The sequence below is a fragment of the Lissotriton helveticus genome, chromosome 11 (assembly GCF_964261635.1).
Source record: "Lissotriton helveticus chromosome 11, aLisHel1.1, whole genome shotgun sequence".
Lineage (NCBI taxonomy): Eukaryota > Metazoa > Chordata > Amphibia > Caudata > Salamandridae > Lissotriton > Lissotriton helveticus.
The window spans coordinates 693,501,060-693,573,148 of NC_136072.1; positions in this window are offsets into that span (position 1 = coordinate 693,501,060).

Here is a 72,089-nt window from a genome sequence, read left to right on the forward strand (position 1 = left end):
CTACCTGACCGGTAATAGTTTAAACGAGCCCTGGCATCACAAAATGGATGCCACAGACACTGGTCTGACCTCCTGCTGCTGGACGAAACTATGGCAGGGGAGGCCTGGACAATAGGTTTCCTGTCACAGGGAGTGTGTAACCACCTCCCAGACAGGCTTTAGTGTATTGGGGCTGGGTGGGTGCATTCATAGAATGCTTTCCAGACAGTGCTGCAGGCACACTTGGTGTCCCTGTGCATACCCCAGTTCAAAACGATTGCAGGGGCACTCATCCCCTGCTCTGGTGTGAAACTGGACAAAGGGAAAGGGGTGTAACCACCCCCACTCCCTGGATCTTCCCATAGGTGGGTCCATAGAGTATGTCCAACCCCCTAACTTAGTATAAGTATGGGAACCCAGTTCTTAGGACTTCAGATTACACATGGATGAAACTCTGCAACATATATCCTGGGACTTCGACATTCTACACATTGACTAGAAGACGGAAGAATCTCCCGTGGGGTCAAGGAGTAACTCCCCTGTTCAAACAGGCACCAAAGAAGTATCTTGCTGGTTTGCATTTCCAAGGCTCCCGCCGGATCCCGATGGATTTGTGACTCAGGACACAGACTTCCAGACTTCTCCAAGGCCAACACGAGATACCAGCAAAGCTGAGACCTGCAGCCCTCACGAGTGATGTGGAACCGGAACTCCCGGACATCGTGCACATTTCCTAGTGCATCAACTTCCCGAGCTTTCCCAAAGTTGTGCATTGGGATATTTATAGTCCAAGCCCTGAGCACCAGCTGTACTGAAGATTGTGGGCCTACACTCCACAAGTGTTCCGTGGGCCCACTTCTAGCATTTCCACTTGAGGTTCCTTCATAATCCCTGGTCTGTCAACTGGTGGGTCCCCACGAAAGTAACTCTTCTACTTCTTGGGCTTCCCTGGTTGCTCCAGACCTGCCCTGGCTCCCCTCCAAAGGGGGAGGCCCTCAGACCTTGCTGGTCGGCGCCAAAGCCAATCTTTGCTTTCTGGGTGGGTTGTTATTGCCAAGGCTTGTGGGGTCCAATCCGGATACCGATACCGCAGCACTCAACATCCTTTATGGGACAGTTCGAATCCAGTTCCTGGTTGTTGTCGACACCTCTTCACCATCTGCACCTGAAATCACCCGACATCGGTGGGCATACTCTTATCGCCTCCCTGGTCACTGGAAAGTGACCCAGACTCTGTACCCTCGGATTTCAAGTTCTTCACATGTCCTATGCACCCTGCCACTTTCCACTTGGACGCCAGCAGCAATTTGCAGTAGCTCTCCATTGAAATCAATGACGAAACCCAACACAAAAAGACACCTATGCACCCGGCTTCCGTGGGTGAGGTAACTCAAGTACTCTGGTACTCCCGCGGGTGTTGACTCTAGAACCTCCTAGTTCTAAAGGGGTTTGCTCCAAGTCCTCTTATAAGTGTCCTTAATCTGTAATTTTCCTACCATGACTTTCCCCATAGAAGTTAATGGTGATTCGTGGCTGTGTTTAGACACTGCACGTGTCCCCCGTGGGTCCTCTGTGTCACTACCTTGGGTGGTTCCTGGTGGCCCCAGCGGTTCTAAAGGCCCTTGGCCTGGTATCTATGTTAGTCGTGGTTCTTATACCACTTTCTTAATATATGGTTTGGCATGCCCCTGGGGCTCAATGTATATTGTGCTAATTTACTGTGTGCTAATTAATTTTACTGAATGTACTTTTGCCTCTAGCCTCATAAAGAGACTAGAGGGATGTGTTTAGAATAAATACATATATTTTATATATATACCTGGTATGGGTCTCCTTTCATTTGGTCATTCATGAGATTATAGACTGGTAAAACAAGCTGCGTTACATTCCTTCAAGACTTAGCCTGAAGGCTCCTCTACACAGCTACCACTAGGATAGCTTTCTAAAAGGTTGTCTTTAACCTACCATCAATAAAGGGTCTTCTGATGGATACATCTGCCAGTGGATTCCTCACCTTTTGAATATCCCCTGCGTCAGCAACATTCGGAAAATTCTTTAGTAGCTCCTCACACCGACATGGATGACGTCACAGAAGCACGGCTTCGCGCGCGGCTCTGCTGACATCACTGAATCCATAAAAGGACCCCGTCGGCGTGATGACACCAGTTCCCTTTTTTCCGCTAACGTTTTTTTCTTGAGATCAACAGTAGCTCGTGTGTTACTTTGTTACTGTTACTTGTTTCGAGTTAAAACTTGTTTCCTTTTGACATGTCATCGAAGAAATCAGGGTTTAAGCCCTGTGGGGAATGCAGGAAGTTGATGTCGATCACGGATCTGCACGAGGACTGCGTTTGGTGCCTTTCATCTGACCACGACGTCCAAGGATGCTCCAGCTGTAAGAAAATTAACCCTAAGGGGCTTCGAGAGAGAGAGGCGAAGCTACTTGTAGCGAAAATGAAGGAGAAGAGAGGTAGGAGACGTTTGAGATCCCGTTTGATATCGAGGTCGGCTTCGGGACATGCTTCTCGATCTAAGAAGCACAAGAAGAAGCAGCATGGGTCGCGACGTCACTCTGGAAAAGAATCAGATCCGAAGTCTCCAAGGCATCATCATCGGAAGGACTGTATCTCTCCTTCTCCTATTTCATCGGATCCGGAGTCGCAAGGTGAGCCTTCTCCTGAGGCTTCTCTGGAGCATTCCCCGTGCTGGCTTCGAATCCTTCTCCGGCGCCGTCGCACTCTCCATCTCGAGAGGAGGTTGAAGCTCCATTACCTGAAGGGTCTTCAATGCCGATGGATCCGCCCTGGGGCCCAGTTGTCCCCACTTCTATTGTACCACAACAGGAGGAGCCTATGGGTCCATACCCACCCTTTCCAGGCCCGGGGCAAGACCCGACGCATTATTTGAATGCGATGTATGGTGTCTTCTCAAGAGCCATGTACCCCCCTGGAGCACCTTCTGGTCCCATGGGTCCAATGGCCTATAATCTAGGTGTTCTGCAGGCTTATGCACAGGCACCATTTTTGCCTTTTATGCCGGCGAGGCCTTCCTGGAACTTCCCGGCGCCGAGGTCATCGACACCGATACCATCTTCTCCAGCTCCGTCACGACCTCGTACGTTCCAGACTGTGCCTCCGGATCCAAGCACGACGCTGGCACCGGCTCAATCGGAGGCGGTTATAGCTCCAACGATGTAGATCCCAAGGATGAGGTCTAGGCGTGATGCTCAAAGACTATTGAAGGAGCAAAGGTATCGCGCAGAGGAGAAGGAGGCAGGAGAATTACAAGAGTCTGAGGACTTATTTGAAGTGCTCAAAGAGGCAAGTGGTCTGGAATTATCTCCGGAATGGGAGCTTTCTTCGACTCATGATGCCCCATCAAAGGATGTTGTACCGTATCACACGGTCATTAGAAAAGCGGCTAAGCTCTTGGATTTGAATTTGCCTACTGCAGAGATTAAATCTAACATCTTAACAGAGGTACTTAATTTCCCTTCTTCAGTCGTAGAACCAATGCTGCCATTTAATGAGGCTATTACTGAGTCAGTTTTGGAGATGTGGCGTAAGCCCTTTTCTTCTCCTGCTGTATCAAGGACTGTTGCAAGGAGGTACAGGGTTGGTCCTGGGGATCCAGACTTTTTGTCTTCACATCCATCTCCTGAGAGTCTGGTAGTTCAGGCAGCCTCCTCCAAGAAATCTACCGGAGCCTTTCCTCAGGTACCAAGTGATAGGGAGTCAAAGAAATTAGACCAATCAGCAAAAAAGGTTTTCTCATCGGCCAGCATGGCTTTAAAATCTACGAATGCTACATGCCTTCTGGGGCATTAAATTCACGCTCATATGGACTCCGCGAAGTAGTTGGTTCCAAAAATACCTGTAGAGGATAGGCAGAACTTCAGTGAGGTTCTAGCAGATACGCAGGCTGCTGCTCACCAGGTAATCCAGAGCGATTTGGATACGGCGGACTCTGTGGCATGGGTCATGGGTTCATCTGTTGCCACTAGGAGGGCTGCTTGGCTGAAATCTTCTGAGTTTTCTCCTGATGTACAGGCGACTTTGATAGATCTTCCATTTGATGGATCTAGTATGTTTGGCAAGAAGGCTGATGCGGCCTTGGAAAGGTATAAAGACAGTAAGGCGACGGCTAGGTCTCTAGGCCTACAAACCAGAGGATCTTCAAATAAGAGATTCAGAGGATTCGGAAGGTCTTCCTTTTGCTCTTACAAGCAGCCACAGCAGCAGCAGCAGAATTCCCTGTACAAATCTTACAGGGGCAGAAACAGGACCCGTGGTCGAGGTTGTCAGGCCTACTCTTCCTCCTCCTCCTCTTCCTCTTCCCACCCCCCTCCTGCCACAGCAAAGCAGCCCTAGATCCACCATTCTGGATCATGTTGGTCCTGTGGGAGGTCGGCTTAATAATTTTCTGCAGGATTGGGAATCGATCTCATCAGACCTTTGGGTTTTCAATCTTGAGATAATGGGTATGCTCTTCCCTTTCGGGAATTCCCTCTAAATTACCCTCCTTGCCAAGGATTTTGCTCAGAGGACCACCTACTTCTCCTGCAGGAGGAAGTCCTGGTGTTACTGAGAAAAGGAGCGATGGAGGTGGTTCCGGAGCAGGAAAGAGGTCAGGGATGATACTCCTGGTATTTCTTGATCCCCAAAAAGGATGGCAGACTTCGTCCAATCCTGGACCTCACGGTTTTGAACCTCTTTAGAAGCAGGAGAAGTTCAAGATGCTCCCCCTTGAGCAGGTTTTTCAGGTGCTGCAGCAAGAGGACTGGATGGTGTCGTTCGACTTGCAGGATGCGTATTTTCACATTCCAATCCTGAGGTCGCACAGGAAGTATCTCTGTTTTACGGTAGGATTGCCACATTACCAGTTTGCGGTTCTTCCGTTTGGTCTTACTACTGCACCTCAAGTCTTCACCAAGGTGATGGCGGTGGTGGCAGCCCATCTCAGAAGGTCGGGGATACCAGTATTCCCTTATCTGGACGACTGGCTGATCAAAGCACAGTCACCAGAGAAGGTGCTCCATCATCTGCAGATTACAACTCAGTTGTTGTACAGGTTGGGTTTCTCGATAAACGTGCCCAAATCTCACCTGGTGCCCTCTCAGCGCAACCTGTTCATAGCTGCGGTACTGGATACCACTGTGTGTCGGGCATTTCCTCCTTCACGAAGGATTCTCAACATACAGGAAATTATTCCTTTATTTTACAATGGAGCGGTTGTTCCAGTCCTGAAGGTCCTTCGTCTGCTCGGTCTGATGGCTTCCTGTATTCTGTTGGTCAACCATGCACGCTGGCACATGAGGGCGCTCCAGTGGAGTCTCCACAGGCAGTGGTATCAGCACAACGGAGATCTCAGGGAGTCAGTGAGGATCTCCAGAGAAGTTGCAGCGGATCTATCTTGGTAGAACGTGGAAGACAATCTGTCTCAAGGAAAGCCCACTCATCTGCCTCCATCGGTGGCCACAGTGATAAGGATGCATCCACCTTAGGGCAGGGTGCTCATATGGGGGACCTGGAGATCAAGGGTCTTTGGTCTCCAGAGGAAAGGTTGCTTCACATCAACCTTCCAGAGTTGCGGGCGATACGTTTAGTGCTCAAGGCCTTTCTCCCTTCCCTTCCAAGTCAGTCGGTTCAAGTCCTGACAGACACTACCGCGATGTGGTATGTCAACAAACAGGGAGGAGTGGGATCGCATTGCCTTTGCAGAGAGGCTTTGCGTCTCTGGTCCTGGGTTCAGGACCATCAGATTTGTCTGATGGCAAATCGGGCCAGAGTTCTGAACGTAGGTGCAGAGTCTCAATCGGCAGTTCTCAGCCGACCACGAGTGGAGGCTTCATCCAGAGGTAGTTCGTCACATCTTTCGGACGTGGGGAACCCCTCGGATGGACCTGTTTGCCACTCACGAGAACGCATACTGCCCGTCATTCTGCAGTCTCCAGTATCCGATGCAGAGAGCTTTGAGGGGCGCGTTTCAGTTGAGTTGGGGCTCACAACTCCTTTACGTGTTTCCTCCCATACCCTTGATTTCTTGGGTTCTGAGGAAGATTCGCCCAGACCGGGCCCAAGTCATATTGATCGCCCCGGATTGGTATGGTACACAGATCTTCTCCACCTCTTCTTGTGCCCGCCGGTCTGTCTCCCTCCAGGGGCAGACCTCCTCTCGCAGTCGCAGGGGCAGGTTCTACACCCGCACCTCCAGAGCTTACACCTTCATGCCTGGAGATTGAACGGGGCAACCTGAATTCTTTTTCTCTCCCACCTGACGTGGTGGATGTTAGTTTATCAGCCAGGCGGCACTCCACCAAGTCTATCTATTCTCGTAGGTGGTCCAAGTTTGTCTCATGGTGTGGAGAGATGTCCATTGACCCCTTGAAGGCTCGTTTGTCCGACATTCTTCAGTTTGCACTCTCTTTGGCTCAGCAAGGATTTGCTGTAGCGACAGTGAAAGGTTATCTTTCGGCTTTGTCTGCATTCCTTTGCCTGCCGGACCAGCTGTCCTTATTTAAGTCACCTGTTGTAGGGGGGCGCTAGAGGGCGCACACGCAGAATGGCCGCACTGTAGTGAGGCTCCTGCTGCCTGACTGCATGATCCTCTCATGATCCTGTGCCACCAGCGACAAACCCCACAAAACCGCGTTGCACTGGTAGCTGGTGCTGTTATTCAGACTCGGTGAAAGTTTGGAGACGTTTGAAGGCTTTGTCTGGAAGTTACAGCCGTCGTGGAGTGAGACCGAGGGCTGGGCAGGAGCTTTGCTGGATTCGCTACCCGGGCCCCGCAGTCACGGCAGACCGAGGCTGACCACGAGGCGGGTGGGCCTCGCCAGACACCAAGTTGCTTTGACCCCCGAGCTGACTCGCTGCTGGACCTAAGAACACTGAGAGGGCACTGGAGGGGTGCTGTGCCCCGCTGCTGTCATCGGCGGACGACGGGGGCACTTGTGAGGACAGGTGCTCTGCGCTGAACGGAGAGGCGGATGCGACAGAGAGAGGAGAACGGAGAGGAGACCTGCGGGGGAGCGGTAGGACATTACGGCACCCTCCGAACCCCCCCCTCCGTGCCGCTGCTCGGCGGTGACCGTACCTGTGTGCTCCGACCGGCGGCCTGTGACGACCTCCTGCGGCCCGCCTCATAGGAATCTGTTGGAGAAGGAGAGGGACGCTCGGTCTCCTGGTCCGCACTGCCGCGGGCGGTGAGGGGTGCACCAGCTGTCTGCCGCGTGTGCTGTGAGTGAGCGGCGGGTTGGGAGGAAGGTGCGTGCAAATCCTGCGGTGGGGGCTCGGCGGATCCTCTCCGCCCCGGCTATAATCCGCGGCTCTACGCCTGGGATAGAGATAGACCTACTGGGCCCACACAAAGCATTGTAGCTGCATCTGGAGGCGCCGCGGCTTTGGCGCGGTGACCGGGGGGGGCGGCAGGCTGGTTGTGACACTGCCTCTCCACTGCTGCCGACTGCATAAGCCTCTCATTGGGCCACAATCCAGTCAATTTGCCTGCACGACGAGACGCCCCAGTGGTAAAGCGCCTGCCCTGCTGGACTGTTGTACTTGGACTGGAGCTGCCTACTGATGCCCCACTCCTGTGCCCGAGTTCTTCTGTAGGGTGCATACTGGACACTATATACCGACAGCGGTGGGGGCTGCTTGTTGGTGCTGAGGGGGGGTGCTTCCTGCTGAGGGGCTGTGACTGTATCCTTGGCCCACTGGAGAGCACCCGCGTTACTCCCGGGACCGCTTGTGCTGTGTGGGTGTGCTTTGAACACCGGGTGACCTTGGCACAGACAGCTGTCCTGGGCCTTTGGCTGCCCCTCTAGGGGACTCGCTGCACACTGGGATCTCGCGGCATAGCCCAAGTGCTGTTCCCCTGTGTTCCACCAACCACAGTTTTTGCTGTGCCTCACGGGAGGCTGTGAGCTCCCTGGACTGCGCGCGACCTGTCGTACCTCCTTCGGCGCCTACCTACCACGTCGGCCATTACGGGCTGGAATCCTTTTGGGCATAGGGTGTGAGGACGGACTGGAGCACTGTGTTGTGGTCCTACATACTCACCTTTCACCTCTTTGGACTAGTCCTGGGCTGAGAGCTCCGTTACCCCTCGCTTGCACGCACTGCAGCCCATTATGGGGAAACCGGATAACAGACAATCCAAACTTTCTTTTGACTCCGCAGTCTCCAAAAAAGGACAGCGCAATGCACCGGACACGGGGGACTCCCACAGCTCGGCGAGCTCTGGGGCTGGGTCTGGCTCGGCACCGGCGGATATGCAACAGATGATGCAAGAGATGCGACAAGGGTTCGCCACGATAGTGGACAAGGTCGACCGGATCTCCTCAAGCATGGACGCCATCGCGCAGAAAATAGATGTCCATGAGGAACGCATCACGGAAGCGGAGAGACGGATTTCGGATAGCGATGACACCACGGCCGCTCACACTGCGCAACTCTCCAGGATGGACAACGTCCTCAGAGTTATTGCTGCCAAGAACGAGGAATTGGAAGCGCGAAGCCGACGAAACAACATCCGCGTGGTAGGCGTGCCGGAATCCACCAATACGGGGCGCATGGAGGAGTACGTGGAGAGAATACTTCTGGCGGCTGACGGCCCTGACACGTTCTCCAAGCAATTTATCGTGGAAAGGGCGCATCGATCACTGGGACCCCAGCCTAAGCCGGGAGCTCCACCACGTCCCATCATTGCGCGGCTCTTGAACTATCGGGATCGAGACACTGCTTTGAGAGCGGCACGCACCAACCGGAATCTGTCATGTGAGGGTGTCGACTTCTCTATCTATCCGGACTTTACACCTGTGGTGCAGGAGCAACGCCATAAATTTCTAGAGGTCAAGAGGAAATTGAGGGCACTACAAATCGATTATGCATTGCTATACCCGGCCAAGCTGAGGGTGACCCATCAGGCCAAACAACATTTTTTTACGAATCCACAACAAGTACACGACTTCTTGAAAAATCTGCGTCATACTCGCTCTGGACGAGGAGGAGATGAAGATGGGGCTCCAGACGACAAACGCTCGATGAATGGGGATGGCTAAACGGAAGGGCCGGGTGGCGCCACACAGTGTTTGTCTGCTGTTCTTGGCCTAGGACTATTGCTCTGCCTTTGATCTCGAAGTAACGTTACTGATGACCGAGTACGCCATGGATGGGCGTTTGTACTGCTGGTGGTAAAGTATTTCAGGCACCACCCCCTTCCCTAGACTGTGCCCGTCTACGGACTTACGGAACTAAGGGCGAGGTGTAGGGGGTGATTGTGTGTCTCCCTAGATGACCCCCACAGGGAGTACCCCATTGGATATGTTTACTGCATTGCAGCTGTTGGGGTGGTTACTAGTTGTTTGGGGTGGAGGGTGGGACGGGATTGCTGGCAAATTTGGGTTGCTTCAGTGGGAGGTGGGTGGGATGGGGTTCATTACGGTCGAGCTGAGATCTTCTTGCCGCAGAAATGTTCTTACTATGGGTCAGACAAGAATATGTGCTTGCTGCTGCTCCCAGGTGAAGGGATGTTATCTGTTAGTATATGCGCGCGCGGGACTCTTTTTTCAGGCCTTATTCTTTGTGTTCCCATTTGGCAGATTTGAAGCACCTACTGTAATGTTTTGTGTAGAACCCTTTACAGGCTCAATTGACAAGGCACTTGGACTTTGTTGCTCTACCATTTTGGAATTCCACACGAGGCGAGATGAGTCGGAAGGGCTGTTTGCGAGTTGTAGTAGGATGACTAAGGCGCTTACTATCATAGAGTTCTTGACTGGCAGAGTTGGGGAGTGTCAGTGGGGGGGTGGCCGGGACGGGGTGTGTGACGGCGGATGCATGAGGTTACGAGCGAGATTACATAAGACATGGCTACTGTGGTATGGTACGGGAGGGTGGTGGTCTGGACGAGCGGGGGCAGAAACTGCAGAGATATTTAACGCAGGTACTGATGGCTACTGTGGCCGATAAGATATCGGTATTATCCTGGAATGTAAGAGGCCTCAATGATGCCAGAAAGGGGAGAAATGTTATTGCTTATTTAGACAGGCATAATGTGCAGATAGCGCTGTTACAGGAGACGCATATACACCCGCGCTCCGAACCAAAGTTTGCAAGTAAGTGGGCTGCGATTAGGCGATTTTCCTCATATTTCTCATATGCCAGGGGGACTGCTGTGCTCATACGAAGATCTCTCAAACTGCAGGTGCTGGGGGACATTCTGGATCTGGGGGGGGGGGCGGTATGTGATACTATGGGGCAGATTGGGTACAGATACTGTGGTAATTGTGAATTGTTATGCACCTAATGTCGACACACCGGACTTCTTCACAACACTCTGGGGACACGTGCTGAGTATATATGCTACACATATTATATGGGGGGGGGGTTTTAATGTTGCACTAGTGCCTGGAGTGGATAGGTCTGATGGGTGTGGCCAGTATAATAGACAGGCGAGGGATGTACTGCTGGGCATAATAGAGGAAGCTGGCTTAGTCGATAGTTGGCGGTTTGCTCACCCTGAACCTAGGGAGGGGACCCACTTACAACACATGCGAACACTTGGGCTAGGCTGGACTACTAATTTATATCGCGGAGACTTAGCACGGGATTGGGGAGGGTGACGCATTTACCCAGAACATACTCAGATCATTGTCCGGTGTTGGTACAGGTAGGCATGCCGGGACATGGTACAGCGAGACCTCCATGGCGACTGCTCCCCACGATGTTACTAGACACGGTATTCAAGACGGAGCTGGGGGAAGAGATAGAGGCCTTTTTTCCTAGAAATAAGGGATCTGTCGATAGTGTGGAAATGATATGGGAAGCGTTCAAGGTAACAATTCGTGGGTTTAGCATATCTAAGGGATTTGGGGTACTGATAGACATCCGAGGACAATAGAGAAGCTAGACAGAGAATTGAAGGAGCTTGAACTCAAAATGGCACGGGGTGGAGGTCCAGAGGTGCATATGGCATTCAGGGATAAGCTCTCCGAATATGAAGAAGAGGCAGCGAGGGAAGTTAAATTCAGGGGTAAATATTGGACAGCACGGAGGTATTGCGAAGGTGAGAGACCGGGCAAGGTACTGGCAGCAATCACTAGGCAGCCGCGGTTTAGTGCAAATATACTGGAGATTGTACGCCGGAGGGTGTACGATGTCAGGATACGACACAGATCCAGGACGAGTTTCTGACTCACTACCGACAGCTGTACACTTCTCAACGTACGGAGGGTGCTGACTACAGGAGTTTTTTAGATGACATTGCGCTGTGTTGGTTGAGTGATGCTCACAGGTCGTTTCTAGGAGCACCGCTAGAGGTGGACGAGATAAGGGACGCGATCATGTCACTGGGCAATGGCAAGGCGGCAGGCCCGGATGGGCTCCCCGCCGAATTTTACAAATGTTACATAGATACTATGGCGCCGGTGCTCAAGGAGGTCTTCGAGGAGTCATTGGAGGTAGGGGTGTTGCCGGGATCCATGAGAGAGGTGGCAATCACGTCTTTGCTGAAGCCGGGTAAGGATCCGGTGGATGTTGACTCCTACAGGCCACTATCTTTACTCAATTGTGATGCAAATATACTTGCTAAAGTCCTTGCAACGAGATTATCGCTGCTTATGACTAAGATAGTGCTGCCAGATCAGGCCGGGTTTGTCCCGGGGCGTTCTACCACGCATAATCTTCGTACCTTGTTTTCTCTGATTCTGACTATAGCCCCGGAAATCCCGGTTGCCGCCATATTTCTTGACGCGACAAAAGCGTTCGACTCCGTTGAATGGGAGTACCTTTTCACTATCTTACATTGGATGGGTTTTCCTAAAATATTTGTTGCATGGGTCGAGCTGCTTTACACCAGGCCAGTGGCTAGAGTGATTATCAACGGAGTGATATCTGCCCAAATGCCTATCACGAGAGGTACTAGGCAGGGATGCCCCCTCTCCCCATTATTGTTCGCTATAGCGATAGAACCGTTGGCGTGCCGTATTCGCCAGTTGCATAAGAATAGCGCATTTAACTGTCTCCAGCGTCAAATAGGAGTGTCCTTGTACACAGATGATATTACACTGTATGTGAAAGACCCGCAATTCAACCTTAATCCTATCCTGCGGGAATTTATAGTGTTTGGGAGGCTATCGGGGTGCATATAAACTGGAAAAAATCACGATTCTTCCCACTCACGGGCGCGGTTGCACGGTTCCAGCTCGATTACCCTCTCGAATGGTGTGACGCTGATCTTCGATATCTGGACATAGTGGTGTCGCTGGACAAGGAAGAGACTATCCGACTTAATTACGGAGTGGCCATCACTAAATTGGCTGATAACGTAACACTCTGGATGTCGCTGCCGCTCTCCATGGCCGGGAGAGCATCGCTCATTAAAATGGTGGTGTTGCCGCGATTTTTATACCTATTCCAAAATATTCCTTATTATCCCGGCGCCTATTTCTTTAAACGCTTGAGATCGAAACTCCTGCGCCTGTTCTGGGGGGGTAAACAACCGCGTGTACGCTGGACCACGTTGACACAGCCGTACGAGAAAGGAGGCTTTGATGTGCCAGATTTCGAAGTCTACTATTTAAGTTCCCAGGCAAAATATGCGTATCACTGGATGAAACCTACCCCATTCATGCCGCAGTTAGCGGCGGAGGACTGGATAGTGCGTCCTCTCCCGCTCAGTGGGATAATACAGGGTACGATGAAAGTTTTGGACACGCCGCCTAACGCGGTGACCTGCACGTTAGACGCATGGGGAAAAGTGGCGCGGATTCTACACACCCGGTTCTTGTACTCCCCGGCGATGCCGCTAACCTATCATCCTCTTCTTCCGCTACTGCAGGAGACGGGTTTTCACTTGATGTGCAAGCGGCTGAAGGTTGTCACATGGGGCGATCTATTCCTCGATGGTACGCTTCGCACTCGGGATCAGTTCTTTCGAGATGTGAGGCCGACCCCCTTAGAGGTATTTTATTATATCAGACTGAGACAAGGGATGAGGTCTGTTTTAACAAATTTTCCGAATGAACCGGAACTTGTCTTGCCACTGCATGCCATGCTGATGTCGGATGGTCGCCATCTAGTTTCTCGTCTATATAATAATGTCAGATTACAAAGCGACGGGCTGGTGAGTACGGCGCGCGAGTCGTGGAGTTTGGACATAGGCAGAGAAATAACTGAGGACCAGTGGAAATACTGTTGCTCCGCTACGGCCAATATCTCTGCTAGTTGCAGGCTCAAAATTATACATTATAAATTTTTGCAACGCTTCTATTACACGCCAGTTCGGAAACTGCGCTTCCAATTGGCGACTACTGACAGGTGCGATAGATGTCGTGTGGAGGGTGCGGGTTTTTTACACCTGGCATGGGAGTGTCCCGCGGTGCACGACTACTGGTCACAGGTGCACGCTGCATTGCAGGTTATGTCAGACGGTGCGATCGCCGAAGACCCACTAGTGATGCTAATGGGGTATACATTGGAAGTGCCTAAATCCATTAGGAGGTTTATAGACGTGGCCCTGTTACTGGCGAAGCGAAGGGTGGCATGCAGGTGGGGCAGAGGCAGGGCCCCGAAGTTTAAGGATAGGCTGGGAGACATGCTCTACTGCCAGGACCAACACAGCCTATATGCCGATCTATTGCCTGTACGCAGCAGGCCTAAAGACATCTGGGGTCCACTACAGGCTTATTTGTTGACAACTGCATCGACGAGTGAGGGTCCTGCTGCTGACGTCCAGGGAGGTGGGGCGTAGATAGAGTACACGTCTATATTTAGCATGGGATGTTGGGTTGGTTCTGACCTTTCAGCTGATTTGCATGTCCGCGAACCAATCCACTGTATAGAAACTGAAATGTCCGTCTCCTGGTAGCGAAGCTGCCTAGACTATAATACTGCGCAGATGGACCCCTGCGGTGTCTGCACTTACACTTGTATACAGGGTATGTTAGTGCGATGCTATGAAGGCCTAAGTGGATAATGTACCTGCTCGGACCACATGATTGAAAAGATGTACCTATCACATTGCAATACGTATTTTATCTTGCACGAATGTAACCTAACTGACTGTACTGTTGTTTCGAAAATTATAAATAAAGGTTTTAAAAAAAAAAAAGTCACCTGTTGTATTAAGGTTCTTAAAGGGTCTTACGAATAAATTTCCTCCCACTCCTTTTATTGTGCCTCAATGGGACTTGAATCTTGTCCTTACTTTCTTAATGGGTTCACCTTTTGATCCCTTGCACAGGTGTCCCTTGAGGTTATCTTTTAAAACGGTCTTTCTGATTGCGATTACCTCGGCAAGCAAGGTTAAGTGAGCTTCAAGCTCTAAGTTCAAAACCCTCATTCTTGAATACTCATGCTGAAAGAATGGTACTCCGGGCCAGGGCTGCTTTTCTGCCTAAGGTGGTAACTCCCTTCCATCTGCGGCAGTCCTTTACCCTCCCTACCTACTATCCTCCCCCTCACCCTTCCAAGGAGGAGGAGAGACTTCACCGTCTGGACCCTAAGAGGGCGGTGAGCTTCTACCTTGACAGAACCAGGGAGTTCCGAATTGATGACCACCTCTTTGTGGGTTTTGCTGGCTGCAGGAAAGGCAGAGCGGTGCACAAACACACGCTGTCTAGATGGATTGTCTTGTGCATCAAGATATGCTACTTCCTGGCCGGCAGGGAACCTCCAGAAGGTTTGAGAGCTCATTCTACTAGGGCAAAGTCATCTACATCTGCTTTGTCTAGAGGTGTTCCTGTGGAGGACCTTTGCAGGGCGGCAACTTGGGCCTCCCTCCATACTTTCGCAAAGCATTATTGATTAGATGCAGAGGTGAGGAGGGACGGACACTTTGCTTATTCCGTCCTTCAGAACGTCTTGGTATAGAAGGGTGGACACCCTCCTCTGGGAGTGGGACTGCTGTGGGAATCTATTCACAAGTTGAGGAATCCACTGGCAGATGTATCCATCAGAAGAACAAGTTTATTACCTTCGGTAACGCTTTTTCTCGTGGATTCAGTATCTGCCTGTGGATTCCTCACTGACCCATCCGCCTCCCGGTTGTCCACTCTAGTATACCTATAATAGTTGCTATTGCTTTTGTGCATGTTGTTTTTAAGGCAATGTCGTGTTTCTTTTTGCTCTACTGCATTGTCTTCACACTGTGTAGGTTACCTTGATTATTTTGTACTGTGTACACTGTGTATATATACTGTTGTCGGTCCGTCCGTGTGCCTCGAGGGCACGGAAAAAAGGGCGGAACTAATATCATCACGGCAACGGGGTCCTTTTCTGGATTCAGTGACGTCAGCGGAGCCGCGCGCGATGCCGTGCTTCTGTGACGTTGTCCACGTCGGCGTGACGAGCTACGAAATAATTTTCCGTATGTTTTCTGATGCAGGGAATATTCACAAGGTGAGGAATCCACAGACAGATACAGTATCCACCAGAAAAAGTGTTACCAAAGGTAAGTAACTTGTTGGTTTGGACTGATGCAAGGTGACCACTAGCAGAGTGGACAGCATATGCCAGGCCAACTTCTCACAGTGCGTGTGTGTGTAGATTCTGTCTTGAATCGCTTTCTTTCTTGGATTTCTGATGAGTTGGGGGTGGGCGTTAGTGGCGGTTCTGAAGTTGTTGTGGGATTCTGTGGATTTGGAGTAACTCCAGGACTTTTAAAGGTGGCGGCTTGTGCCTCTGGACTCTGTGTTCGGTGGTGAACCAGCTGGCTTTCCTGGTGTGTGTGGTGTTCTTCTTGAGGGGGGCTATGGTGTTGGTGCAGTCTGAGATCCATCTATGCAAGGTTCAGGCTGTGGTGTTGGGGTTGTCTTTGTCATGATGGTCGGGGTGAAGTCGCTGAGTGAGGTGGTGAGCTGGTCATTGGTGATTTTAGTCCAATTTCTGTGTGGGAGAGCAGGTGCTGGGTTCTGTGGATGGTGGGTGTTCTGAAGGTGAAATGGATGCAGCGATGGTATGTCCATGGGAGTTTGGTGGTGTGGCTGAAAGTGATGGAGTTTCCTGTGGTAAAGTTTGGGTCGAGGGTGTGTCCTGCTGAGTGAGTGGGCTCCGTCATGATCTGGCAGAGTCCTATGTTGTGGAGGTTGTCTAGGAGGGTGGTGGTGTTGGGGTCTTGTTGGTTGTCGAAGTGGAAGTGAGTTCTCCCAGCAAGATGTAGTTGGTGGATGCGTTGGCCTGTAGGGTGATGCTGTCCGTGATGGAGTTGGTGAATGGTCTGTGGGATCCGGGTTGGTCGGTAGGTGAGGGTTCCCCGGAGGGTAGGGGTAGGGCTGGCCTATATCTTGAAGTGTAGGTGTTCAATCCGGTCTGCGGGCTCGTCGGAAAGTGTGCTCAGTCGGAGGGTGGATTTGTGGACGATGGCAAACCATCGTCCCACCCCACCCCTCTCCCCCCAAGGCAGGTGGGTCGGTCCTTCCGGGAGATCTTATATCCTTGGGGAATGGGGATGTCAGGTCCCGAGGTGGTGTTAGGCTCGGTTTCAGTGAGGAATGCAGCGTCCGTAGTGGTGCTGTCAAGGATTTTGGCAGCATGTTTGTGGGGGGAAGGACGTTGATGAGGAAGCATTGCAGAGTCTTTGGTGTGGTCGCGTTGTTGCGGGCGGGTTGTGCTGTACCCATGGTCTGTCGTCAGTACTTGAAATTGCTGAATAAAATGAAACAAAGGATGAAAAACAGGGGTCTTTGTAAAGAATAATGATTTAGAAAAGCCACTAAAACTATGTAAAATTATTTCATGTGGGTTAAGCGTAACCTAAGTGGAATTTGAAAATACATTGTACAATGGAATTTTGTGTTGTAATGACTTAAGATCAAGAAAAATGATCCACCATTTCATTTTTGGTGCTGTTTTTTTTAAATGTATGTGTTAGTGTACTGTTTTTATGTAATGTCTGAATATATAGTGATAAATTGTTGATGTTAGTCATATTTTTATATATTTACAGCCCTGAAGAAGCCCATAACTGGGGAAAACTCGTTGGCTGTGTAGATGCATTTCCTTATGGTCAAGGAGACCTTGAATACAAACACCCATCAGCGAACAAACCTCTTGATTCATCTTTATTTTTGTGATTAAATTAGCAATGTGCTGTTACTCATTTTGTTTTCAAGTTGCATCTCAACCTTTATGTGTAGAAAGAGAGAACCTCAAGGTCATTGACGAAAGCTGTGTGGATACATTCTGAAATATGGACAATATGGCTTTGACAGAAGTAAATTAGTGGAGCTGCAAGATACATATCTGAAAAGAATAAAAAACATTCCTTATGTATCATAGTATTTCACTAGTATTTTATGAAGTAAACTGGTTTCCATGCCATAAAGCACGTTTTACAGTGAAACATTGCTGCTCTCTGACTGTTTTTAGCCTGTCATTTTGTAATTCTGTACTATTATTGTTGCAGTGTTGCTTCAGGCTGCGTTTTTTATATTGTATGTTGCTTGAAGAGTTGAAGACCAAGCATACATACAAAGTTGTATTCACTTTCTATGTAACAGGTGCACATTTCAACAAGGTGGTATATGCATCTATGCTTTTTTGGGCAATTGTTTTGAAAATCAACATGCCTCTATTAACCAGAAATCTGAGTTTGGTGCTGTGTTGCACTATCATGTAAGTTACATTTGGTATGATAATAAAAATAAATAGAAGCGAAAATAAGGATACTAATAATCATCCTTGCCATCATCATTACTTGGAATGCATTACAACACACGTGCAGTTTCTACATGCTGTAACTAAAACGTTACTATTACCAAATTGAGTTAACACCATTTTCTGCTAAGTCAATGCTTTCAGGAATGTTTAATATCTGGATCTAACTTAGCCAATATACTCCCACTACAAAATATTTGATTTCACTCTGTTTTCTTAAATGTGTGTTATCCAAAGCTCCAATGAGTGTGTCATATGAATTCCGCTCGTGAAGGGCGCCGGCCATCCCAGTGTTTTCAGCATGTTATCTAAAGACCAGAATCTAGAGGTCACTGACCTACTTAGTTTATATTCCCATGTCTTTAATGAGTTGCACATGGGTATGTCTGCAAATATGATGTTTGGATGGGAAATATAGCAATTTCCTGGGAAGATTTTAGCAGAGGAAGTAATTTCTAATTTTAGAAGAGCAGACAAAGGAATGAGCTCGTATGACCTTAAGGCAACTCGTAGTTTAGGATAAAACAATATGATTGTGTTATAGTATCGCTAGCACTTTCAAGCCTGGAATTTACCTCCACCTGCCCTATAGACAGGTATTGACAATTGTGCACGACTCTATACATTGACCAACAGATCATGAGGTAATGGTAAGAATGTTTTGGGGTTTCAGACTGAAGGCAACAAACTTTAGTACATAATAGGTTCCAGCGCAAACTATCTCTACAAAGTTTTAGGAGTTGTTTAAAAAATATTTTAAGCCCCATGCTACTCTTTCTTTGTGAAACCAAATACTTTCTTTCTATCTTAGCATTGTTAACAGATACACATAACATTTTCCGATCTATTTGAAATGTAAAAAGAAATATTTTAGTGCAGGGTTTAGAAGGCAGTTCAGAATACATTTTCGACCCAAATCAAACACTTCAGGCTACCAGCCTCATAGGCATGTTGGATTTTCCATGTTCTTGCCTTCAAAGCCTAAATGTAAACAGAACTCTTTTTTTCACAGAGATGGAATTTAAAGTTTACCTACTAATATAAGCACTGGTTGAAATGCCAACTCTTCTAAAAGCATTCAACACCTCATAATTCAATGACTGAAGAAACAAACGTATAGCTCTAGCCTTGACGTAATCTATTAAGGAAGTACGGCGCCTGGAAACAATACTTTCTCTTAAACAATCTGCATAAGTGACATCCTGTGATAACCTGGTTTAAGATTTTTCAGCAACTATAGGTTTTTCACTGGTTTTGGGTTTGAGTGTTGAGGTAAGGATCGTGATTAGAACGTGTGTATTTGGTCTTAGAACCTATTTCTACAGATTGTGTACAGATGGGCCTTGCATTCTATTGAGTGGTTATATTAGTTATAATGCCCTTAGCGCTCCGCCTGTGCACACCCCACTGTAGAGCGTTCAGTCAATAACGGCTCAACTAAACTACCGCCTTAGTGGTGTTCATGAAAGTGCTTCTTTTGACACCAGTGTTTTGGGTGTCATAGAAGAGTAAACAGCATGCCTGCCTCAGGCTGTTTCCACACAAGCGGAACAACGCTTCTGCCTTAGCCACGCTTCTGCCTTAGCCACGCATATCCCTTAACTACACATAAGCCTTAACTACACATGTGCCTTAACTACTCTGATGCGTGGTTAAGGTAGTAAGAAGGCTAGATGTGTGGGGTGGGAGGGTGGGAGGGTTGGAGGGGTAGGGAACATGACGGATCATGACGGATCGGAAGAGGTAGCTCCGGGAAGCGTAGTAAGTGGAACTGGGTTGGGGGACGGTTTTAGGGCTCAGGGCAGGGGGTCGGGGTACTTTTAAGGGCTGGGCCAGGGTTTTAGGGTTCAGGGCGGGGGGGCGGGAAGGGGCAGTTTTCAGGTGGGGGTCGGTTTTAGGCCTCAGGGCGAGGGGGTTGGGGTCAGGGAATTTTTTGGCAGGGGCAAGTGTTAGGGTTCAGAGTGACGAGACAGGGGTCGTTTTAAGGGGTGCGGTGGATTGGAGGGCTGAAATATAAGCCGCAGGGCAGAGGGGTTGGGGTGCAATTTACCACGCATTCCTTTAGCCATCATGCTTTTACCACGCATGCCTTTACAATTATTTTCTTTGTTAAACACACACTCAAGGTTCATATCGTGTTTAGGCGTGCATGGTTGTATCATAAAATGCAAAATGTAAGGCCGGGTGGACCACTCTACCATGGCAGCACGCGTGTTATTGTTTTTGCTTCGGAGTCAGAAACCCCAAAAGTTGTGGATTCTTTCAGTAAACTAAATAGAAAGGCTCCTGACAAACAAGTAGATTTTCCCTGTAGTGGCATAACGCAGGCCCCTACAGCTCCAATAGCGCAGGGGGGGGGGTGCAACTCTTCAGGTTACTCACAAACCATCAGATGCACCACATTCTACTAAAGGCCAATGCATTTCTGGGCGAAGAGAGGCCCCTGAGTGTCCCATGTCTCATTCTGCAGTGGAGGAGTGGGTGTCATTTTTCCATATGCCACTGTTTACCTGTGTTTGAGATTATTTACTGGCGTTCTGGGCATGTAAAATATATGGCGAAAGGAATACTTAAAATAGAGTGGGCCTTCCTAGATTAATTAAATAGTTCATATTTGTAAAGCGCAAACAAACTCCCCGACGGTTCCCAGTGCCTGGAAACTCTTGAGGGATTGATATGTGAGCTATTGCCCAGAATCACATGATGCTGAGTTGACCTGCTTCCGGGGCTTGAACCGTGCAAAAGACACTCAATTGATGGACGGAATGCAGAGCAAATCAAAACATTCACCCCCAGTCAAGAGATCTGGGTTAAATCCATCATTCTTTTGCTCACCATGCCACCCCAGTTTAGACCTGGCCGTACGCAAATCAGTGTTGACCCTGTGCCTCATGGGAACAGTCCAGCCCGAACTGCTAAGCCAGGTCCTCCTTGGACCGGAAACAAGCATCCTAGGACCGGTTTCAGGGTTTCACCCCTCGTCAGCCAGGATAGCTTGATTCCAGTGACACAGTTAACCCAGGACCCATGTCTGGGCATACCTGGTGCACATAGGGCGAGAAAGCAAAAGACACACAATTGATGGACGAAATGCAGTGCAAAACAAAACATTCACTCCCAGTCAAAAGATCTGGGTTAAATCCATCATTTTTTTGCTCACCAATCCAACCCAGTTTAGACCTGGCCATATGGAAATCAGTCTTGACCCTGTGCCTCATGGGAACAGTCCAGCCTGAACTGCCAAGCCAGGTCCTCCCTGGAACGTAAACAAGCTATCCTGGCTGAAGAGGTGTGAAACCCTGAAACCGGTCCTAGGATGCTTGATTCCAGTGACACAGACAGCCCAGGACCCACGTCTGGGAGTTTAAGTGAGCTATTGCCATGATACTGAGCTAACCTGTTGCCGGGGATTGATTTGTGAGCCCTCGTTCTGGAGTCAGCTGCTCTGGCCTGTTGTGGATGGGCCACCAGCTAAAGGTTTCTCATGGCATAACCAGCTGAGAATTCAGTTGGAAACCTAGTCATCCCTCATCTCTAAAGGAGACGACAAACCGCAGGTTTTGGGAACCCAAACTGTAAATAAGGCCCATAGTCATCTCTAATCTCCAAACATTGCAATAACTGTGGTTTTTAATTGCCTGATTACATCATACTGTGAGATACTCAGTTTGAGGGGTTCCAGGGCAAGCCAAAGATACTCAGTACCAATGGCATTAATGATGGGCTTTTACCTGTGGCGACCTGGGGCTAAGTAGGACCTTCAAACAGGGGCCCAAGTACCCCTTACAGCATTTCTTTCTCAGGATCTAATCTGTTTCTGTTGTCTGCAACGTACCATCTGGCAAATTCCATGCTTACAAGCCCTAACCAAGTAAACCAGCAATTCCCCCATACAAAGTATACTGCATCAACATCTGGCCTTTCACAATCCTAAGTGTTAGCGCCTCTGGCTTTATCATGTGTTGCACAATTCCAAAGAATAGGATTTGATAGGTTTCACCAACAAAATATAAATCTACCAGTTTTAGTATAACGTGAAATCTCTTTCTGATGGATATATCTGCCTGTGGATTCCTCACCTTATGAATATCGTCTGCGCCAGCATTCCTCGGAAATTTTTCCTAGCTCTCCGCGCCAACAAGGTCGTCACAATGCCATGGCTCCGCACGTGGCTCCGCATGACATCACTGGAGCCGTAAGAGGACCATGTCGGCGTGATGACATCAGTTCCTTTTTTTTCGTGCGGTCGACGCTAACGGATTTTCTGGGACTCTCCATACTTTCTGCCTGTAACTTTGTTTCTAGTGTGTTACTGATTGTGTTTTGCCATGTCTGTTCAGAGAAAGTCAGGTTTCAAGCCCAGTAAGAAGTGCGGTGGTCCTATGCACTAATCCACATGATGACTGTCTTTGGTGTTCATCAGCAGAACACGACGTCGAGGGCTGTTCTTCCTGCAGGAAAATGAACCCGAAGGCCTTGAAGGAAAGAGAAGCCAAGCTGTACATGTCTAAAGTAAGAAAGGAGAAAAGCGTTCGAAGTCGAGGTCATTGACTTCCCATGGCTCGAAAAGAAGACACAAGAAGAAGAAGAGACATGAGTCTAGACGCCGTTCGTCGAATCCTCGAGCTTCAAAGTCACCTTCTCCGGCTCCTCGGCGTCGTATTAAGGACTTTGTCTCACCTTAACCATCAGAGTCTCCGCAGGTGACTCCGGACCGTTCACCATATATGGGTACTCCAGTGCAGTCTCCGGCTTCGAGAGTCTCTCCGGCTCTGGATGGTTCATTGAATCAGGTTGATGATGAGACGCCTACGGCACCTGTGGCTCTGCCTGTGACCCCAGTAGTTCCGACTCTGTAGGTTCCTCGATCGGATGTCGAGCCGGCGCGGTATCCTTCGTTCCCGGCTCCAGGTTCGGATCCATTGCATTTTTTGAATGCGATGTATGGCGTGTTTGCCAGGGCCTCATGGCACTCTGGTGCACCTTCGGGTCCCATCGGTCCATTGGCCTTTAACTTGGGTGTGCCTCAACATTACCCTGAGGCCACCTTTGTGTCATATATGGTGATTGCGTCGTCATTGCAAATTCCGGCGCCAAGATGTCGCCGCCGTATGGGCCACCCCGGCTCCATCTGGCGTGCCTTCTTCGTGGATTCATTTGACACAGGTTGCTGTTATGGGTCCGCCTTTGACACCACTCCCTGAGCCGTTGACGCCACATATGGCTCCACCGACGCCGCAGCCGAAAATGCACTCAAGGAGAGAGTGCAGAGGTTCATTGAGGAAGAGCAATACCAGGCTGGTGATACGGAGGAAGGTGAAATTTATGAGTCTGAGGACTTATTTGAAGACTTGTGTGAGGCAAGTGGACTAGACACTTCTACGGAAGGGGATTTTGCGTCTCAGAAAGCTTCTGCTTCGAAGGAAGTCACACCTTATCATGTGATCAAGATGGCAGCTGAACTTTTGGATTTACAGCTCCCTATGGCTGAATATAAGGCTAATCTTCTTACAGAGGTGCTTCATTCTCCGCCCTCTGTGGTTGAGCCTCTGTTGCCCTTCAATGATGCCCTGACGGAACCGATACTTGAGGTTTGGCGCAATTCTCTTTCTGCTCCGACAGTTTCTACATCTGTGTCCAGGAGGTATAGGCCTGCTCCAGGGGATTCTAAGTTTCTTTCTTCTCATCCCTCACCTCAGAGTTTGCTTTGAACATGAAGCCTGCACCACCATTCTGTGGGTTCCTTTACTCAAGCTCCGGCTGACACGGATTCCAAGAAGCTCGAGCAATCTGCGAAGAAAGTCTTCTCATCAGCAAGTATGGCTTTGAAATCCACCAACGCTCCCTGTTTGTTTGATAGATACATTCATGCCCTTATGGACTCTGCCAAGCAGATTCCTCCTAAATTATCCGAAGAAGACTGGGGTAATTTAAGTGAAGTTTTGGCAGACTCTCAGGCTGCAGCTCGCCAAGTTATCCAGTCGGGCTTGGACACTGCAGATTCAGTGGCAAGGCTGATGGGTTCATCTGTTGCTACTAGGAGACATGCATGGTTGAGGTCTTCTGGATTTTCTCCGGATGTGCAAGCTGCTCTTTTGGATCTTCCCTTTGGCAGCTCTAAGCTTTTTGTGGAAAAGGCTTACTCTGCTTTGCAGAGATTTAAGGACAGTAGAACCATGGCGAAATCCTTAGGTTTGCAGTCTCAGGCAAGAGGCTATGGCTTCAGAAGATGCTGTGGTTTTGGGAAATCTTCCTTTCGTTCCCATCAGCCGCAGCAGCAACAGCAACAACAGAACCCTTTGTATAAATTCTACAGGGGTAAAGGCAGAGGTCGCCTTCGTGGAGCCAGACGGCAGCCCTCTTCATCCTCCTCCTCCTCTACCTCCCCAACCCCTCCCAGTAATGCAGGAAAGCAGCCCTAGATCCACCATCCTGGATCATGTGGGTCCTGTGAGAGGTCAGCTTACACATTTTTTACCGGATTGGAAATTAATAACTTAGGACATTTGGGTTTTGAATCTTGTAGAAAATAGGTACGCTCTTCTCTTCAGGGAATTCCCTCCTCCTTTCACTCCTTGTCAGGGGTTTTGCACGGAGGACCCTTTGCTTCTCCTTCAGAAGGAGGTTCTTACCCTGTTGCAAAAAGGTGCGATAGAGATGGTTCTGGAGCAGTAAAGGGGTCAGGGTTGCTACTCCCGGTATTTTCTGACCCCAAAGAAGGATGGCAGATTACGTCCAGTCCTGGACCTCAGAATCTTGAATCTGTTTCTCAAACAGGAGAGGTTCAAGATGCTCACCCTAGTGAAGGTTCTTCAAGCGCTGCAATAAGAGGACTGGATGGTGTCCATCGACTTGCAGGATGCGCTTTTCCACATCCCAATCCTAAAGTCGCACAGGAAGTATCTCCATTTTACTGTTGGATTGCAACACTACCAGTTTGCGGTCTTTCCTTTTAGTCTTACTACCGCACCTCGAGTCTTCACCAAGGTGATGGCATTGGTGGCTGCCCATCTCTGGAGGTCGGGGATTCCAGTTTTCCCCTACCTGGATGACTGGCTGTTGAAGGCAGAGTCTCCAGGGATGGTGTGTCATCATTTGCAGGTTACAACCCAGCTGTTGTACAAATTGGGTTTTTCAATAAAGGTACCTAAGTCTCAGCTGGTGCCCTCTCAGCGCAACCTGTTAATAGGGGCGGTACTGGATACCACTATGTGTCGAGCTTTCCCTTCTCCACAAAGGATTGTCGACATTCAGGAGATGATTCCCTTGTTTTACAATGGAGCGGTTGTTCCAGTTCTGGAGGTCCTTTGCCTGCTCGGTCTGTTCACTTCCTTCATTCTGTTGGTCAACCATGCATGCTGGCACATGAGGGCACTCCGGTGGTGTCTCTGCAGGCAGTGGTATCAGCACCACGGGGATCTCGGGGAGTCAGGCAGGATCTCCAGAGAAGCTGCAGCGGGTCTGTCTTGGTGGAGCATGGAGGGCAATCTGACTCAAGGAAAGCCCTTCCATCTTCATCCATCGGTGGCCACAGTGATAACAGATGTGTCTACCCTAGGTTGGGGTGCTCATCTGGGCGATCCTGTGATCAAAGGTCTTTGATATGAAACAATCTCTTCTTTGGAGACCAATCTTCTGGAATTGCTGGTGATAAGTTTGGCACTCAAGGCCTTTCTCCCTTCCCTTCGTGGTCGGTTCAAGTCCTGACGGACAACACTGCTGCGATGTGGTATGTCAACAAGCAGGGAGGAGTAGGGTCTTGTGGTATATAAATAAATAATACCGGATCTATTTTTGAATGAATGAATGAATAACAGATAGCTCAATAAATAAGAGTCAAAATTCGAGGTAGTAGGAGTTTTGCAGGTTTATTACAGCATAAGGACAGGAACAGGACAACCTGCACGGAATAGGATGGCAAGCCTGGCAGCGCTGCCGCGGTCAGGGTCTAGAATGGCTCACCAACAGGATCGGAACTGGGAACACTTTTTAATAACAATACATGAGCATATATACATAACGCCAACACATAGCATTACATTGCAATGGGCGTAGCAGTGGGTGGAGCAAGAGGCATGACGCGAAACAGTCGCGAAAGATAAGGGCTAAAGAGGGTGTAACTGGGTGTGCACATAGACATGTGATGCAAATGTAACAGAATATGTCATGAATGGGCGGAAACATTGGAGGGGGCTACCTAAGGAGCCGGGACCTCTAACCTGATGGTGCGCGCAAACTGGCAATGACGTGTTACTAGGAGAAGCTGGGGGCTATGAACTCTGTGCTAGGAGCAGAGACTAAAGTCTGGAGGGTCGGAGCGACATGTACCTAAACCCTATCTGGTATCTAATGTTTAGGGAACATGTTGATATAAACTAGAAGTCATGAGGGGAAAAACTAACAGACTCTAAGGCTAGAGCATGCATTTATTCTACATGTAGTGCGTGATGAAGAATATTAAATGACCATTAAATACAGTATTTCTCTTAACATGGGGCCGAATAGGCTAGACAATGACGGAAACTATTGATGCAGTTCAGTAGCTTGGGAATGCAGAGAAGGAGGACTAAACTGATAGCTGGAATCATAACATAGTCTTGGCAGACTCAGAGGCAGAGCCAAGCTGCACCGGGCACTGCGAGGCAGGAAGTAAGCGAAAGGTCGAGGATACAGGTGGGGGCTGGATCGCTCCTCAGCGAGGGTTCGGGAGACAGGAGCTGAATCTGGTGTCCGGGCCCTGTTGAGGCCTAGAAACGGGGACTTTCAATGAATTAACGTGCACACTGAGAAACGTGGCAACATAACTTTACATAGGCCTGACACTCATATTACTCACGAGAACTGGGAAATGACATACCAGAGGTGGACACAACTATAATTGCGTCTTGAATCGGACATGGGGAATACATATGCATATTTAATCATGCACACATAACATATGATGGATGACACGTAGGGACATAGAACATGACAAAATTTACTTTTCCACATTCCCTCCTTGTCACTACGTTTCCATCAGGAAACATCAATATTCATGATGCCATCTATCATTTCATACAGTACCATTTGTTCATCTCGAATTGTCTTGGAACGAGATTTAGAACGGGGCTTGGGACTAGGAATACAAGAGGTAGCACACATGCCGCAAATCGCAGGGCCACATTGTATACAGAGGCAGCAGCTGAATATGATCGCTACTGCGATACCTAGAAAGGACAGGACTTTCCATCCCCAGGCGGAAATTATATTCCAGAACCAACCGGACCATGTCCAGGTGCCTGGATCTTGGTGTAACAGATGGGCAATTTTATGAAGTCTGGTTATAGCTGAATAAACAGACGGCGCGTTATTTGGAATGAAAATGCAGCAACTGGATCCGATGAGTCTACAGGCCCCGCCCCTATCGGCCAGTATGACGTTAAGGACGAGACGATTCTGGAGCACAACAATTCTCATAAAGGATTGCTCTTCGGTTAAGTTACCTAGAGCGGAGGCAGTCTCATCTACTACAGCTTCAAGGGTTCTTGTTAACCTACGGATTAGCTTACTATTTACAACTGTACCTAAATAAGGGAAAACACCTTTATCAATATCAATGAATTGCTCTGCAGCAGTTTCAGTATAGTCGACAATCGGTAGATTTCTCTTGTGTCTAGTATGTACTAGGTAGGAATTCCTATGGTAGTCAGGTGGGGCTAGAAAAACAGGTGGCAGTAGGAAGGCAATGTAACAGGTTCCCTCCCAATCGAGGGGCAGACGAACATATGCAGTTTGACCACAAACAAAATATGAATGACGTGAAGCTTTAAAAATAGATTTCCCACTGTCACTATACTTGACAATAGTAGTACAATCACTATGTCCTACATGTACAGAACCATAATTACGAACACATAATTCGCCTTTGACTGGTAACACTGAAATAGCAGGTGAGTCTGGAGTAGTATCAGACTGAACATTCAGGACCATAAAATTCGACGAATAGTTACCTAAATTGTACACTTCATTTTCTAGATCTAAACCTGTTCTGTGGGGGGGACCATGCTTGTCTGGGAAACATGTGCTGTTAAGAAAAAACATATCTGTTGAGGATGACGTTAACGTGGACCATGCTCCACACGAACCATTATGTGAAAAAGGATAAGGAAAGAGTGGCAGAACTCCCTTTGACGTCTGGAAAGGGGGGAGTCGACCACACACCCAACAATTAGTGGCATTGCTGGTCTGGTGTGAATAATGCAACATGCGGATAAAAGTATTGTTACGCATAGCGAGGCGGTATGAATATTCATGAGGAGGCAGATCACTAAACGTGTGCTCTACTGTAATATTAAAATGCTTATTTACATGAGGAACTGGAAAACACAGATAAAATGCGTAACTAGTGCAGGAAGTCAAAAGGCTGAGAAATAATATGAAACTTAGAAAAACGATACATCGGATTGAGTTTTGACTGACTCTCTCACTATGGGGGTCTATTTTATACATGTCAGAAACAGTCTAACCGTTTCACCTAGGGGAGGACTTATACAATCAAACTGGCTGACTTATTTTACTAGACCGTAGCTTTTGCTTATACTCCTGCTGCGGAGTTTTCTCTAACAGGGGAGGGGTTGTGCCAATGTCATTTGCGGGACAGTCCTTAGGAACAATGTTTTGACAAGTTTTTAAATCCTGGGAAATGTTCTTGGAGACCGGCTTTAATCCGTAGAATTTCTTGACGTGCGAAAGGTGTACCCAGCCGCGGCGTCCTTCCAATTTCACGGCTGTACGGGTGGTGAGGAGGACCTGACGGGGCTCCTTCCAACGTGGCTCCAGCGGACTTGATCTGTCGAAGTTACGTACGAGGACCATTGAACCTGGAACGATTTCATGCGGGGCCACCTCGGTATTGTCTGGAAATGCGGCGGCAACCTGTGAACGACATGAGTTGAGGGCAGACATCAAGGAAGCTAGGTAATCTGTCAGCATATTACATGAAACATCAGTAATACTTCGGGGTCTAGGAGTACCCCACATGTTAGGGGGGCGGCCGAAAACGACCTCATACGGGGACAGACCTGATCTGGAATGTGCGACCATGCGCATATAAAACAAAGCAACTGGCAGAGCTACTAGCCAGTCCACACCTTTCTCTTTACATATTTTGGCAATTCGGATTTTCAGAGTCTGATTATGTCTCTCGACCAGACCAGCTGCTTCAGGATGGCGTACACAATGAAACTTCCACTGGTACCCTAACAACAGGGAAACGTGCTTCATGAGTTCAGATGAGAATGGCTGACCGTTATCAGAATATACGACTCTAGGGAGTCCATATCGAGGGAAAAACTCACGAACCAACTGCTTGGCAGTGGTCGCGGCTGTGTAATCTGGGACTGGATATGCTTCTGTCCATCTGGACAAAGCGCATACAACTAAAAGAACATACTTGAAACCTCGACATCGCTCCATCTGAATATAATCCATCTGGAGGACCTCAAAAGGGTGGTCAGGAGGCTGGAATCCCCCTTGTTCCACCGGGACACTTTTACCTGGATTAAACTGACAACATATCATACAGGTACGGAGTTTCTGCTTGGCTGCAGCTCGTAAATGCTTGTTGAACCAAATGTTCTGGATACTGTCTAACATTGCTTTTTCTCCTAAATGTGCTGGACTATGTGCGGTATTAATGATAACTTGAACCATAGAGTCGGGGAGAAACCATGTGGTTCTTCCCTTCGTCACCCATCCTTGATCTGTCTGGACCCCTCCTTGTTCAGACCGTTTCTTGATTTCATCGGGAGTAGCATGTAACTGGATATCTATGACATCCTGGGTGGGGTCCTTAACTGTCATACATGTAGTCAGATCTGGAGTTTGTGTCTGTGTCGGATTAACTTGAATGTCTGGAGTCTGTGCTGTAAGCTTGGCTGTGCGATCTGCTAGATCATTACCTTGGGAAATAATGTCAGTAACTTTCGTATGTGCTTTGCATTTCATAATAGCAATGGATGTCGGTAAATGTATTGCATCTAACAGAGCTTGGATAAGGAAACCATGCTGAATTTTGGTTCCATGAGAAGTCATGAAACCTCTCTCCTGCCAGAGCACTCCAAAGTCGTGAACGACTCCAAATGCGTAGCGTGAATCTGTGTAAATATTAACTTTCTTTTCCTTGGCGTGTATACAAGCTTGTGTCAGAGCAACTAGCTCTGCTGCTTGAGCGGACAGAGTGTCAATGCGGTGTGTCTCAATAACTTCAGTGTCAGTAGTCACTGCATACGCGGCAACTAAATCTCCTGTACTAGTTCTCATACATGACCCATCCACATAAAGTGTCAGGTCGGGATCTAGTAACGGAATGTCTGTCAGGTCTTGTCTTGGCTTTGTCGTAATGTTGACTACTTCCACACAATTGTGTGCGGCAGAATTTGAACTAGCTGATGGCAACAGTGTAGCAGGGTTCAGGACGTTGCAGCGTCTGATTTCTATGTGTGGCTGGAACAGTGTCAATTCATAACCCGTTAAACGTGCAATTGTCAAGTGCTGTGTTTGTGTTCTATTTAAAAGAACTTCCACGGAGTGTGGAACTTGTACTGTCAGGGAGTGTCCTAAAACTATGGAATCACTTTGTCTGATAGCTAGTGCTGTGGCTGCAACTGACTTGAGGCACGCGGGAAAAGCCTGGGCGACTGGATCTAATGTGCTAGAAAAATAAGCACACGGCTTGTATTGTCCTGCTTGATCTTGTGTGAGAACAGATAATGCTGTACCTTCGCGTTCAGTGACGAAAAGTGTAAAAGGCTTACTGTAGTTCGGTGTAGCTAGAACTGGAGCTTGACATAAAGCTTTCTTTAACTCGTTGAAACTAAGTGTATGTTCAGATGTCCAAGGGAGGACAGTCGATACGGCTGCCTCCTGTGTCGTTAACTGTATCAGTGGTTTGGCTAGAAACGCATACTGAGGAATCCATTGTCTGCAGTAAGAAGTAAGGCCAATAAAGGCACGTACCTCCTTCTGGGTCCTGGGCTGAGGAAGACTCGCTATCAACTGGATGCGATCGGGTGTCAACTGCCTACCCCTCTTGGACAGCAAGTGTCCTAAGTAAACCACTTGCTGGACACAGAATTGAAGCTTCGAAGGGGACACCTTGTGCCCCATCTCGGCTAGGAAATACAGAACCGTCAGTGACGCTCGCTCGCAGTCACGTTCAGAACGGGCTGTGATCAATAGATCATCGACATACTGGAGCAGGGCAGTGTCAGTTGGCATGTGAATATTGTCTAGTTGTCTCTTAAGTGCTTGACTGTAAATACTAGGACTTTCTGTGAAACCTTGAGGAGCTCGTGTAAACATATAGCTCCTTCCATTTAAACAAAATCCGAAAAGAAACTGGCTGTCTGGATGGATGGGAACACTAAAAAATGCATTCTTAAGATCGATTACTGTAAAGAACATGGCTTCGGAATCAATGGCTGTCAATAGGGAAGAGATATCTGGGACAACTGGGTACTGAGGAATAATACATTTGTTAAGTTCTCGTAAATCAATCACTAATCGATATACTGGGGGTGCATTTGGATCAGTACGTTTCATGACTGGAATGATCGGAGAGTTACATACATTGGAGTCAGTTTCTACAACTACTCCTTGAGCCATGAGCTCGTCTATAATTTTGGATAAGGCTGCTACAGCCTCAGGTGGCAATCTATACTGCCTGATTCGTGGTAACACTACACCTGGTTTGAGAGTCACACGATGGGGTGTGATTTGCATGTAACCTACATCAGTTGGACCTTGCGCCCATAAATGCTGCGGGACATAAGACAATCTCGGATCAAAATCTCGTAATACATAGTGACCCTTAAAGTCACGTAGGAACAATCGTATTCCCTCGGGGGAACAACATATAACTGCACCTAACTCTTTCAATGTCTTAATGCCTAACAGATTTTCTGGACATGACTTAGTAAGTAACAGATCAGTAGTGCGGGACAATGGACCTACTTCTAGAGTGACTGGCTTTGAAATCTCATTTACGATAGGCTTTCCTGAAAATCCAAGGGAAACATTTCTAGAGCCTGAGAGCGGAGCCCCTGGAACTTCGGCGTGACTAATTGTGGTCCTACTTGCCCCTGTATCAATCAAAAACTTTCTGTCTTTCCCTAATACTTGACTGTGAACATAGGGACCCTCTTGATCTACAGGTATCTCGATGAGAGGCAAGCCTACCTCCCTCTCTAGGCTGTTTCATGAATACTGCTGATACTCTGGATACTCAGACTGTGCATACTGGTACATCTGCGATGTAACATGCTGTGTTGCAGCAATAGGCTGCGGTGCTGTAACTGTCTGTGGTGCATTCTGTGACTGAGGAGTCTGTGAAACTTGTTCTTGTCTAGGCGGACGTGGTCTTTCTTTAGTCTTACCAGTAGCTATGTTATGTTTCAGAACTGTACACTCGTTTATGAAATGACCTGGCTGTTTACAATAATTGCAGTTCCCTTTAACGGGTGCTGCAGGATGACTGGCTTGATTCGGACCCCTCTTCTGACTGTCGTGAGGAACAGATTGTGCAACTAGCACTTTCATTTTTGTGTCTTTCATACGTTTTCTTTCGTGTTCTTGTTCTTCTCTGATTCTATTCTGGTGATACTGGAGCATCTGGAGCATCTGGGACGGAGTATTAGCTTGCCAGGTACTTTCGACTTTCAGAACTCGGTTTTTAATTGGTGGACTTGAATTCTCGACTAATTTAGTAACGAAAAGGTGAGGGTACGACTCACTACTTGTCTTGAGACCACTGTTGATACTAAAGCACTTTTCAAACCTAGAATAAAAATCACTAATATCTTCATCTTGTTTCTGTTTACAGGCTGAGATTGCATCCCAGTCTTCCTTTTTCGTTGTTAATAGTCTGGGTAAAACTTGAATCAATAATTCTGGTAATTCTTTACATTTCTCTCCTAGACCAGTACCTAGTACACGTATCTTATCTTCTGCTTCTAGGACTGCCCAATCTATCTTTTTCTCTCCCACCTCCCATTCTTTCTCTTTGAGCTTTTCATACACCCCTGCGGGCAACAGAACCTTTAACATTTTAATTATATCCGGGTATGTGTATTCTCCCATACGGAGCATATCTTTTAATTCTCTATGGTACCCTGCTGGATCTTTGTCATGACAGGGAATTAATTTCTTCATCTCTAGAAGTTCCATCTTTGTGATTGGAGTGTATACAAACACTCGCTGCATTTCGCCACCCGCTCCTCTGACTGGGTGGACTTCTCGTAACGGATTCTGTCTGTCTATGTAGAATGATTTACTTTCTGGGGGTGAGACATGAACGAAATGCGGGTTCAAGAACATTCTATATTTATGGCGTTGTTCTAGAATGACACTAATTAAATCGGTACCTAGACCTCTCCATCTGTACTGGAGTAACTCGTTCAGGATATCATGTAACGGGCCTGGATCAGAATGTTGACCCTCATACAGAGTAATGAGGTGCTGAATCATATACATACCCACCAGTCGCTGCTCGGCTGGGGGCATTTTCAGAAACATTTGTGCCACTATTTCGTCTGGAAAAGTGGTAGAATCAGTAATCCATCGGACTGCTGACCAAACTATTTCTTGTTCATGCATAGTACTTAACTCACTATAACCGATTCGTGATTTCAGAATGTGATCGGTAGCTTGGAATACTTGTTCTAGGGAACCTTGTTCTGGTGCTGAATGATGGGAAATTGGCTTGTGTTCTAGACGTAAATGGCGATCTGGAAATCTAGGTTTTCCTACATACGCTATTCTGGCGGTATTCTCATCGTCTTCTTCTTCAGGATCAGAGGTACTTTCTTTCTCGCTTACTTGTGCTGCTTTACGCTGTTCGTGTATCTTTATTATCTCTCTACGGATTTTCTTGTACATACTTTCCATGGCACCAATGGTATTGTGCTTTCCTTCGGCTATATTATCACTCCACTTTGTTAGAGTTTTCATTTCTTCCGGGTCTTTAGACGGATGATCCTGTTCTCTTATTAGACAGTTAATTAAGAACTTTAATATCATGCGCTGAATCTCGGCTTTCCTTTGAGACATGGCATCACTAATACTTTGTGGGTCATCCCCTGTACGGATGAAACGATATATCCTGTCTAGATCTTCTTTCATATTCGGTAGGGTGACTAGATACTCGGTCACTCTCCTTACGCGTACGGAATATAAAACCATATTAAACTCGCCTGGAACTGGGTCATAGACACATTCGCCAAGGGTTTGCCTGATCTCTGCAACAGACTTATTATTTTTAGGAGTACGCTGTGATGCTTGAGCATGTAATTCGAGTGCTGATAAATGCTTGTATGGCGGCGGGGTTTGAGGAAGACCTCCTCCTGCAGCCCCTAAACTAGAATCATCAACTGATGCTTTTCGTCCTGGCAGGGTGGGTAATTGTAACGTGGGCTGGACTTGTATGGCGGGCTGACCCGGGGGGGCTGTTAAGGGCACCCCGGTGTCTGGGGGAGTAGGAATTACCTGATTTACAGGGACTGGCGGAGCGCGGACAGGATTTACATATTCAGGGATTGTGTCGTCCAAATAGGACGAGATGAAAATATCAGCTGCGGTCGGTTTGTGACGTAGCTTGGTCGGAACTAACGGTGGCGGGAAATTACTGGATGCCTCCGGGGTCGCTTTTGGCAAGCCCTCGGCAAGAAGAGGATACATACCCTTAATGAGGGCGTTCCTCTGTCTGTCTGATTGCTCCGTTCTAACTCGTTCACCTATCTCGATTAATTCCCTTTCTTGGGCTCGTTCTTGGGATTCTCTACTTAGTTCTGACTTTCTGATTTCTTTTTCGGTTCTTTTATGAGCTTCTTTGCACCATAGCTCGATGGCATCTTTCTGTGATTGTCTGGCTTTCTTTTTCCATAATGCCTCCTCTACTCTCATGATGCACTCGGCATCCCACGTACCTGATACGGGCCATCTATACTTCTCTTCTAGCTCCTTTGTATACTCTACCCATAAATCTAAATATAATATGGCGCTTATGCCATGTTTCTGATACATAAAGTGACCTGGACTGTCCCTAGGCGGGACGGGAACTGCTGCTTCCAGCAGACCCTTTCTAGTTTTCAACTGACGTAACTTGGAAAATATGGGCATGACTGAACTGTAATCTAGACACAATACAATACACAATAAACACGATACTTATTCCCCATTCATACCACGACATTAAAATACATGAAAAACATTTAAAATAACAGTTCGAACAGAATACTACCTGGAAATATTGCGAACAGAACACTTGAAATTTCTCGAGAACAGAACTGACTAGAACAGAAACTAGATGCACTGCTGAAACAGTACGAAACTTACCGGTCTCTTAAAGAGACACGTCAGGACCCGCATCCACCGAAGTGGACACTTCGTTTGTGGGACTGTGTACCACCAACCCACAGACCAGAGTCAATTTAATTGACCCTGTCTAGATACCACCCCAGTAACGGTACTCACCGGGCAGCAAGAACGGAAGGCCTCGGACTGGACTGCACTGCTACGACGATGACGACGAACTTCGGACTTCAGTTACGGGTGGACCTCCGGATACCTCGGACCTTGTACTCTTGGCTTGGGCTCTGGTCGGGACTCGCCGCGTTCCTCCACCGTCTCGTTTGGATGCTGGACCGCCTCCTCCGTCTTCTCCGTGGGTCTGAGGGATACTTGAGCAGAAATATCTGCCACTGCGCAGAAGAGTTCCGTCACGACTGCAGAGGGTCAGGGGGTCGGCGTGGCTTCACCGACGCGTGGGGAAAGGGCAAGTCCCTATTCGGGCGCCATTATGTGGTATATAAATAAATAATACCGGATCTATTTTTGAATGAATGAATGAATAACAGATAGCTCAATAAATAAGAGTCAAAATTCGAGGTAGTAGGAGTTTTGCAGGTTTATTACAGCATAAGGACAGGAACAGGACAACCTGCACGGAATAGGATGGCAAGCCTGGCAGCGCTGCCGCGGTCAGGGTCTAGAATGGCTCACCAACAGGATCGGAACTGGGAACACTTTTTAATAACAATACATGAGCATATATACATAACGCCAACACATAGCATTACATTGCAATGGGAGTAGCAGTGGGTGGAGCAAGAGGCATGACGCGAAACAGTCGCGAAAGATAAGGGCTAAAGAGGGTGTAACTGGGTGTGCACATAGACATGTGATGCAAATGTAACAGAATATGTCATGAATGGGCGGAAACATTGGAGGGGGCTACCTAAGGAGCCGGGACCTCTAACCTGATGGTGCGCGCAAACTGGCAATGACGTGTTACTAGGAGAAGCTGGGGGCTATGAACTCTGTGCTAGGAGCAGAGACTAAAGTCTGGAGGGTCGGAGCGACATGTACCTAAACCCTATCTGGTATCTAATGTTTAGGGAACATGTTGATATAAACTAGAAGTCATGAGGGGAAAAACTAACAGACTCTAAGGCTAGAGCATGCATTTATTCTACATGTAGTGCGTGATGAAGAATATTAAATGACCATTAAATACAGTATTTCTCTTAACATGGGGCCGAATAGGCTAGACAATGACGGAAACTATTGATGCAGTTCAGTAGCTTGGGAATGCAGAGAAGGAGGACTAAACTGATAGCTGGAATCATAACATAGTCTTGGCAGACTCAGAGGCAGAGCCAAGCTGCACCGGGCACTGCGAGGCAGGAAGTAAGCGAAAGGTCGAGGATACAGGTGGGGGCTGGATCGCTCCTCAGCGAGGGTTTGGGAGACAGGAGCTGAATCTGGTGTCCGGGCCCTGTTGAGGCCTAGAAACGGGGACTTTCAATGAATTAACGTGCACACTGAGAAACGTGGCAACATAACTTTACATAGGCCTGACACTCATATTACTCACGAGAACTGGGAAATGACATACCAGAGGTGGACACAACTATAATTGCGTCTTGAATCGGACATGGGGAATACATATGCATATTTAATCATGCACACATAACATATGATGGATGACACGTAGGGACATAGAACATGACAAAATTTACTTTTCCACAGTCTCACCGTCTTTGCAGAGAGGCGTTGCATCTCTGGTCCTGGGTTCAGGACCATCAAATATACTTGATGGCAAATCATCTGGCCAGAGTGCTAAACTTATGTGCGGACAGTATCAGTTGACAGTTCTCCGCTGACCACGAGTGGAGGCTTCATTCGGAGGTAGTTCAACACGGATCCCTGATCAAATATCGATAACAAAAACACCGACCTACAAAAACACCGCCGCAAAAATATCGTACACAAAAATATCGTCACCATATACTTAAATAAGGATTTACACAAATATCGATATTTTATTATCGACAACAAAAATATCGTTTTAAATTATATTGACTACAAACATATCGACTACAAAATTATTGAAAATACTTTAAATAATATGAAACACTACAAAAATATAGACACCACTATTATCGACTTACATACAGCCTATTAAAGAATACAAAAAATATCGACAATTTTATTTAACATTAGATACACACTCATCTCAACAACATAACAATTTAATTAATAATAACTTTTAAATAAATACTAAATAAACATATATAAATATAGTATATATTTAAAATACGTATAAACTAATTATGAATACATCAATAAATATAAACATACTTAATAAATCAAATATACTCAATATAAAATATTTATTAATACACATTACATATATAAACATTTTTAAAATTTTAAACCAAACGTATAAATTTAAATATAAAACACATACAAAACATATTTAATTATATACTACTACTAAATAACAAATAAAACACCATTATTAAAAAATAACGGATACTAAATTCAAACTAAACTTCTCAACCAATAAATTTAAAATAAATCTCCATCAACCAATCAAAATGCAGAAGTACTTAACTAACTACTATAAAAACAAATACATAATTAACTAAAATTACCATTTTTGGACCAAACACGAAGAAAAACGGTTACTTTGCTGAAGAAAAAAGAAAACAAACCTAGAATAACTACTACAACAGATTATACAACAACACAAGTAAGTAAATTCCCATTTTATATACTATTAAAGACTCAACAAACTTAGCTAAGCTCCCTAAAATATATGAATGCTCTCTTTTTTTCAATTAAAATAAAACTTCCTATCACCAACAGCAAAAATGAATAAATGTACACAAATAATGTCCAACCTTATCAATGCCTACATAGAAATGTAACAAATAAATAATTATTTAGCAAACTAAAGGTTAAAATGAAATTACATTGTCTAAGCTGTAAATAAATACAAATCTAATACACAACTAATACAAATACTTATTATTTCAGCTTCAACAAACTTCATCTACCAAACTACATCTACGTAAACAAAAGCTTCTACCAAAGAAAGTAAGTATACTCACAGTTTAAATAAATAATAACAAAAGAGAAATAACTAAGTATCAAACAATATTATTAATTAAAACTATTTTCTACCACAACTACAGGAATAACAACAGTGAAACGCCAATAAAAAGAAATAAAGACATCAGAAAAACAGAAAGAACAACATTGTAAGTATAATTTTAAAATTACTAATTAAACTTAGAAATTGAAATAAAATGATTGCATATTTACTTAAAACACATATATATGTCTTCACAGATATACCCTAGAAATGGCAGAAGGAGCTACTTTTATAACATCTCAAAAAGGAAAAATAATGCTCAGCTACATGGGTTATACCTACACCCAAGAAAAAGTAAAAGATAACAAAACACATTGGAAATGTAGCAAATACTATTCAACTGCATGTTATGGTAGAGCTACAACTGTAGATAACAATGTTGTAAATGTAAGAGAGCATAACCACCCACCCAATGTGACCGAAGTAGAAGTAAGGGAAGCATTAGAAACACTTAGGGAAGCAAGTACAGGCTCCCAACAAACAAGCAATGACATTTTGAAAAATGTATTGACCAAAGTACTAGAACACGTAACAGGACAGTTACCCTCAATCCCCAAATTCAAACGATTAATAGCTAAAACTAAAAGAACATCTGATCCAACTCCACCTCAACCCCAAACCTTTCAAGAAATTAAAATATATCCTGAATATACTATTACCCATAAAGAAGACAAATTCTTGATGTATGATAACGAAAGCCATGATAAAATAATTCTACTTTTTGCAACAAATAACAACTTTCAAAAACTAAAAAATTGTGAAACATGGATGATGGACGGCACTTTTAAAGTGTGTCCAAAACCTTTTTATCAACTTTATACAATCCATGGTGAATACCAGGAAACTAATATCCCCTTAATTTATACATTGCTGCCAAATAAAACAAACGCAACCTACATAGAAATATTAACAACAATCAAAGAATTAACAGATAATTACTATCCACAAAGAATCATAATAGACTTTGAAATAGCTATGATACAAGCTATACTAAAAATATACCCACACACTGCCATACAAGGGTGTTATTATCACTACAATCAAAGTATACGGAGACACTTACAAAAATCTACCTTAAGTATAGACTACTCTACAAACCGCAACTTTGCTTACCAGATCAAAACATTAATAGCACTAGCATACGTCCCAACAACAGAAGTGGCAAATTACTACAATGTATTAATTGACAGTCCTTTCTACCGCACTAATGAAAAAAAATTAACTCCCTTGTTAGACTATTTCGAAGACACCTGGGTAGGAAGATTGCATCCTTCAGGTCACCGCAGACAACCTAAATTCCAAATTCCCTGGTGGAATGTCTACGCTAGCACTATAGCACAAAAAGCCAAAACAAATAACACGGTAGAAGGATGGCATAATGACTTCCAAGCCACAATAGGGAGAGGACAACCAACACTTCAAAAACTTATCCAATGCATCAAAAAAGAACAAAGCTACCAAGAGCTAAGAATAGAACAATCTTTATCAAAAATAGGACCAAAACTAAGCAAACAAACAATAAATATGTACGAATACCTCCAACAAAAAACAAGAATGTACCCAAGTATCATGGCTCGGCACGCGGCTCCGTCGATAATTGCCTCAGATTGCTTCTCGTGGCAAACTCTAGCCATCTGGGGCCTCCTGGCTTCTAAAGGGTGCACGTTGGTGCAGCGAGCAAATAAAACCTGCTCCCCACAGTCTTCTATCTCCTGGTGCTCCTCTCCTGCTTGTGTGAGCATAATGTGCTGCCCCTCTGGGAGTGTGGGCAGGAGGGTGCTCTGCTGGCTGGTATCAAAGTCTAGAGCTTCTTGACTGCCTTGCATGGTACTTGGGGTGGCAGTGAAGGCCAGATATTCCCTCAAATGGTCCTCAGGGGATAAAAGTGGGCCAGCGCAACTGGCCCTTGAGCAAACCAGCTAGCCATGGAGAGTCAGCCGCAGGGAAAGTCCTTATTCTAGCTTTGAAGGGCAAGAGTATTTTCTGCCCAGGTTAGGGACATGTTGCGATACAGAAAAGGGGGTGGTGATGAACAGAGTGTCTGAATTAAGCAGACCACTCTTACCCAGTCCAAAGATCAGGGCTTGCTCCATCACCGTTATTTATCTCACTGCCCCATCCCAGCTCAGAACCTGGCTATATGCAAATTAGTCTGTCCCTGGCCCAGTGCATCATGGGAACAGGGCAGACCAAACTACCAAGCTAATTCTTCACCAGAAAGGAGACAAGCTACCGGGGACCGGTTTCTGGCATTTCAGCCTCTTCGGCCCGGCTTGCTTGAATCCTGATGGAGCAGTGAGAAAGGGACTCATGTCTGAGTATACCCTGCCACACCTATAGTGGCCAAAAACGATACAGAAAAGGGGGTGGTGATGAACAGAGTGTCTGAATTAAGCAGAGGGACATGTTAGGGACATGTTGCAACGCAGCTTATTTCTTACATTGTCCTATTTTTCAGAATATAATTTCTGCCGTGACATTTTGCATATATTTGTGTGTACGAAAATGCTGGATTAGTTTGCCTCAAATATTATGTACAAGGCCCTTCTATGCACTATTTACAAATGTCGTTCTATCTTCATCCACGGGGCAACAAGGCTATCTACATTTCCATAACATCACTAATCTATACGTACATCGTAAGGCTGCTTTCTATTATAAATTAAGAGAATTCCAATAAATTAGCAGAGAAAGGACTTTAGCTGATACCAAGGGTCCCTGCATGCTGAGACTTCACCATGCAGCGGTCCGACATCATCTTGGGCATGAACTGGACACCCCTCACGAGAAGCCCTCCATTCTCTCCCATCAGGTAATAGGGCAGGACTGTCCATTGTGGGATTTCTGGCTCCACGCCTACACACACTCTAGGTACACTCTGAGTAAAGTTCGCATAGTAGGAGTACACCTGATTGCTGACTTATTTGTATGCCTGCATATATACACTTTTAGCACCAAGGTAGAACTGTATCTACTATTTACTCTTTTGGTGCTTGTAATCACCTTCATCTTCTTCTGTCTACTGAATATTGCAGCACATAAACTCTATACAAGAATAACATTTGTTCAATAAATATCTTGAAAACGTCCCAATGTGTGTTCTCTGCATGTTTTTCTGAGCACAAGTAAGCATGAGTGCCAGAGCAAAAGGTTTTCATCTGTTTTAATGATCCCTGAGGGGTCAGGGTTGTCATGTTTAGTGGATGCTTGAAACCATTCGCTCCCTGGTAAGGTAAGGAGGGCTTATGGTGGCACTTTGAGCTAGCTGGTCTCTAGATCAACATATCCTGTGGGGTGCCTCGCATCAGTCTAGGCACCTCACCCAAAGTTTATGTTGTTCAACAAACGTGCAGGTTCTACGGTTTAGTGGGAACTACAAAACAACAGGGGGCTTCTCCTTCAAGCTGGTCATGATTGTGTTCTCATCACCTTCCAAGTCTATGGTCTTGCTCACTGTCTCTCCTTTGTGGAAAGGTAAATACATGTGGGTGGAATGATCTAGATATCAAGCACCTCTAGCCAATCCTAAAATGCCCACTTGCATTGCATTCTGAGACAGTCCAATATGGCAGAATTACTCCTCCTTGTAAAGAGCTAATATGCCCATCCAGAGCTGTGGCCAATGAAATAAATAGCCCCTCTTATGCAGTCACTCTAAACCACATCTGGGGTAGCTTCACCTCTCACTGGAATTAGAACCAGCTTGACATTGGCTAAAAGGGCAATAGAGGGGTCAGGCCCAGATGTCAGCTACATCTGCCCGTGACAGGGGAGGATTCATATGAGGTTAATCATGTTACTGGACACAGCTCCTCCTTACTCCCAATGCCTTGGGAGCAATTCGCACCTCACTACAGGAGAGCAATCTAACTACCTGGTGAGAGTTAAATGCCTACAGAAAGGCCTCCCGATTCTTTAGGCAGAAACAGTGTTACTTTGTAAGAGTATCTGTTGCTTAATAGCTTGATAACAGTACATCTTACTATTACGTGGCATTTTGGATAACTAAAATAGTGGATCCTTAAATTATTCCTGTAGCTTCTACAAAGCCGAAATTAGCTTTTGCTATAGTGAAAATAGCTTTTGGGGATCAGAGTGCTTTACATGAGCACCAGTTGTGTTAGAGGGACACATTTATTTTGTTAGGCACGGGGAGGTTAAGTGATTTGCCTAGAAACACAAGATGTTTCTAGATGTTGTGCTTCCCTGTCAAACTTGAACCTGGTTCTCCAGCTTCCAGATCAACTAATCTAGCCGTTAGGCCACATCCTCTCCCCTTTTAAATACTGTTCACTCTGCCTTTATAAGCAATAAAGCCAACTTAGGGCAACTAATCAATAATTTTGTGGGCGAGACTTGTCCCCAGACTTAAAAATTAGAGAGATGATTGAGTCCTTCCAGGAGCTTGACAATCTGTTAAAGTGTCTTATTTCCAGAAATAAAGGCTCGAGCGCTGTTGCCCATTCATTCTCTTCTTGTTTATAGAACATGGGTGGAATTCCGTTCTGGCCTGGTGCCCCCTCTCTTCTTCCTTTTTTAATTTGGCGCTTAATGATGTTTCTTATACTTGAGAATACATCATTTGTGTTTAATATATTACCTTCTGGATTGCCGGCGCCCCTCTGGAATGACTGCACTTTATTTTTAACAGAACTTCTTATCACATTGTCAGTTTTTGTCTCCAATTTGAAATCCATATCCTGATTGAAATGATTACTAATGTGGCTTGCCCATACTTCTTCAGTAATATTAGAGGAAACTCCGTCATGCATAGATCTTATGAAGTGGTTTATAGTTTTCCAAAAACTTGCACCATCTCCGATTTTAAATACTGTTCACTTTGCCATCTTAAGCAATAAAGCCAACTTATGCGTGACTTAATAATATGAATATTTAAAAGAAAGGTTTATGCCTGTCAAAAAGGTTTGTTTTCACAGGTCAAAATTATAGTTTAAAACTGCCACAGGCATTGTTACTGTTGTGCACATGTGTAGTCTGTACACAGGAGACACCTGTGTGTAGCTACCATGCTGGGCATGTGTGTACACACACATCCACATGTAACCAGACCAGTGCTCTTATTCTAGCGGCACCACAGCAGCGTTATCTAAAGAAGTTTGACACTGGCGCTAAACGTGCTCAGTCCAATTACCATGAAATTACTGTGGATGAGTCAGGTAGTGAGATTCACCCCAGAAAAGGTCTAAACCAGGTGATCAACATCAAAATCTCCTGGTGGATTAAATGGGCAGAACTCCTTTTGCTACACTGACAAAGTTAGCTAATATGCTCCTGTTCGAAATGATTAATGAATTCTTCATCAAGTCACTCATTCGTACACGCACGAGTTATACTCTTCCCAGAGCCATAAATATTACTTGAGGGAGAAGAAGCAAGTCATGGAGAGCTTAAGCCCCTGTAAAAAAAAATTATCTTTGGACCACCTGATTTTTGGATCTTTGGTGTGATTCGCACACACCGTGTCTCTCACAGTTAGGCTTCTGTTGAATGGACTTGAGCACTAATTGCCATTGCCCAGCTTTTAGAATGATGACACTGCTATGCAGCTCAGTTAATCTGTGGTGGGCCACACAAACAAGAGTTTACATCTTTGTCTCCCCAGTCAGTGACACTACTGCCCCCTAGAGGGAGAGGAGGTCAGAGAGTTCTGTGGATGGGTACTGTGGTGGGTACCGCTGGAGAGAGACACATGACTCTTCGTAGTTACACCGGTTAAACTTAAAGTGGCCAGGAGGCCATGGGCAGTGCAGGCAATATACCTTGCATTGAGCCTCAAGGGGGCTGCTAAACGAAGACCCCTGGCCAATAACAGAATCTCAGACTGGAAAGCTAGTCCTGGGCTCGTCACTGCTGAGAGTGCAGGTGGAAAATTGAGGAGGACACAAGGAGCCAGTTCCCCTGCCTGCAACTGGTGAGAGTGTACTGGCATGGCGTAGATCAGGGCTTTTGTGCCAATGGGCTCTTGACAAAAGACATTGGGTATTCTACTTGGGTCTGACACGTCTTCCTCATGAAACAATCAAATAAAACTCAGGACAATCACTGGTGCCACCAGTTTAAAAAAAGCATAGCCATAGGTTAAAGGCAGGTTCTTATAATGCACTGGGCAACTTTTTATATTTTATTTATTTCAAGTTTGCATATACTGCACTCGGTGCAGTGCACCACAGAAGGAGTTGTTTTGTGCTGAAAATCATATTGGAGTAAGGACAGACCCATTGGTTCCCTTACAAATTCTCAAGTTTCTCTCTAGAGATGTCACTGAAAGAATGCCATGTGGATAGGTTTGATGCTTTCCCAAGCAGTGCAGTAGTTGGATGTTTTTCTTTGGCGTGCAGGAACCTTGGTAATTCGTCTATGTTTTTTAGAAGCGCTGTTTAAAATAATGATTCGAGCAAAGGCAATGTTTGAAGGTTAGCCATGTTTTTATGAATGTGTTTTGCTAGTAAATCGATGTCTTTTTTAGTTTTTAAGATGTTGGTCCTTTCTTGATAGGTTTTTAATTGTGCTGTGTGTTGAGTTTGATGTAATATTTTGATTGTTCTGGCGACACCCTAGCAAGTCAGTGGGCCTGAGTTTTGAGTAAAGCACTCCTTATGTTGTGTTACGCACATGGGGAATATTCTGTTTCAGAGGGTGTCACCCTAGGAATTGCCATGCTATAATGGAATAAACTCAGTCGCAGGTAGTATCCATGACTGTATTTCTGACCCTCATTCTTTTTACCCACTATGCCATTCAGCCAGACGCAAACCAGTCTTGCTTCTGCTTCAAAAGGAAGCCCAGGCCATTCCGCTTGAAATGGCCACCTCCAGAGGAGATCACAATCAGCTCCATATAGCTGTCAGTCTACTGGGTCTTGTCAGTGAGATGCAGCTTGAATGCAGTTGCACCGTGTATACATGATCAATGTCTGAGCATACTTGTGATACTTACGGCATCTCTCTTACAAAAACATATCAAGCATTTTGCCCATTACTTTTCTATCTCAGCCACTGGTAGATAATCAGTCTACATTCCACTCCATCATTGTTTTGTCCACTATTCCACTCTTGTCAGAGACAAGCCATATCTAAACAAATCTTGGACCTTCTCTATAGGAGCAGCCAGAGCTTTACTGCTAGGCCATGTCTCCTCAACACAGCAACACAAGCAACAACAGCCAGTTTTGACCTATCGTACCTTTTACATTGAGGTACACATTGACCTCAATTGCACAGTGAATACAAGACCCACAAGATTGCACATTTTGGGATCAAAGGGCATGCTTTAGAGTATGGTTAATGGGATATTCCGTTAAAACATGGTGGAATCCTGTCCACCACCGTTTTGCAAGTGCCATGATCAAATATTCACTTGTAACGCTGCGAATGGAACATCCGCCCCATTAGTCATGGAGTCTCATATCGACTGAACTCTAAATAAGGCACTAAGGGGCATATTACCAACAAATAGTGATATTTATCGCGAAGTAGGCTTAGCGGCAATTTTTTTATCGACGTGCATCACTGGATTTTAACGGTGAGATAACGTGCTATTAGCAACGTTTATCTCATAAGCGATAAAATTCCCGGCGATAGCGGCAAAATGCGTGAATATCGCTGAGAATACAGCGATATTCATGCATTATTGCTAGCAGGGTATATCCACCTCCCATTGGATATAATGGCTAAGAACTGGTCTGAACAGGTATTAGTTTTTGGAGGTATCCGCTCTTAGCGCAAATATTTCCATCGCTACGCCTGTGTTGGTAATAGGCGATAGCGATGTTAGCGACTGCTTTCAGTCGCTAACAGGTTGGGTACACCCACTTTGCATGTCATTAGCGATAAATATCGCTGACATGCAAAGCAGGCCCCAAACCTCTCGCTGTCGCCTATAAGCTGTTGCTAACTGCTTTTAGTGACAGCTTGCTAATAGGGCAATAGAATTATCGCCGCTTAGCGGCCGAAAACGACCGCTAAAGTGGCGATAATTGCCTATCGCCCCCCTTGATTATATGCCCCAAAGTCTCTAGTGAACAGTTATTCTTATTTTATCCTAGCTCATGTATTGTTGGTCATATTTTACACCAAGTGGTTTACAGATAAAGCATTCTTGTTATTTTGAATTGTTCTTGGCGGGATGTTGCATTCTTTTTCTTTGCGAATCTTTTGAATTATGTAGTTTCTGGCTTCATTTAATTTCCTACATAGATCCAAACAGTAAGCAAACAATGCCTTAGAACTTAAGTAAGTCTTTCTTAGTCAATAGTTAAAGCCTGGTTCCCTATATAATGACATTAGGATTTCATGTACATCTTTTTTTTTTTAAATTGGCCACAATAACACCCAGATTCAAATATCATTTTTGCTAAGTCGCGAGTCATTTGTACCCAATATACTAATGAGCACTAAAAATGAAGATTTACGTGTGCAAATGTGAATGAGGTCCATTCCGCACATATTACCACCCTTTGCATACTGTTTTGCACATCAACATAAAATTACCAGCAATTGCTGAATCAATTTTAGAACTCACTTAAGAGTCTAAATAATCACATACTCCTTAGTGTCAAGTCTACCATTAACCGGACTGAAATCTCTAGCGAGCATTAGCACAATATGACTTATTAACCAATTGTGAGAACCCCTTTCAGAGGGCCACGGGACAAGCAGGGGCTACTGGGCCCAACAGTGGGGATTGATGCATTTTACTCCTGTTGTTTCGTGGCCTGGCCCACAATGGGTTCTGAGCAACTGGGCCAAGTAGTACCCCATCCAGGACGTTATTCTCAGTGGTGTACAAAGGGGCAACAGCCCAAATTTCACAGTGGTTCCTTCCTGAACAGTGGAGGTCACTAACTTGGCAGAATCAGACTGATGACCCACACTTCTGCAATGGTGCTGACTAGACACAATACCTCACACTTTCCTCACTTCAATCCTCTTGAATGATCCCCACTGGGCCTCCCTGCCTTCAGGTGCTCTCCTCCTCATGTGGTCCACCTGTCGTAGGCAGGCAGGCACACTCTAGGTGCTCTTCTCCTCACAAAGTACTCTGGTCTGGGCAGACATGCAGATAATTGGCATTTCATGCTCAAGGCAAGTGGTCTCGACTTCCTGGGTGATGCCTCCTGACGTAGCAGGAGACTGTCAGACCTTGGCCCGAGCCCTGGTTCCAGCAGCAAGAGATCATGGCAATCTTCTCTCTCCTGACAAGACAGTGATGTTCAACAAGTTTGGGACTCATGGCCCGACCTTTATAGTCTAAATTGAGACATATAAGTGATTTAGTGTCTGACCTTTGAAATTTATTTTGGGCATATCCGCTCCTTTGCAATGCTTTCACCTCTTCAAAGGTATCGCCTCTGCAGTGCCCTTTGTCAAAGGGACTGTCAGCCTTTGTAGTAGATAAATCAAAATTGGAGCCCATTCTGCTTTAGCAAAGGGAGTAACTAGGAATCTTTATTTATTTATTTATTTATTGAAGTTTTGTATAGCGCTGGCTGGACCCGAGGGTATCAGAGCGCTTCACAGCAAATAGGGAAATGCAACAGGAGAAATAAACATAGAAAACAGGAATCAGGAACAATAGGTAGGAGTTAGAGTCTGTAAAACAACAGCTTGGGCGCAAAATGGGACAGAGTTCAAGAGCGAAGCAATCGGTTCTCGATCAAGAGAGATATCGTATTTCACCAACAGGCGGAGTTCTCGTTAAACAGAGGAGCGTTCCAGGAAGAGGGCTTTGAGTAGCGATTTGAATTGCGTGAAGGAGGCGGTCATTCTTATGTGAATGAATGAAAAAGAAACTTGCTAAAGCGCACTGTGGCCAAGCGGCTTCCTGGCGCTGGGGGGGGGAAGTCAGATTCTACACAGCAGCCAGGGGAACTAACCGGGGAAGGCCTGGAGAAAAAGGAAAGTTTTTAAAGCTTTGCGGAAGGAGGAGTAAGTGGGGATAGAACGGATGGACAATGGAAGACTGTTCCAGAACTGGGGGGCCAAAACCGAAAAACGGGTGCCACCAATTCGGGCTTTACGGTAGCGGGGGACTTGAAGAAGGAGTAAAGATGACGAGCGAAGAGTGCGGGCCGGGATGTAAGGAGTGATCAGAGAAACAATAAAGAGAGGGGCAGAATGGGTGTAGGTCAGGAAGGCTAAGCAAGCTAATTTGAAAAAGGAACGAAAGTGAACCGGAAGCCAGTGAAGGGACTTGAGGACAGGCGTGATGTGAGAGAATTTGGGGAGGTGAAAGATGAGCCGGGCGGCCTGATTTTGGATGGCCTGTAACCGGCGTGTTTCAAAAGCAGGGATGCCAACGTAGAGGCCGTTCCCGTAATCAAGACGGGAGGTGATGAGGGCCATGATGATGGATTTGAGGGCAACGGGAGATTTTACGGATGAGGCGGAGGGATAGAAAACAGGATGAAATTACGGAGCTAACTTGAGTATGCATAGAAAGGTCATTGCTGACCTTAATGCCTAGAGTAAGGACGGAGGGAACTGGAAGGGGGGGGGGTTCCAAGTGAGAGGGGCCAATGGGTCGGGGACCAGGGATTAGAGGGACCACCTGTGAGGACAAGCTCTGTCTTGTCTGGATTCAACTTAAGGTGGTTCGTGATCATCCAGTCTGAAATAAAGACTAAAGTGGAACTAAAAAAAAGAGAAGAATCAGGAGTAGAGAGATCAAAGATGAGCTGGAGGTCGTCAGCGTAATTGTACACGGAGACCCCCAGCTCACGGAGGGAAAAAATAAGAGGGTAGATATACAGATTAAAGAGAAGAGGGGAAAGGGAGGAACCTTGGGGAACCCCGCACACAAGAGGGCGGGGGGGGAGCGGAGAATCCAGCGAGCTGGACTGCCTGGGACCTGCCCTGGAGAAAGGACGTCAGCCAAGAGAGTGCCACTCCCCTGATGCCGGCTGCGCTGACACGGTCGAGAAGAATGGCATGGTCGACCGTGTCAAACGCAGCCGACAAATCGAGGAGCACCAACGCTTGGGGAAGATTGGAATCTGCCTTTCCCTTAAGCTCATCCAAGACAGCGGTGACAACGGTCTCTGTGGAGTGGCCCGGGCGGAAGCCCGCCTGGTGGGAAGCTAAGAGGCCATGCTCCTCAATATGTGAGGACAGGCAGGATGTGACATAGCTTTCCACGATCTTCCCCAAGTAGGGAAGAAGGGAAATGGGCCTAAAGTTGGAGGGGGAAGAGGGATCCAAACCAGGTTTTTTTATAATAGGGAGAACTGTTGCGGTTTTAAAAGAGGAAGGAACAGAGCCGAGAGCCAGAGATGAATTGAGCAATGTGAGAGGGGGTCCAGGGCAGTGAGTGAAGAGGGATTGAAGAATCCGGGCCGGAGCGCAGTCAGCTGGAGAGCCGGACTTGACCTTAGCAAGCAAAAGGAGAAATTGTGCAGTAGAGATGGGGGGGAAGTGATCCAGCAAAAAAGGCGGCGGTGGGAGAGGGGAGATAGCCTGGGTTAGGGAAACTGCGGGGATGTTGGCTTTGATAGTGGCGATCTTATCAATAAAAAAATTATTAAGTAAAAGACAAAAAGATTGAGATGGGGCAAAACTAATATTAGTGCGATCGGATGTGGCAAGCTGCTTGACAAGTGAAAAGATCTCTCGAGGTTTATTTACGGAACAGGCAACTTTTTCAGAAAAGTAATCTGTTTTAGCCGATACAATTGCTTTTTTATAGCTGTTGAGCAATAGTTTGTACTTAGTACGGAGTAGGGGACAGTAGTTGCGCCTCCAGTGACGCTCCGAACGCCTTAGGTTGAGTTTGAGCTCTTTAAGTTCACTAGTGAACCATCTGTGGGCCTCGTGGGGCGGGGATGGCGTTCCAGATCCTGGGAGCATTCCCCGCAAAGGATTTATTTGAGGTATTGCGTTTCTGTGATTTCAGAGGGATGAGTAGTAGTGTGTTGGAGCTTCTGAGGTTCCTGGATTGACCCGCCCTTTTGAGTTTGGAGGCCAGGTATTCTGGTTTGCCTGTATGCAGGGCTTTATGTGTGAGGCAGGCTGTGCGGAAGTTGGCTCGTTGGTCGATTGGGAGCCATTTCAGTTCTTTGAGTGCCGGAGAGATGTGGTCATATTTCTTTGTTCCTGTGACCATTCTTGCTGGTGCGTTGAGGGTGGAGGAGAGAGGACCCAAGTGCGACTTGGCTGTTCTGGTCAGTACAGCGATGCCATAGTCAATTCTGGAGAGCACAAGTGCCTGCGTGGCCTGTTTCAGATCTTTGGGGGGGAGGAAGGGTTTAATTTTATAGAGAAGTTTCAGGTTCATGAACGCGCTTTTGGCAGTTTTAGAGATGTATTTAATCATGGCCAGTTTCGGGTCGAGAGTAATTCCTAGGGATTTTGCGGAGTCCGTTGGCGTTATAGAGACATTGAGGGCATTTAAGGCTTTGAGGCATTCCACTATTTGTGGGTTTTCATCCTTGTTCGAGATTAGGAGTACTTCCGTTTTCTCTTCGTTCAGTTTGAGGTGGTTGGCTGAGAGTCAGTGTTGGACCTCCAGGAGTGTAGCATTTAATCTGTGGATGTCTGTGATCGAAGTGGTTTCTAAATAGAGTTGAGTGTCATCCGCGTAGAGTTGGAAGGGGATGTTGGATTTCCTGAGAAGTGAGGTGAGGGGTTCCATGTAAATGTTGAAGAGTTGTGGGGAGAGTACTGATCCTTGAGGGACTCCTCTGCTGAGGGGGAGAGGGTCTGATTCGAAGCTGTTGATCTTTATTCTTTGAGTGTGGTTGTTAAGAAAGGAGGAGAACCATTTTAGGACTGTCTTTTCGATGCCCGCTCTCTCTCGGAGGACATTAAGTAGGAGGGTATGATCTACTGTGTCGAACGCAGCCAAGAGATCAAGGAGAATGAGAAGGCTACAGTGGTTGGAGTCGAGTGACATGTGCAGATCGTCAAGAACATTTAGGATTGCGGTTTCAGTGCTGCAGCCTTTCCTGAACCCTGATTGGAGAGGATCCAGTAGGTTAGAATTCTCAAGATGTTGGTTTAATTGTGAGAGCACACATCTTTCCAGAATTTTGGCTAGGAACGGAAGGTTCGAGACTGGCCTGAAGTTGTTCATGTCCATGGGGTCAAGGCCAGATTTTTTCAACAGAGGTGTGACTTGTCCTAGTTTAAGGCAGTCCGGGATGTGGCCCTCGCTCAAGGAGCTATTGATGATCTTGCTCCAGATTGGGGCTAGAGTGAGCTTCAAATCCTTGGTCAGTCTCGAGGGAAGTTGATCGAGGGAGTGAGATGAGGGTTTTGCAGTGGCGATAAGATTGCTTATCATTTCTTCCTTGACCGGCTGGAAGGAAGACCAGCGGATAGACGGGGTTATTGTGGGGGTGGCGTTGGTTGCTGGACTCAAGCTGAGGTAGCGATCGATTTTGGCGATTTTTTCATTGAAAAAGCTTGCGAAGTTGTCGCACTGTGTCTTGGACGCCCCTAAGTTGGCTGCCTTGGGAATGGAGGTTTGGTTCCTAATGATGTTGAAGTCGTTCTTTGGGGTGGTTTTTGGCATTATCTAATGCAGAGCAGAATAAGGAAGATTTTTTGCTTTTGATGTGGGTATAGTAGTTTTTGCGTGCTGCCTTGAGTTCGGCCCGATGGATGGTGGTGGGGTTGTGTCTCCAGGTTCTTTCCAAGGATCTTAGGTGTCTTCTTTCATCAATAATGTCAGTAGAGAACCATGATCTAGAGGGAATTCTTCTGGTTTTTTTTTATTTCAATGGAGCCAGCTGATCCAGGGCGAGCTCAAGGTTGGAGTGGTAGAGCGTGGTGAGTTCCGAGGTTGAGAGGGCTTCTGTCGTGTTCGGGAGGAGAGTGCTGAGTCCTTCTTCAAGCTTGTCTCGAGGGACTCTGGAGGTGTTCCTGACCCACTTAGGGGGGGCTTGAGTGGGTGGGCGGGATAGGGCCGGGTGGGTGATATGAAAGAGAATGATGTGGTGGTCTGACCAGTCCACCGGGATGATGTGGTCAATCGATACTGCATTTTTGTTCGCAATTATGGCATCCAGGGTCGCTCCTCTGTAATGCGTTTCCTCTGAGCAGTGTTGGATCAGGTCGTTGTGTTGCAGAAGGGTGTTGAGGGATTGAATCAGATGGTTATTGGAATCGTTCCATCTTAAGCTGAGGTCGCTCAAAATTAAGCTGTTGTCGTTGTTAAGTGCAGAATGGGTGATCTGATCTGACAGCTGTGCTTTAAGTTCGTTGGAGTTGCCTGGGGGATGGTAGAGGAGATGGCATTGGCGTGAGCTATGACCGTGAGAATTGATGTTGATCGACAGGCATTCGAAGGAGCTGTACAGGCAGGAGGGGGCTTCAGAGATGTGGAGGTCACTTTTGTGGATAATAGCTATGCCGCCACCTTTGTGTAAGGGCCTGTCTTTGCGGATAATTGAGAAACCGGGTGGCACCAGCATGTCCAGAATGGGGTGGGATAGGGAGTTTAGCCAAGTTTCTGTGATGAAGGCTACATCAAGGTCATGAGAGAGGATCGATTCAGCTATCTCTGTTGCATGTTTGACTGCAGACCGGCTGTTAATAAGCATACAGTTCAAGGGGGGGTCTTCTTTTGGATTCAAATGGTCAGGCTTGGCTCTGGGAATGGCTGAGAGAAACAATGGGGGTCTAGATTGTCTAGATGGGGGCAGCTTCCTACCCACTGCGGTGATGACTTGGATCGAGGAGGTGAGAGTCGAGTTCGGGGGAGGGGCCTGGGCTGGTTGGTTCTGGTGGAGATCGTATGAGGCGATGAGTGCGCTCACTTCCTGGGGGGAGAGGGAGGTTGAATTTCTTCTGGAGTTGACTGTTCGCGACTTCGTCAGGTCTTTAGTGTGAGGAGGGAGGGACTCAAGGTGGGGATGAGCCCGGTTGGTGAGGGGATAATCGTTCCTAGGGAGAGGCGGAGGGATGTGGGATGGAGCGGAGGGGGGGAGGGGTAGCTGGTGATTCCCAAGGGCAGTTAGGGTTTCCTTCAGGCCAAGGATCAGGGTCGTGATTTGTGCTTCAATAAAGTCGAGGCGGCGGGACAGCTCGGGTTGAGGGGAGAGGAGGGGATGGTGGGCGGGGCTGAGCCCTGGGTGTGGGGGGCTTTGGGGCGTTTGAGGGTGGAGGGGGGAGGACGAGGGTCGGGAGAAAAGGGGAGCTGGGGCTGTTGAGGGCCTGGAAATGGCAGATTGTAAGAGCAGGGGAGGGTGGGGAGGCTGAGGTGGATCTTTGAGGACGGAGGACTGAGAGCAGGGGGTGATTCGGGAGCCGGGGGGAGGGGAGTTGGGGGTCCTCGGGGGGTTTGGCGGGGGCTGAATGGTGGGCGGTTGGGTGTGAGGGGTGGAGGACGGGAGTTACGAAATAGGGGGGCTGGGGCTGATGGTGGCATCTGAATGGTGGAGAGACTAGGTAGAGTAGTGAGGGGACGCTGGGGTGGCAAGGACACGTTTCATAGATTGGGAGTTTGTGAGGAGCCAATCGGTGTGGAGGGGGCTGTTTTGTGAGGGTGAAGGGTGATAGCCATCTTAAGTGAGGGGAAGAGAGAGTCAAAGAACTCGAGGTTCTCGTCTTTCGCCTGGATTAGGACGGTGCCATTCTCATAAATGGTGATGGAAATGTCTCCGGTCAGAGATTGATGATTCAAGGGGGCGATAGTTAGATTGCGGTTGTGATCAGTGAAGGTGGTTTTGGAGACGGGGAGGGATGAGTTGAAGATGGTGGCCCATACGTAAGGTCTGTTGGTGTGGAAAATGAAGTCCATTTTCTTCAGACCTCTAGTTGTGCAGTGGTAGGAGTCAACAACTAGCGTTTCCGGGTGTTGCCTAATTATATTCTGTTTGAAGCGTTTTTTAGCTTTGAAGGAGAGGTTGGGTGGGAATGTTATAGTGAAGGTGTTCTGCCCTAGAGGGGATAGGTGGTTGGGAGAGGGGCAAAAATGAGTGACAAGTTGTGCGGCCGGTGGCATCCTAGCTGGGCAGTGGGGAGGCAGGACCTCTGGGATAGGAAGGGTGGGAGGGTGGGAGGGCGGAGGGGTGCAGGGTTGACTGGATCGGTGTAGAGGAGAGGGGTGTCCTACCTGCGGGGAGGTAGGTGTGTAACGGGGTAAGTGCTGTGGGAATAGCGTATTGGGGCGGGTCACGTTGGGTGTGGCGATGAGTTTATGTAGGAGACAGGTGGCCCTAGGAGAGAGAAGCCAGGTGATTGTATAAAAAACGCTGTTGTCTGAAGCGATCGGACTTGCTGCTCGCCGGGTGTGAGGTGATCTAGTCTTAGGTAGGTCAGCATCACACCTGGCTTTCAGCCTCCACTGAAGTATGCCCCATAAAGGTTCAAAGGCCCAATCCTTCCTCTCTTTCAAGAATTCCTAGTCCATTGTGCCAGCTTTATTAGTCCTGCCACCTCCCTGACCATGAGCCCAGGTCCCACTTACCAGTAACACTTGCTGGAATCAAAGAGACCTTTGTTGTGTACTGAGGATGCCCAGCTCTTCTCCCTTGAGTGTGTGTGTCCCAGCCCGTAGAAATGTTAGAAATACACAACATTTGTCAGGGGTTGCAATCCTTATCGCTATAGCTCCTCTAAACCCTGTGCTATCAAAATGAAACCCCCAGGCGTCCATGTTATATAGCACACAGAGACACACACATTCATCCAGCATGACCACACACGTTTCACCTACTTTCCAGCACTAAACACAATCCATGCAGGTCAAGTGTGAGTTAAATATACAGAACTTTACATGAGTGAGCCAGTACACCCCACCACAGTGGCACAGATACAATTGCGTCTTCTCACTACAGATTATACTGAGCAAGAAATAGGTATGCTGCCACCATCAAACTCAGTTATTCAACTCCCGGTTAGGGCAGTAGCTCTTTACCTTCATGAGGGCAGTACTTTGAGAGCCCCTCTTGGTCTAATCTGACCATATTAGTATGAGACAGGCATAGGTCATGGCCAATACACATGATTCGTGTTCACCCATAGGTAAAATTCATGATTAGGGATCCAGATATCCGTACAGCTAGTTCACTCAGGGAAGAAGTCAGTCACTATGCAGGGCTCTTTATGTGTCAACACTTAGTTCATATATGTAACTTACCTGAAACTGCACCTTTGCTTAGAGGATTGTTTCTATTCCCTTTGTGCAGACTCAATAAGCCACAGCTTTAACAGTTTCTTTGATTTCTTTACTCTTGTGGCTCAGGTAGTCATACTGCCCACTGTTTCATGCAAATGTTCCTTTTATTGCTTACTTCTCCTGCTTTGGTGCTCAAGTACATATATCTTTTATTCAGTAATTATGAGTGTCAGTGTTATGTATGTTGTCAGAAGTATGTGATAGAGACATGTAGCCGCAGATTCCTTAACTTAGAATATTCCCCAGGCGTAAGACTGGATCCGGAAAAAACCTTTCTCCAGCAGTATCTCTGCACGCCAGGGGGCGGTACCGTTCGGCTCTGTACTGACGTTGTCCACGGAAGTGACGTCAATGGAGCCATATAGGCCACCCCACCCGCAGTGCTGATGTCAGTTATCTTCTTTTCTGTGTCCCAACGTGGATCTGGAGAAGCGGTTACCTTTGGCCTGTTTTTGATTGCCAGGCCTGCTCAATGCCTTTTGGTATCTGGGAACAGTGTGTGATGCCTTCGGGCTTCAAAACGTGTGACTCCTGTTTGTGGCAGATGTCGGCGACAGATCCACACACAATCTGTATTTGGTGCTTGGGTGAGCACTATGACCCCAAGTAGTGCGAAGCCTGTCGCCGGCTGAAGCCGAAGTTCTTGTGGGAACATTGCATGAAGTTGCTGACCACCCATATGTCCCGTTCAGAGCCTCCACGTCGCTTGCCTCCTTCTCATGCTGGGGGATCATTTGGGGGCAGGTCGTGAGTCGTTCCCGGAGATGCCGTTCTCCGGCCGCAGGTAAGCATAAGATAAAGAAGTTGCGGAGGTCACCGACCTCACTCGACGGCAGGGCTTGTTGTTCCCGGTCTCTACTGGACACGGATCCTGTGGAGTCAACCCCCCAGCTACCCCCATTTCCTGGTGCTGGGGTGCCTAGAGCCCAGATGGAGGCCTATTTTCGGGCCTTACTATGCATCTTTTGGTCACCCCCTCTACCTGGCGGGCCCCACAGAGGGGGTAGGGGCACAGATCGGGACTTCACCGGCGGGTTCGCCCTCGGCACCGGTCGAGCACCCTGACTCAGATTCCAGAGTTGCAGCATCATCTGGGCTTCCTCCTCGCACATCCAAGCCTTCCAGGTCGTCTTTGCACAGCCCTTTATGGCTCCCTGCTTCGATGCCGGTTGCGGCTGCAACGCAGCTCTAGCCACTCAGTCGACTCGGTGGAGGTCTTGTCAACGTCGGTCCCCCGCCGGACAGACAAGTCTTCTACGAGGGTTCTTGACATCGAGCTGATGACGTCTCGACGCCAGTGCCCTCCCTGACCGTTCCTCGGTTGGTGGAGGGTGGGGGAGGCGATACTGAGGAGGCTCCTGTGGGTTCACTAACTGTACTGGCAGGGCTCGGATGCCCTAGGGCTGTACAGCCACCGCGTTTTGGTGGCATGATTAGCCTCATGCCATCCCCTGTGGATGACCTATTGTCACCACCTTGAATGGCCATGGTGGCTAGTGTGGAGCTTGCGAGGGCAGTTCGCAGGGCTACAGACATCTTACAATTGCAACCCCTCTGTCTCTTTGCCCTTTAATCCCTTGCTGGAGCTCCTCCACCAGGGCAGCGTGGACATGGAGCCTTTGTTGCCTTTAGGTGAGTCAATATACAACACTCTTCTGGGGGCTTGGGCGAGGCCCTCTTCGGGGGACCCGGTGGATCGTGGTCTTCTGCAGCCTTTTTATTTTCTGTCACTGCTGTGGGTTTCCTGGTTCCCCCCTCTTTTTTTACTGGTGGGAGGCCCCCGCTGCTAAGCCTCAGGGGTTTGGTGTTGTCCTCTATGGGTTGGACCGTAGCCCTCTTCTGCGTTCTGCTTTGCCTGGCTATCCATGGCATGTTGTCAGTAGGCCGAAATAGCTCAGTTGGGCGAGCATTAGATTGAAGATCTAAAGGTATCTGGTTCAATCACGGGCTTCGGCACAGTTTGAACTTTTGGCTTTGCTGTGCTCTTTCTGCCTGTCGGCCCGTGCCCATCGGGGTGTCTCAGTTTCTCTGCATTCTGCACAGACGCCTGATGTGTTTACTGTCACAGAGTGTCAACGGTGTTCCTTGCACCTCTGTCTTAGCTACGTTCTGTTCGCGTCCATCCCTGGTTTGGGGATGTGTTTGTGTCTTCTCTCTTGGCTCGTGACCAGTGGAGTTTTTTGTCTATATGCAGTGGAATGTCCACTAGTTACCTCACTGTTGTGCGTTGCATAGTTTTCTCTTTCTATTTGCTCTCCCCTGGCAGGGACTCTGGTCCCTTCATCTGAAAGAAATAGGTTAGTGTTAGATTCCTTACCTTAGAATATCCCCAGGCATCAGACTGGATGAGGAAAGTTTTGCGTAGCGGTACCCCGCGCGTCGGTAGGCGTAGTCTGCGGCTCCGCGTCCGTCGTCGGCTTCGTTGGTGCTGGAATGATGTCGTCGGAGTACTTAGAGGCCGCCCTCGCGTGCTGACGTCACCTCTTCTTTTTTCCGCGCTGCCAAGCGCAGGTTTGGAAAAAGCAGTACTTCTTAGTCACTTTTTGACTAAACTTTTTTGATAATTTTTCAAGTCTTAACGACTCTCGGTGCCGATAGGGATGCCTGGGTTCAAGCCCTGTGCCGATTGTAGCCGACTGATGTCGGTTACCGATCCCCACCATCAGTGCCTCTATTGCCTTGGGTCCAACCACGACGACAAGTCATGCCCCGACTGCCAGAACTTGACGTTGAAAGCTAGGAGGGAGTAGTCCCGTAAGCGCCTCGAGCTCCCACAGTCGTCGAAGCTTGGCGAGTCATCACCATTCGTTGGGCTCCAAGTATTCAGGTAATAGGCACAAGAAGTCGAAGAGACAACATCGCTCTTCCGACTCCCCCGACGTGGCCGGGGGTTCGGGCAACACCGCCCACACAGCTCCGCGGCCATCTTCATACCCAACGGTCCCTGGGCTGAACGCGACACCAGAGGAGATCAATGACTTCCTCATGGCCATAAGGACGCGCTCTCCTCCGTCCGGTCCTGCAGGGGTGCCTTCGGGCCCCGCGGCCCCGTCTGAGAGCCCAAGTGGGCCGGGTGCTTCGGCCCCAGCGCCGTCGGATGCTTCGGCCCCAGCGCCGTCAGGTGCTTCGGCCCCGGCGCCGTCGGCGACTCCGGTCCCGGCGCTGCAGGGCTCCACTGGATCCAGGTCCGGATCGGAGTTGCCGCTAGTCGACCTTACGACCCCGCCGGCACCGACCCCCAGGGTATCGCCCCTGATGCCATCCCCAGATGATTACGTCCCCGGTCCCTCCCTCGGTCCGGATCCGGCATCGGACCGGCGTCGCTAGACGACGCATTCGGCGCCGGCAGAAGAGCAATTCTTCTATGATCTGGCCCCATCCTTTGAACCTGACTTTCAGGAGATGGAGGGCGAGGGAGACTGGGAGGGGTCTGAGGACCCTCTGGCATGGGAGTTCCAGTCATATCAGGACTGGACAGATGAGCTAGGGGATGCCAGTGGTCTGGACACTTCGCCCGGCACTGGCTTTGTCTCTCCTCCTACCGGGGCTACGGAGGAAGGGGCTGCTTACAGTGTGGTGCTGACAAGGATGGCCAAGGCCTTGTCTCTTGAGCTCCCTGTCGCGACAGTGACATCTAACATCCTCACTGAGGTCCTTAAACCGCAGACAAGCTCTTCGGAGCCTCTACTGCCATTTAATGAGGCTCTTACTGACGTACTGTTGGGCACCTGGTCCAGGCCCGCTACAGGCCCTCCTGTATATAGGAACGTCGCCAGGCGCCACCGCCTGGCTCCGGGCAACCCTAGCTTCCTGTCTACCCACCCCACTCCCGAGAGCCTGGTTATCCAGGCCTCTAATTCCCAGTCCGCATTCCCGACTGCGCCTCCAGATCGGGAATCCAAAAGGTATGAACAGTTCGGCAAGAAGCTGTTCTCACTTAGTTTGGGGCTGTGGTCGGTCAACACCGCTTGCCTTTTGGGCCGTTACACCCACTCTCTGTGGGACACGGTTGCGGCCGTGCTGCCGAACTGCCCGGAGGAGGCCCGGGTGAAGCTCGCTCAAGCACTTGCGGAAGGGCGAGATGCGGCACGGTACTCTATTTCATGTGGGCTGGATACCACGGACTCGCTAGGCAGGGAGATTTCCATGACGGTGGCGGTTCGCCGCCACACCTGGCTGAGGTCCGCCAACTTCTCGGCTGCTGTCCAGAATACGCTCATGGACATGCCGTTCAATGGCAGCCGCCTCTTTGGCGGCAAGGCAGACAGTGCGCTTGAGCGCTTCAAGGACTCCAGGGCTACGGCCAAGTCCTTGGGCCTGTCGGGCCAGCGCCAGCAAACTTCTGCCTTTCGCTCCTTTCGTGGCCAAGGAAGGGGCATCCCCTCACGTCCTGCCAGCCACGGGCCGCAGACTACCATTTAGCATGGTGGCGCACATGGTAACCGCCGTGGCGGTGCCAGGGGACAACAGCGAGGCCAGTCCACATCCACCCCGCAGCATCTGCCTCAAGGCCTTCCTACTCCTAGCTTTCAGGCCCATTTGACGCCAGTGGGGTGCAGGGTTCGCCATCACCTCCTCCACTGGTGCACCATCACATTGGACAGATGGGTGCTGCAAATCGTCCGAAGGGGCTACTCTCTCTCCTTTGAGGCGACCCTTCCAGCCATGCCACCGCAGAACCACCACATGTCGGGGGATCACTTGCAACATCTGCAAGAGGAAGTGTCGGCCCTCATGGCCAAGGGGGCCATATAGTGCATCCCTGGGCTAAAAGTAGGGTGTGGTTGTTATTCCCACTACTTTCTGGTTCCCAAGAAGGGCAAAGGGGGCCTACGCCCTATCTTGGACCTGCAGAATGTCAACGGCTTCCTCCGGAAGGAGAAGTTCAAGATGCTGACTTTGGCTCAGGTCTTAGCTGCCCTAGACCCCGGAGACTGGATGGTAGCGTTGGATTTGCAGGACGCATATTTTCACATCCCCGTCCTGCCAGCCCACTGGCGTTACCTGCGGTTCACGGTAGGCCACGAGCACTTTCAGTTTACCGTGCTTTCCTTCGGCCTTACCAGCGCCCCTCGGGTGTTCAGGAAAGTGATGGCGGTGGTCGCAGCTCATCTGCGCAGATTAGGGGTGTCAGTCTTCCCCTATCTTGACGACTGATTGTTGAAGGCGGGCTCCCCCAGACAGTCGTCATCCATCTCCAGACTACGGCCGACCTCCTGCACCTGCTGGGGTTCTCCATTAGTGTGCCAAAGTCACACATGAGTCCCGGTCAGAAGCTCCTCTTCATTAGAGCGGTTCTGGATTCGGTGCAGTTTCGGGTTTATCCTTCCGAACAGCGGGTTCGGGATATTCAGGCTCTGATTCCGATCTTTCAGCCTTTATCCCGAGTCTCGGTCAGGTTGACGCTGCGGCTTCTGGGGCTGATGGCCTCCTGTATCCTTCTGGTGCATCAGGCCCGGTGGCAGATGCGGGCTCTGCAGTGGGACCTGAAGTTTCAGTGGGCCCAGCATCAGGGCAACCTGTCCGACCAAGTCCTGATCTCAGAGGGCACTGCTAGACAGTTGCAGTGGTGGCTCATGGACCGCGATTGGGTCAGCGGCAGATCCCTCTCCCTACCTCAACCGGAGCACGTAGTTGTGACGGATGCATCCCTCCTGGGTTCGGGGGCCACATGGAAGAGGCAGAGATCAGGGGCCTCTGGCTTCACATCAACTTTCTGGAGCTGCGGGCGAACCGGCTTGCACTGAAAGCCTTGCCTCTGTCCGGGGGGAGTGTAGTGCAGGTGTTGACTGACAACACCACCGCCATGTGGTACTGCAAGAAACAGGGCGGGGTGGGGTCGTGGACCCTTTGTCAGGAGGCTCTGCGCCTCTGGCAATGGCTTGAACACCAGGGCATCTCCCTGGTGGTTCAACACCTGGCAGGTTCTCTGCACGCCAGGGCAGAAAAACTCAGCCATCGGTGCATGATGGGTCACGAATGGCGTCTAAACTCAGACGTGGTGCAAGGTCTCTTTCAGCAATGGGGACAGCCTTGGTTAGATCTATTCGCCACAGAAGAGAACGCGCAATGTCATCAGTTCTGCACGTTGGAATTTCCAAGGCGGTACTCGCTCGGAGACGCTTTTCGTCGCGAGTGGATCTGCGGTATGTTGTACGCCTTTCCGTCTATACCACTGCTGCCCAGAGTGCTGAAGAAGATCAGGCGCGACCGGGCCCAAGTCATTCTTGTGGCTCCGGACTGGGCACGAAAATACTGGTATCCCGAGCTACTCAGTATGTCAGTCGATACCCCGATTCGTCTGCTTCTTCAGGAGGACCTTCTGTCGCAGCAGCAGTGGACGGTCCTCCACCCGAACCTGTCCAGCCTCCACCTCCATGCGTTGAGATTGAGCGGCGGCAGTTGAGGCCATTTGACTTGCCTCCTGAAGTCTGTGATGTCATTCTGGCAGCCAGGTGTCCCTCCACAAAAACGGTGTACGCCTGCAGGTGGAACAAATTTGTGGCATGGTGCACAGCAAAGGCTATGGATCCACTCTTTGCCCCCCTTTCAGAGGTTCTCCTCTTTCTTCTTTCTCTTGCCCAGCAGGGCTCTGCTCTGGGCACTATCCAAGGCTACCTCTCTGCCATTTCAGCCTTATTAAGGCTTCCTGATCAGCCTTCTCTTTTCAAGTCCCCTGTCGTAAATAGATTCTTGAAGGGCATCACTCACATGCTTCCTCCTGTTCCTTTTGTGATGCCTCAGTGGGACTTGAATCTTGTTCTGACTTATCTGATGTGCGCTCCCTTTGAGCCACTTCACAATTGTCCTCTCCGTCTTCTTACTCTTAAGACACCCTCCTGGCATAGGTGATGGCAACCAGGATTGAGAGTGAGCTCCAGGCTCTATCTTCTAAGCCTCCTTTCCTTTCTGTCCATCTGGACAAAGTTGTCTTGAGAACACGTCCCTCTTTCCTGCCCAAAGTAGTGACAGCCTTCCACATCAGGCAGTCCATCACCTTGCCCACCTTCTTTCCGCCTCCGCATCCCTCAAAAGAGGGACAGAGGCTCCACCGTCTGGACCCAAAACGTGCAATCTCATTCTCTCTGGACCACACTCGCCAGTTCCGGGTGGATGACTAGCTCTTTGTTGGTTACGTGGGCGCTAAGAAAGGACGGGCGGTGCACAAACCAACCCTTTCTGGATGGGTCGTTTTGTGCATAAAGGCTTGCTATTCACTGGCTAAAAAGGAGCCTTCTGTGGGGCTGCGTGCCCATGCCACTCGGGCCACGGCAGTTACAACTGCCCTGGGTTGGGGAGTCCCCTTGCAGGACATCTGTCAGGCAGCTACGTGGGCCTCGCTGCACATGTTCGCTAGACACTACTGCCTGGACAGCCATGTCCGGAGAGATGGCTTTTTCGGCCGCTCTGTTCTCCAGGACTTTCTGGTGTGATCATTGGTTCGCAGACCCACCACCGGGGTTGGTATTGCTGGGGTTTCTATTCTAAGGTAATGAATCTAACACTAACCTGTTTCTTTCAGATGCACAAGTTACTTACCTTCGGTAACGATATATCTGTAAGAAACAGTAGTTAGTGTTAGATTCCTTACCGCCCCACCCATCCTCAGCATTCTGCGAACCGATATCTAGGGTTAAAGTTCTTCCCTTTGAGGGCCCTAATTTCATGGCACCAGTGTCGGTATTTATCATGGCTCTGCGTTTCTGGAGCGGAAAAGCTGTTCATAAGAACTGCCGTCAGCGCGCGAGGGCGGCGTCTAGGTACTCCGACTATGTCATTCCGGCGCCAACGATGCCGACGACTGACGCGGAGCCGCAGACGACACCTACCGACGCGCAGGGGTACTGCTACGCAAAATATTCTGGATCCAGTCTGACGCCTGGGGATATTCTAAGGTAAGGAATCTAACCCTAACTACTGTTTCTTACAGATATATTGTTACCGAAGGTATGTAACTTGTGCATTGCTTTCCCTGCTGAGGGTTAGCAGCTTAAGCCACTGGGCTGCTGCTGCTGTTTATGACTTGATGTGCTCTGTTCCACTCCAGATATTTCACTGGTTGTGGTTCTCTGTTGACACTGCCCGTGTTATGGCTTCTTCTATGTCACCCTTCTGCCTATGTATTTTTCACTCATCCTCGTGAAGTGTGTTGTCGGTATCTCCATTTGTCTCACGGGAGGCCAAGGTTCCTTCCGCGTTGACGGGATGAAGTCGCTTTTGGGTGTCTTGCCATTGCTCTGACCTACTCCACACTGGTGCTGTTGGCAGCTGCGGTGGAGTCTCTTTCCTTGGGGCATGTTTCCTGGGTTCTTCCCCTTGCTTTAAGGGGTGACGCTTACTGCATGCACGTTTACGGAGCTTCACATGTCTGGTGTAGGGGGTCCTTTCCTAAAGTCTCTTTCTCTCTCTCTCTCTCTTGTGAGCGTGAAACCTCTGTGTCGCTCACCGGGTTTTTCTCACGGTTCTTCTTCGCAGTTGGCACCTTTGGTACGGTGGACGACTTGACTTGCTGATACCTCAGTCCTGGGGTTTTTATTTAGGCATGGTTTGGGGTTCATGGTACTCACTGTCTCCTTGTGTGTATCATGTCATCTGCATAAATGTTTCTTCCGGTGACCACGGTTCTGTATTTCTAGGAATGGTGATGTTGTTCCCTCGCCTTCCTTTCTTAGCATTCTCTGTCATGTGTGCTTCTTTTGTCTGCTCTGATGCTGCCCTACTGTCTCGTCCCTCCTTGGGGTGGTGTTTATCCGTGGGCTCTGGTGTTACCTTGCACTTATTTCCCAGAAGTTTTTACACGTTCTTCCATCATACACTGGCCTTATTGGTTCAGTGTTTTTCCTTCTTTTATTCGGCCTGGACAGCGGTCTTCTCATCTGGCCTCTGCAGGATTGTGGTGCCTTTGCCTCCCTTTCTCATAGCTTACTTGCGGAGCTTCAGGAGTCTGGTGTCGGCCGTGTGGGCATTCGCTGCCCCACCGTGTTTTGGTCAAAGTTATTGATGGATTCCTTCTCTTGTAACTTGGTGGGTTTTCCGTCGCAGACCCCCCTCCAATAGGGTATCGCTTTGGTATCTATTCTAAGTTAGAGACATCTAGCCGCAGATTCCTTATCAGATGAACAAGTTACTTACCTTCAGTAACAATGTATCTTGTAGAGACACGGTCTAGCCGCAGATTCCTTAACGCCCACCCATCCTCCCTGTTCTGCGAAGGCCTTTCAGGTGGGGTTCTCCCACTGGCCTCCTCACAGGTGGCCTTGGCCTTCTTAAGGGGTGCTCTGGCTCGCCTGCCTCTGGGTAGGGAATGTCGCTCTGTTCTAGAGCATTGGATCTCCACCCTTTCTCTATTTGGATGGATAGGTTGCATGCATTTGCTAATCTCTCGCCCAGGAGTTTTGTGGCGTAGTGTTCCTATGTTCCTTCCACCCTCCTTCGCCTCTTATTCCCACTCCATTGCCTTGCCCCCCTTTTGTTTATGCTCATAATCTTCGGTTGAGAGTTTATTTGTCCATGATCCTCTTCATAGGTCATTGTGGGGAGCATGGTGCACGTGCCCTGTTACCCACTTTTAGTGATCTCGCCATGATGCATGTAGTTCTGCTCTTCTTGTGCTTGCAGTCCTGCCATGTGGTTACTGGTCATCTTTCATGCACAGCCCTTCTGTGGTTGCACACAGTTCTTCATTTGTCATGCCCTTCATTTCTGATGCCATTGCGTCTTTGGAGGGGCGTGGCTCTTTGTCTGGGCTGGGCTGTTTCTGGTAAGGGGGGATGCTTCGTCCCCTTCCCTTCCTTCAGGTTTTGCATGCTCTTTTCGCATGGTTTCTTCAAGTGTTGAGTACCTTTTCACATAGTGCGGGTTCTCCTCACTTTATGGTCTCTTGTTCTTCTTGTTTTACAGACTTGTGTTCCCTTTTTCGCACACTGTTCCTATACTCTCACTGTTTTTGTAGTGGCTCCGCGTTGTGGTGTGGAAAATTTTCCTACAAGAAAACTGACATCAGCACGCCGGGGTCCCTATATGGCTATATTGATGTCACTTCCGTGGATGACGTCAGGACGGAGCCAGACATTGCCGTCCCCGGCGTGCAGAGGTACTGCTGGGGAAAATGTTTTTTTCCGGATCCAGTCTGACGCCTGGGGAATATTCTAGGTTAAGGAATCTGCGGCTAGACTGTGGGCCTGATGTAGGAGCCAAAATACCGGTCGGTAACGGCCGAATTCAGCCGTTACCGACCGGTATTTGGGTTTTCAGACGTAGGGGCATATATTTTACAGAATCGGTAAATTTACCGAATCGGTAAATTTACCGATTCTGTAAAATACCGAATCGGTATTTTTACCGATTCGGAATATCCAAATGTAGGTGGCACTCCTGAGAGTGATACAGAAAAGGGGTGGTGATGAACAGAGTGTCTGAAATAAGCAGACCACTCTTACCCAGTCCAAAGATCAGGGCTTGATCCATCACCGTTATTTATCTCACTGCCCCATCCCAGCTCAGAACCTGGCTATATGCAAATTAGTCTGTCCCTGGCCCAGTGCATCATGGGAACAGGGCAGACCAAACTACCAAGCCAATTCTTCACCAGAAAGGAGACAAGCTACCGGGGACCGGTTTCTGGCATTTCAGCCTCTTCGGCCCGGCTTGCTTGAATCCTGATGGAGCAGTGAGAAAGGGACTCATGTCTGAGTATACCCTGCCACACCTATAGTGGCCAAAAACGATACAGAAAAGGGGTGGTGATGAACTCCTGAGAGTGCCACAGGCCTTACAGATTCGGTATTTTACCACCCAATCCAATTGGGTGGTAAAATACCGAATCCAGGTGTGCATGCACATGTGTGCATGCACACCTAGCCATGTGACAGACAGACATGCCCTTAGGGCATGTCTGTGTGCCACATGGCTCACATGCCCGTCTTTGGGGTGCTAGAGGGTGTCAAAGAGACACCCCCTGCACCCTTGCTGGAATCGGTATTTACCGAATCGGTAAATACCGATTCGGTAATGCCCATTGATTCCTATGGGCTTCAGATTCAGTAATTCAATTACCGAATTTTCCTACATCTCACACCTTCATATTTACCAATTCATAAATACCGAATCGGTAAAATCCGGTATTTATGAATCGGTAAATATGAATTACCTACATCTGGCCCCTAGTCTCTACCAGATACATAATTACCGAAGATAAGTAACTCGTTCAACTAGGAGCAGAACATAGGATGTATCTAATTCCTTCATCTTTTTTGCTAGTGTCCTACATTTCTAGGCAATCGCAATATATACTTGAAATATGAATAGAATAATTCTATTCGCACATGCTGCCACTTGAACAAGAGGAGGCTGCAACTTTGAATAGAGAACTTCAATCCAACCAAATTTAGGTAGAGCAAGTTGCTGTTGCCCACGATAAGCTTCCCCATCACCCTCCCTGCCCACACTACTCTCCCAGAATGAATTACCAATCAGTCCTTTAATCCTCAGGGCAGCACATAAAAAGAAAGCAAGGGGGTGCAAAAGAAAACTAATTGAAGGGAAATGGCTCAAAGTGTTTGGAATGATTATTTTCTTTCAGCAAGGTAAACTATGGAGATACATCAACCAGCTCGATACTCAAGGTCCAACAAAGGAGAACGGGGTAGCTGGAAATGAGTGGAAAGAGTACGTTAAATAACTGTACACTAAAGTTTCTCTAGGAATGGGCCCGTCGCAAAGAGGGATCAGAAGCAGTCCAGGATACTGCCCAAGGATGTGGTGTGAGGTATCGGTGATTGTCTTATCTAACACATATTGTGCTGTCTTTTAACTGGCATCTTATGGAATGATGTTTCTTGTTGTTGGATCATATCATATGATGTATATTAGTCAGAAGCAGTATGTTGAGATATGTTGTAGTAAAGGATGGTTAGGTGAAATAATTGTGTGCGCTGGTGAAATACATACATCTTGTATTGAGGAGAGGTGTCAAATAGTGGGGAATGATGGGTTATAATGCTTGGTGAACTGCTGTGGCTTTGTATTCAGGCAAATAGGTAGCTACTTAGGAGTGACCATTTGTAGGCTGCTAAATAAAAAAAGAATCTAAACGGAGAGTGAAATAGAAACAGATGAAACTTGCATTGACAAAGTCAATAGGTCTATCGTTGACAGCCAGCCTTTTGGCTTTGGCAATGCTTGTTTTGTGCAAAACCTTATTGTTGGGGATGCAGCTAGGTCATGAATCTAAGAAAAGCATTGGCTAAAAGCTACATTATTTTTAGGTTTCAGGGAAGCACACATTACCATAGCAGTTTCTAACACTGGAGAGGGCTACTCTGTGGGTGGATGTGCTCCTTGTGAAAGCTATACCTGGCTGATGACCCCCTAATCAGGGCTAAACTGGTCTTAGCTTGCTCATATTCAGGGAGGACCTGGCCTATCAATTTGGGCAGGAACCCTACATTAGAGGGTGTTTAGACAGGATATCTGAAGCAAAAATATTGTGTCAAGAGATAGAGGACAAAAGAATTGTGAAGGTATGTTTCTACAGGTATGTATAATTCCATGTATATGTACCTGTCTTTCTTTAAGGTACATAGATGTGGAGTTAAGAATAGTAAATCTATACTTACCTATTTTCACTTAACGTCTCAATATTTTGGTCCCCGATATTTTTGACATGATATTCTGTCAACACAATATTTTTGCTTCTGATACTCTGTCAGTGATCCCATTAGGGCACGGTAAAGACTAAATTGTATATGGCTTGGTCCAAACTGAGGTGCCTTGTTGTGCAGAATAAATATAGATTGGGATGCGGTCCTAGTAATAACCACTACCCGAGATGAATTCAAGCATTCCATCCATCACTTTCTTGTATGCTTCCTTATGAAAGGGCAGCATGCTGTTACTCAAAGTAAAATCAGCCAGTGGATGAACTGTGCTAACCCACTGCCCTTTGATGTGTGCCTGCATTGGCTGGAAAAAATGTAAATGACAGAACAACAGACTACTGGATAAAATCTGTCCAAGAACTCCTATACATAAATGTGTAATACACCGGTAGGCCCCCTACTATAGTTTCCACCGCCTCTATTGTGCTCATGCCAGTCGGGCCTACTCACTACCGCTTTCTCTTTCGTTGGGTGCACTGCTTAGTCCCAACGCCACCAGTTGCTGTCACGCCAGCCACCTATTGCTGTGGGGGTCGCATAAGTACCATACCTCAGCTTACTCAGCTCACCAAGAGTCTGGTGTTAATTTTCTGGTAGGAAACAACCTTTTTTTTGCGTCTTGCTTACCTCTCAATAAGCGCCTGGCAGAGTGAGGTGTTTTGTGGTGGTAGCGGCCACAGTGGACACTCATTTGAATGACAAAGGAGGAGGTAAGTGATTTCCCTAGTTGTCTTCCTATTTCATAGGCCCAGTGGGTATTTTATGCGGCCTTTTGGGATCTTTGCATTCTTTATGAAGCTTGCATCATGCACTTCAGTACCAGTACTTTTCCTTTTGACCCTCCAAGCAAATCCCTCTAATGGCAAACAGCAGGAGAGACCTGGTAAGAGGAGGAAGGAAGTGGGCAAAAAAAATCAGAGGGCCGATTGTCTCAAACTCTTATATATCCGAGGGTCCATCAGCATTAAATTAAACAGCCCCCCCCCACCCCTTGCCCATAGTTACCTCAATTAGTAACTCTGTTAATGAACACTTAAACATTAGCTTTCTTTTTTCACCAAGTGTGGTCAGTTGTACCCCGGGACCCAAATGTTTAGAAGAAGAGGGAGCAGCTCTTGTAAATAATTATGACCAGCAAGAGTTTTTTCTGGAGGTTTCTCTTTCGACCACCATGGGCATGAGCCCCTAATTCTCGTCCTCTCCTTGTCTTAATATGTCACCTACTCCTTTGGTAGTTGAATGGCCCGGAGCTTTCAGGTCTCAAAAAAATTACTCCCAGGGACCAGAGTGGATCACTGCTTCAGAAGGACTCATTGCCCTGTGTGACTAATGTAACTCAAGACTCTCTGGGAGGGTCAATGGATATACAGCCATATGGTTCATCATCCCTGTTGGATGTAATGCTGCTTATGAAAAACATACTGCAGGGCATTCTAGAGACACTAGTGGCTGTTAGCTCAAATCAAGTGGTTCAATCAAATCATCTAAAAGGTATTCTGACCGGGTTACGCAAACCTAATATGAGCTTGCTTGCGGTAAGGGAGGGAATGGAAACTAAGTTACCTCACCTTTGGGAAGCTCTGGGACAGAGGCCTAGCACATCAAAGGGTGTAGGAGCTCAGTTAACATTTCAAAATTCCTCATGTTAGTCAGGAAAAGGCAACATATCTTTGCCCCCCAACCCCCCCCGTTCTCCTCGAGTGACTATCTGTTCCAGAGGTTTAGAGGAATACAAACGAGTAGCTAGACTAGTAGAGCTAAAGGTGGGCAGAGGAAAGAATGGAAGAACAAAGTTAAGGATAGAGCCCCTACAACAAAAGTGTCTCAGGCTAAAGCAGGACTGTAGCTTCCATCCATTGCCCAGTGGTGCTTCATGAGCTCTAGATATCCTCACCTGGGCAATAGCAAAACACAAAATGGTAACCAGCCAGCTAGGAATCCCCAGCCAATAATAGCTTGCACTACTGGGAAAGAAGACCAATTCATCAGAACCCAAAATAATTTACAAAGCAGTCACCATTATGCAAGAGAAATCAACTATGCTTGAGCCTTGTGGATCTAATGTGTTGCCACTGGATATAATTTGCTGGAGAAAAAAGCAAATAAATGACATCTCCCTGAATTGCTAAAATCCCCTGCTCTCTGGGATATCCTCAGGTGATCTAGCTTCTATGGAGGATTCCAGTTCAGGGATCAAGGAATGGAACTATCAAAAGTTGATTTTATTTCACCCTGAATCGCTCTTTTGGTAGTGAAAGCAGATGTAGACTTAGCCAAGGCTGGTTTAAAATCAGGGCGCCCATTGGAGAAGTCTTAGGCTTTTGACTCAGACTCAGGAAGAAGGAAGGATTTAAACCAAAGTAGGCATTGTGGGCTGGCCCCCAGTCAGTCTCAGCAGATTATATCCTATCCACAAGATAGGATACAGCCAACTGATATGATCACAAGGCAAGACGATCTGGCCCCCAAGTATCTGAGTGTGTGTGTTTGAAAACTACAGATGAACAGAGCAGAGGGGGATCCCAGAGTGGGACTACAGAAATAGATTTGCCCCCTGGTGCAGCTTCCCAACACATGGAAGATGGACAACTGGCCTAGTGAGCTACAAAGGGAGGAATCTTCTCCCAATCTGAGAATCATGACTTGGAACATACACAGGATTGGGCTTCTTAGGAGGAGTGGTTACTTGGAAAAAAGAATAAAGCCTTACCGTTTGGTGTTCCTTCAGAAGTCCAGACTGAAAGAGGATAAAACGATAGAAGGCTTCGTAGTCATGAATAGTAAAGGTGCCAATCGAGAAAAGAGTGGGGCTTCAGCGGGTTATTAACCCTAATATCTACTAATGCAAGTGAAAAAAGATCTTGCCTTGCACACTACCCATCTATCTCTACTATTAAAACAAATGAGTAGGGGTGGCCGGAATTTGCGTAATCGCGCTACGCAAATCTCCGCAAAACTAAAAAGTCTCTGCGAACACGCAGAAATTCCGCAAACACGCAGAATTGCTTGTTCACAATGCTTTTTTACTGTTCGCAATCGCTGTTTGCGTGCTCGGGGGAAATATCTTGCAAACACGCATTTTGTGAACGCGAACAAGCGGGACGCAGAATTTTGGACAATTTCACGTTCTGCAAATTTCGCAAGCAGAACAGAATTTACCGCCCAGGCCCACAAATGAGCTCTTTGCACACATCTAGAGCAACAAGATTGAGACTGAGAATAATTGAAGTACCAGCATGGTACAAGTGTGTTTGACTAGGTCGAAACAGTAGGATTAATCAAATAGTGAATTTAAGATGCTTAAGTAACCAATTACCATATTATTAACAAAGATGTCATGAAAAACTAATGAGAAGCTTAGCATTTCGATTGATGTCATTGAAGAGTGTCATAACAAACTCGACATTGGTGCAAATCATTTATGCAAAGAGTTACAGGTTTGAAACTTTCAGTATAAGTGCCTAACATTATAAAGATCACTTATGCATTAAAAAAATATATTTTAGTGATTTTTAGAAATAGTTTACATGATGCTACTTTTTTAAATTGTGATAGTAGGCCATGCTTAAAGTTGAATATTTCTTTGTAACAATCGCTAACAACTTGATAAAATGCCTATTTGTGACATGTGTGAATTAGTCTGCTATGCTTGAATTTAATTAGGAATTTTATTTTACAGAATAAGAAATGCTAACAAACTTATGCTTCAGATGTCTTCTCCTTAGGCTGCATTATTTCATAGCCTTGTGCAATGAACTTTTGATACATTCCTCAAATGTTGCTTTATTTGTTGTTGTTCATGTGACATTCTTTTAGAGACTAGAATCTATTTTATACCCCTTTGTGCATGAATGGTGGGAAGATGACCTTTGGCCTATATCAATGGAGAGCAACAAAGTAAATAAGCTCTTTGTCGACTAACCTGTGAGGATGGAATGGATAGTTGATTCTTATGATGTGCATGTGAAAATATACTGGAGTATCAATTTGTACCTGGAAATCCGGAAGATTGATCACATGACGATCAGACCATTGTGGACTGACCAATGATGTCGTGATGACAAATACGTATTATATAAACTGCATTACAGGAGGAGGAGGAGGCTAATCTTATGCACAAGCTCAGTCAACCCCCGTTAATTTTCTTGCCTCCTGCTTGCCCTCTTGACCTACTTTTAT